This window comes from Pinus tabuliformis, chromosome 1_1, assembly GCF_031772625.1.
Source record: "Pinus tabuliformis cultivar Carrire ecotype Pingquan chromosome 1_1, CPIR1, whole genome shotgun sequence".
In the NCBI taxonomy this organism is placed as follows: Eukaryota; Viridiplantae; Streptophyta; class Pinopsida; order Pinales; family Pinaceae; genus Pinus; species Pinus tabuliformis.
This window is the reverse complement of record NC_142297.1, coordinates 676482594-676554682: the sequence shown is the minus strand read 5'-3', so window position 1 is coordinate 676554682 and position 72089 is coordinate 676482594.

Here is a 72089-nt window from a genome sequence, read left to right as displayed (position 1 = left end):
AAGTCAGATCATTTGGTCTCTGAAATCCGGATAGCTGTCAAAGCATGCATTTCAAGCCTCCACATCATCTTTTCTCTAATCTCGATGTGCACATGGCTCCATTGGAAGTATTCTTATACTTGAAAAGAATTTTGTTTTTCACGTAGGGTAGGGTAGAAAAAAAAAGAGAAAATAAGATATAAAAAAAATGAAAATAAGAGGAAAATAGAAATCTAAGGTGAAAACCTCCTCGGAGGCGCCTTAGATTGGCTCATTTATTGAAAACCTCCATGAGGCGGTCAATGGGTTGGGAAAAAAGAGAAAAGAGAATAAGATCTCTGGGTGAAAACCTCCCTTGGAGGCGCCCAGGGCAGGCAATTAGGGTGAAAACCTCCATGAGGTGCCCTAGTTGTTTTTCAAAAAAAAAGAGAAAAAGAAAAAGAAAAATAAACCTAATTTCCATTGGATAATTGCAGGTTGCAAGAAGGACATTGCAGGTCAGGAGGATCGCTCAAAACAAAGACAGAGGAAGTTCTGTGCCTTCTACAGGAAGTTCTGTGTTTTCTACAGGAAGTTCTGTGTCTTCTACAGGAAGCCTACAAACAAGCCAAAATTGATCTCTGAAGAGGACCTGAAGGCCAGGAATCTGTCCATGAGGCCTGCAAGCATCCATGTTTCCATCCCTCACCCTTCTCCATCATTTTTTCCATATCATTGTGCTTCTTTCCTCAAAATTGTGTGTTCTATAGGAAGTTCCTGTAGAAATTACAGGATTTCTATAGGAAGCTAGAAATTGATTTCAAAAAGGTGGTTTGGCGAACATGATAGCTTCCACAAGGGTTCAGAAGTCCTCCTACAATCTTAAAACTCCTCCTCCATCATCTCCATGCCTGCATCATAGCTCAAGCTCATTTTTTCTACCATGCAAAAACTTGCAGAATGCTTTGAAGAAAAAATACCTAGAACAGAGTTTGTTTTTTCCCTAGCTTGAAAACCATGCATCCATTTGCAAAACAATTTTACGGGGAGTTGTACAGGAATGATGGAAACATGCTCGAGAAGTTTCAACCAATTCTAGTGCAAGATTTCCAAGATATCCGCCTCCATCACCGTCAGCCATTTTTGCATTTTCTCCAAATCCGTGCATCCATTTCAAAATTTGTTTCATGGGGAGATGCACTTGGGTGATAGTAGCCTACCCAAGTATTTTCAACCGATTCCGATGCACGGTTTCCGAGAAATTGATCTCTGTAATCTTCAGTCATTTTCTATTTTTATCGAAATATGTGCATCCATTGATCGCAATTTTGCTATGGGAGGTGCATAATGATGATAGGAACATGCTCAACAAGTTTCAGATCGATCTGGTCTATCGCTCGGGAGCAATGGCGAAAACAAGTTTCTGTCCTCTAAAAATTCAACATCAGCAGCTTGAGGGTGCAGATCTGAACGTGAAGCCAGCTCCTGCAATGTGGATCCGGCCAGAGGATACCTGCACAAGAAAAAATAACCATGAATCAGCAGCCAAGCCATCATGCAACCACTGAAACAAATGCATGCAGTAGCAAAAAGCACCTCACAGCAACCATTCGACTTCCAGGTACGTGACTAAACTCGTTCCTCTGATTGCACAAATGTAATTTGAAAACTGCATGAGTAATGAGATGGTTGTGATTAAAAAAATCAGTGGCCAGCTAACTGGCCACCCTCATCCAGTTCTCTAGCGCTCAGGCAAAAATCACGCAGCATACGTGTATAGTCATTCACGTGAAATTTGAAAAACACAGGTAGTGGTAGACGTGTTGAACTCCAGCGCACAGGACATCAAATGATTAACAGATAGAAGAGAACATACAGTTCATAACATCACTGTAGTTCGAATAAAGACAACACACATTTTTCCACCTCATCCCCTCGCCACGAATTGCGCCGTAATTCAAAATGCTCGGCTGAAGACTCACGTTAACTGTTGTTCATTTACACTTGCAAACCTCTTCGGCCGAAGTACGCATCCTCTGCCTCTGAATTCTGTTAAACCGACGTCCTTCGCCAAGTTTTTCGGCCTGTTCAAAATTCTCCCGCATACCAAGATCGTTCAGAGGCGCAGAGACATCCTACAGAAGCCGGCCAGCGTTCTACAGGAAGTCTTCTACAGGAAACGTAGAAAACAGCTCCGCAGAAGGAAAACCCGAGATTTTTGTCAAAATTCGAGCTTGAAATGAGGTAGGCTCAGGGAAATCTATCTACATATGACTTATTTGAATGATTAAACACACAGCAGTGGATTGAAAAAAATGTGAAGTTTAAAAGTCTGCATGCATATTTTCCCTAAGTTCTACACAGTTCTCTGTTTTCTTCTCTACACTCAAAGTCTGTCTCCTTCTTTCTCAAATTCTACTGTAAAGAAAATACATGCAACCATAGAAACCAGCCTGTGTGAAAAAATAAACGAATTTGCATATCTGCCTACTCTCTGAAAAGAACCTGTGTTATTTATCCACTGTTTTGTCAAAAAAAATAAAAAATTCAAAAGCAGAGAGTCAAATTCGGGATAAAAGCAGTTTAAAGCAAAGGGAAATATTGCAATTTGATGTTGTAAGGAGAGGCACATGGGGAATTCCTTATTTGGTTTTAGAAAAAGATGAAAATTCAGCTATCCCTCTGTTTTCAGTTCTACTTGATTTCTCACCTGAGCATTTTGTTGGAAAAAAAACACTCGACACCACATGGAGGACAAGCTAAAGGAATTAAGAGGAAAGTTGGCCATGATGAGACACAGTGAAAGCATTAAAAAAAAAAAAAATCCCAGCTACAGGAGGAAAATGCACTGCTGAAAAATTAGTCACAGCAACAGGAAACTCAAGGGGCAGACATAACATAGATTTTTGAAGAGCAGCAACTACGGGAAGGTCCCCTAGTAGGTCAGGAAACAGCAGAGGAGAAATCCAAGGGTCAGGAAACCTAGGACAGACCACCCCAAAAAAGCAAGAAGAGAAACAAGAGAAAGGCCAAGCTGCTGAGCCCAAAACTGTGGGTGGAATAAAGGCACAAATGCCAAGGGAGAAATGGTTGCAAATCAAGGCAGAGAGGACTGAAAAAGTCCAAGTAGGTGAGGGCCCACCCAAGGCAACCACAGCAAAATTGAAGGAGAAGGCATCCCCAGCCAAGCAGGCCAAAACACCAAAAACCGTTTCTACAGGAAGCCCGAAAACTGTTTCTACAGGAAGACAGAAAACAGCAGCACAGGACTTTCTACAGGAAGTCTGAAGACATAGCAACAAAGGGAAAAATCGCCGGAAATTTTAACTAGGGAGGCAGCAGCTGTGCTGGCCACCCTAAGCACATCTCCCAAGCAGAAGGGGAAGCGAAAGAGGGAGCCTCCCCTGTATATTAAGGCAAGAAGGAGTGTGAGGATCAAGATTGGCAGACCCTAGCCACCATCAAAAGAACCAATCACAATTGTAGACACCCCTACCACACAAAAGGAGAGGTCCCCCTCAAAGGCATCCATCACCTATGAACGGGGAATCCCGAAGACATCCACCTGCAGAGAAAGAATGAAAATGTTGGACACAAAGGCCTCTCTACAGGATGCTGAGACAGTTCTACAGGAAGCTAAGAATTCTCTAGGAAAAGGAACACAGGCAGTGGGAAGAAGTAGGGAGAAAAGCATGGTTTCATGACCGAGAAGAGGACATCACTTCAGAAGCTTGGCATGACAGGGAGGTCACCAAGGCCATCAAAGATGAGGAGATAGATTAGTTGCTCAGAGGATGAGCAACACTTTCAGTAGGGGGGTGATGATGAGCCCAAAAAATGGATAATTATATGGGCTCATTCAACCTCCTAATTTGACTTAATCCACCATTCTCATTAGTTTATTGCATGTTTTTGATTATATTTATGCTAATAGAGTGAATTGGGTTAGTCATTATGCCAACAAGTCTAATGTGTGCTTTGTGTAGTCTTTTTAGTCAATTTTCAGACAAAATCAAAGGTTTTAATGAGCCCTTGACAACCAAATTCGTGGGAGAACAAGGGAGAGGATTTGTAGGAAGGTGTCCCCTTCATTTATGGTCCCTTACCTCGAATTCTCCACCATCAGCTCGGAGTTCAAGGGCCACCAAATCAATCATCACAAGGGCAGCCGAGCAAGTGCTAGTAAAAGTGTTGTTAACTACAAGTTTTGGCAGCCGAGTTCCTAAAGTTTAGGAGGGCTGTTGGGGTCCTCAATTTGTATAAATAAGAGGGCTTAGGGCCTCATTTCAGTTAGTCACTTTGTAGGCAGAAGTTAGCTAGTTTGTAGTTCGATTTTTAGTCATTTTTTAGGCACTAGTTTAGCTCTGCATTTCAGCACATTTGTAAGCTTTTCCCTTGTGGACAGTTTTTTATGTAACTATTATTTTTTGCTCAATAAATATGAATCCAGCTTTGCACCAGCTCTAATCTCTCTTAGGAGGTTGTAGCTCTTGGGGTTGGGCCCATCTCAAGTGCCCAGTACCTCCTTTGTTTACTTTTATGTGTTTTTGCTGCATTCTTAGAATAAAATCTGCTATTTAGATTTAAATCTTGTTTTGTTATTTAGGTTGCTTTTGATGATTAAAAAAGGATTTTCATGTTTAGATTTAGTTGATAGGTTGTTAACAGGGAAAAGCTTCCAAAAAGGGCCATCAAACACCTCTAATTTCACCTCTCCCTCAGTGGGATCATGAGCTAGGACAAAGGTGACTTTGTTGCCAACAAAAACACTTTCTTTGCTTCACCATGCAATCATTAGTGTTCGATTCTTATTTTCAAAAGCTGGTTACATGTTCAGATTCTTGATTGCTTCGTTGCATAGTTATTTCATATGGTTTCATTGCAAATAGACTTCTATTCCATTTCTTTGATGTTATCTAGGTCAGATTAGGTCAAAGTAGTTAGCTTCTTGATTTTCCAAGTCTTCGTTTGTCTAATACGAAAGATAACTTGCAGAGTGCCTGTAATACCTCTCCATCTACCATTCTCCATCAATCCCACCTGCTTCATCCTCTACTTAGAATCCTTTCCTTACGTTTTCCATTTGCTCACTTTGCCCTAACTTCCCATATTCTTGTGCATCATTGCTCCCTCCATCCTTAAACCAAATCCAATCACTCCTTAGCCTCATGCGCCAGGTCCTGGACCTCCTCACACCCTTATCTCACCTCCATACCCACTCCTTCATCTTTCTTCCTCCATCCATCCTCCAAAATCTCATTTCTGAACATCCTGTAGAAAATTACAGAACATCCTGTAGAAATTCCAGAACATCCCGTAGAACCCCTGCAGACTTTCTGTAGAAGCTCACGAACGCGGTTTCTTAATAGCCAAACTTTGTGAAACTCTCAGGAAGGGTGCTAGGGACCCCTTAGGCCCTCTTCTAACCTTCCCAACCTCCTGCAAGTATTTCCTTTCGCCAATCCACCTCTGCACAATCAAAAATAGTTAAATCACATGCATGATAATTCTGATAACTTATTCAAAAATACAAAAAGGTGTTTTTTTCAGATGTCACTGTAGAAGTAGCTTAGACACATGCATTTTACCTTCCTAGAAGTCAATGGCATCTCTTTCAGTAGCTTGCATCATCTTTCTTGCATCAGTAGGGCTAGCTAGTAAAATTAGGGTTTGCTAGGGTTTGCATTTCCTTTCAGCTTTCCAGTTTCTTTCTGCAAGTAGATTAGCCTTCTTTGAGTTAGCTTTTGTCCATCAGTTAAAAAGCTTCTTCTAAGAGCTCATAGAAGTTGGCTTAAGCTCCTAGCGGACTTGTGCCAGCCGATCAAGTGACAGCGCGGAAAGAGCTAGTACTTGTGCATACAGCACCGTCGTTTCCAAGTTTGTTACGAACTACTGGGTTCATAAAATTAAGGAAGGGAGTCTCAGGAGTTGCAGCATTATTGTTGCAATACTGGGGCTCACCAATCGCCCCACCTCACACCTGGAGGTATGGATGAATGTGATCCCTCTTTCCACTTGGTTCGAAATTTCCCCCTATTGGAGGTCTTTGCATGAGTGGATGCCTCCACTCTGTCTCCTCTCTGCTTCTCCAGTTGTGGCTGCTCCACAACCTCCTGAAGTTGCTTCACTAATTGTGGCTCCTCCACAATTGTTTGAGACTTCTTCTGGTGCTGCATGTTGAGAGGTAATGTACTCTCCCTCTCAACCACCAAGTCTCCAACAACTGCCTTCCTCCTGAAGGCCTTGCATGCATCTTGAACCTCAAGAGCATACAGGTTCTTGACTCATGAACTGATCTACTTCACTTGTCTCTTGGTGATGTGTCTAAGGAAAACCTTTCCCTTACTGAAGACAACATCATAGCCTTTGTCCTCCACCATCACGATCGATACCAAGTTTTTCTTCAGTCCAAACACATACTTCACATCTGTCAAGGTAATAAGAGCTCCATGCTCCCTCTGAAAAGAAACCATGCCCACTCCTGAAACATTGCACTTTTCATCATTTCCCATCTCTATGAGTATCTTGAGGTCTTTCTCCTCCAAGGTACTAAACAAACTCTTATCGTCGGTCATGTGGAATGAGGCTCCATTGTCAAGAAACCAACCACAACCCATCATCGATGAAACCATGCATGCGATGAGGGTAAAATCCATTTCGAACTAAGAGGCCAATGCCTTACCTTCAAATCCTTCCAAGGATCCCTTCTTGGATTTCTTCAATGGACAATTAGTTGCATAATGGCCCACCTCATGACAATTAAAGCATCTCACTTTATATTTGTTAATCTTCTTCCCTCCATGAGAAGAACTCGATTTGGGATGAGAATCCTTCTCCTTCCCTTTCCTTTCCTTACTCACTAAGGAGAAATTTTCTTCATCCTCCTTGGATGAAGAACCATCTCTGGTGCTCCTCTTGATCTCCTCCTGCATCAGATCCGACCATAGTCGTTCCCAATCTAACAGTTTCTCTCTTCCATTCACTGAGTCCTGGTAGCTATGCCAGCTCTTAGGAAGACCGAGGAGAGAAAGACTCACCATATCATCATCGGTTGTCATGATTCCTACACTTCCAAGCTCATCTCTGTAGGTGGTGAGCTTGTTCAGATATGTAGAGATCGTGTCGCCCTTTTCACACTTGATTTTCCGAAGCTTGTCCTTCAGCACCAGCTTCCTCTGGTCGTTGTTGTTTTGATATAGATCCTTCAATGTCTTCCACATTAAAAATAGAGTCTCATTCCCATGGATACTTGATATATTATGGTCTCGAACTCCCTCCTGAAGAATCCTCCTCGCTCTCGCCACACATTTCTTCCATTTCGCCAATTCTTTGGCATTAGCTGCTACTAGCTTGGGGACTTCTTGACCAATGAAGTCCTTCAAACCATTGTCCTCTAACACCGCTTCCATGCAATCCTTCCATGCTATGTAACTCGAGTTGCCATCTAGGGCATACTCGAGTCTCGAGCCATTGAACGCCATTGGTGAACTTTGAGATGTGATAAGAAATCAATTTTGTACCTACAATCAAGAACTTCAAACTTTGAACTTCGAACTTCTTTGTATATTGTTCGCCGCTTTGATCACCTTTGCTCTGATACCATGTAGAATTTCTCTATAGATCAGCTAGCTCTGATACCATGTAGAAATTCTCACTGTAGATCACCGATAATGCAAAGTAATGAAAGCAAAATACTTGATCTACTTCTACTATCAAAATTTGTGGAAGCTTAATCAATTTGAGCAAGATCAATCAGAACACATATAACAGAGAAGAAGGTTCAATCACACATGAAACACAGAAGAATACTCCGGGGAAAGCCTCAGCTAAAAACCCCGCTATCTGTATTATCATACAAGTGGAAATATCTCAGGATTACACAAAGCTTTAGCTCACAAGCTATCCAGCTCTCAGTACAATCCCTCACTGCTACTCATAGATAGAATAAACAGAACATATGCCTTCTTTCAGTCCTCCAAGCCTCCTATTTCCTTGCGCAGTTTCTCCTGGGTCCTCAAGCTGCAACATGTGTGTAATAATCCCTCACACACTGCTCTGACTTATGAAATAACTGTGCAATCCTGAAGGAGTGAATTCCTTCTGCATGGATGAGTTTCCTTTATAGGAAAATTCCTCCAACTGATAATACAATGTCCCTGTCTTTAATCTCAACTGGGTCTTTCTCTGAACTGACATGCATGAGTTATTTATGAGAGAATATTCATTTATTTGGAGAACACTAGTTGCATGCATGCATGCATTAACTGAATGAACTCACAATTATTTCCTCCAACTGTTTGGAACTAATTTAACTGGACTTAACTCAGTTAACTGAGCTAACTAATTACAACTCAAATACAACTCATCCTTATCTCCTTAATTAAGGAATAACTTCCTCAATCAAAGGGATAACTGTCGCATGTCTTCACATAAACTTCATGTTTGATTTTCTCCAACTAATTAAATCAAGATGAATTAATTAATTATTTTTCAAATGGCTGTCGAGCTCAAATTCGAATTTTAATTCTCAATTTTAATTCAGGGACTAATTAAAATTGGAATCTATCCCGAAATGCTATTTATAGCAATGCTATTTATAGCATTTCTATTTTTTGTTATTTCCAACAGAGTTGGAGTATATCCTGAAATGCTATTTATAGCAATGCTACTTTTAGCATTTCTATTTTTAGCATTTCTTGTTGCTATTTTCAACACCCATAACATGAGAATGACTGGGGGTTAAGTTGTCCAAAAGTTCAGTGGAACCCAAGGGCAAGTTTCCTGAAGTGTTGGATTGGTTCATGAGGGTCCTGAGGTTGATGTTGAATGTCTGTGTGGTGTGTTTTCATCAGTTCCACTTCCTTAACGCGACTTAGGAGGTTGAATCATATCATAGTGGCCTCTCGCCGCATGTTTACCCCAACTGGTCCATTGCTTGGGTAGATGTGGGAGGAGGGTGTTACAGATATCCACCCTATGTTACTAGTAACCCGGAACAGGCCTAGCCACCATTTGAATTCTTACATTATGGTGATTTTCTCTCCATGTCGTGCCAACAAGCTCAAGTTAGAAGAGGGGCCACTGACTATCAAGAGTGTTCCCATAAAGATAATACCTGCATGCACCATTGATTAGAAGAATTTGTCGTGCGATACCAGGAGCTCACACCAACTAATGTTCAGGATGAACTCACCCACATTGAGGGGGAAACATCTTCTCACAGGATTACCCTCTCAAAAACAAAGGTTCTGATAGAATGAGCTGATTGGATCCCAGATATAGACCACACATGGGGACGTTTCAATCAATACATAGAAACTATGGATTTTTACTAGTAGATGAAGTTTCTAATGGAATGGACTATCTTAGACCGACATGAGAATCACATGGATATCCTTCACTCTCATGAACATCGGCACAGACACCTAAGGGGTTTGGATCGGAACATGGAGAGGATTGAGCAACATCTCAGAATTCCTCTATTGGCAAGACAAAATTTAGAGCACCCAAAAGCACCTATCTAGGTTGCAATTTTGGATTCAAACCCCTCGACTTAGGTGTGAAATGTTGTTAATTATTGAGTTTTTGTTTTCAAATTATTATGTACAAGGCCATATAGGCTAGCTTCTTAGTTATATTTTGTTTAATTTTGGAGTTACTAGAACTCAGTTATCGCTCTCCTCCTTACAAAAAAAAATGTATTTTTGAATTTGACTTTGTCTCTGTAGTGAGACACTAAATTGATTGCTTATAGACCATTTAATAAATTTTAATTTCAAGAAATAACATAATTTAGTGTAAAAATAAATAAATAAATTTAATTGATAATAAATATTTATAACAATGAAAATATAATTTTTAAAGAAATATAAAATATTTTACTAATTTGATACATCATACGAAGTTAAAAAAAAATCAATTTATAGAAAATTAAAGTTTTGGATAAATAAAACTCTACGGAAACATCTTTTTCATTATAAATTAAAATAATTTTAAAAAAATTGTGAAATTTATATTATCGTTTTTTTTTCAACTAGTTAAAATTTTCTATTTTAAAGTTTCACCCTTTAGATTTCATTAAATATATTATATTTAAATAAATAAATTTTTTAATAAAAACATCATTTTAATTGTAAATCTAATTAATTATAAAAAATGTTTTATTTATATTATCAATTTTTTTTTAATAATTAATAACTTTTGTTTCAAAATTTGACTTGCTAAAAGATTCCATAGATTCAAAAGTTTTGGATGAATACAAACTTTATATAAATATCTTTTAAGTATAAATAAAATAATTTTAAAAAAAGTTATTCAATTTATTTATCATTAATAAATAAATTTTTTAGATACCATGCAAATTTTTATATCCACTGGATAGCTTTATTTTTTAAAATAATTAAGAATTTTATTTTTATTTTTATGAATATATATTATTAAAGTTATGAAAATGTTATATATCTTTTATAATATTTTGCTAAATAAATAAAACTTTAAAAATAATTGTTTTAATTATAAATTAAAATAATTAAAAATAAATTTAAATTATTAATTTATTAGACATTTTAAAATTTGGACTAAATATTTCATAAGCATAAAACTTTTGAATGAATAAAAAAATTTAGTTTTTATATCCATACACTAATATGGATAAAACCTTTGACTTTTAAAAATGGATAAGAACTTTAATTTTATATTTAGTAATTTATAATTTTCTAAAAATATAATATTTTTTCATTTATAAAATAATGAGATTATATCCCTTTATAAAATAAGATTATATTTGATATATACATTTAAAAAAGTGTATTCTGGACATGATTTACTATTAATAACAACCAACTACATAAAACTAAAAAGTTCAAAAAACATAATAAAGTATTATGCACACCCTATATGCTCAGGGAAAAGTATACAAAAGACTAGCTACAACCATGATGACTTAAAAAACACAATTCATTACATCTCAAAATATATGTATATAGGGGTCCAAAGATCCATATAAATAACATTCTTTCAACATCAATAATATATATTAGAATATTCATTAGTTTATAATATTAAAATTTGTAAATAAATAAAAATTTTATAAAATAAATTGTAATTTTAAAAAAATGTTGAATTTGTAAGGTTTTTTTAGCATAAATGTTTGAAGATAAATTTTGTTAGCAAGGCGACCTAGAATTAAATCTTATAGAAGGTGGTTGTGCTATGTGTTAGGGAAGGAGACATGCTAAAAAATCTAGTCAACTTAGACTTGTTGTGACTTAAGCTCAGTACAATCCTCAAATAATTTTAATAGATTAAATACTTTTGAATCCCACATCCTCAAATTACATATCAAACTTAAAAAATCTTAAACAGCTATATATAATCAAATATTTTTAAAAAATTTCCAAACTTTTACTGATTATATTTTTTGAAAATTTCCAAACTTTTACTTTTAAAAGATTCCATAAACGTAGGAATTTTGTATGACTTTTGTAGGAATAAAACCAATGAAATGTTCTAAACTCCAACATGCTAAAGATTACATAAGCACAAAAGTTTTCGATGAATAAGAAAATTCCTTTTTATATCGATAGAATAGGATGATAATGATAAAAGTTTTGATCCTTTAAAACGGATAAGAATTTTATTAAAAAATTTAATTTTTTTAAAATTCCATAAAGTTTTTGAATAAATAAATTTTTTTATAATTATAATTAAAATATAAGAAATCAATTTATATCTCCAAAGTGTATCTAAAAATCTTGGAACTTTGGTTTTCTACAGGATTCATAAGGCTCATAAGGCTCTTGGATGAATGAAAATTTTCTTCCTTTCTTTATTATTATTATTTTATATCTATGGGATATATGGGATAAAAGTTTAAAGTTTTGATTTTTGAATATGAATAATTTTTTTATTTTTATATAATTTTTATGAAATTAGTAATTGAATAGGTTTTAAATTTTTATGACATGGAATTGATTTTGAATATTATTATTATAATCTCTAGGTGTTTATATAAATTGCTATCATTATAATTTTAGGTGTCTACTTAAATAGCTATCATTATAACTTTTGGGTGTCTATATACATCTCGTTATCATTATAACTTTTAGGTGCCTATATAAATAGTTAACACTATAACTTTTAGGTGTCTACTTATACCGTTTTTGCAGGTAAATTGGTTGGATTTGAACCTCAAATTTCTTGGTAATTAATACTTACAATCACCATTTGAGCTACCCCATTGGTTCCTTTTTAAAAAGAGGAAATGGAGAGGGTTTTGGTCCACTTATGTGTGCAATGGCGACTGAACTATTTAATATGGTCTCTCTAATTGCAACCACATTTTCAATCACTATCTCAAGCTAAGTCGCTTGGTTCGAATTCAATGACCTTGAAATTTGAAAAAAAAATCAATAAAAAACTAGATGATAAATTCAGCAAGTTCGAATATATATATATACTTGTCCTAACGATGAACCACGCTGGTTGGTTCAAAATGCATTGACAAATGAATTTTGGTGTGATTATCACCGAAAAAATTCTCAGAAATATCAAAAGTATTTAATAGTATATATATATATATATATATATATATATATATATATATATATATAACTATTAAATACTTTTGATATTTCTGAGAATTTTTTCGGTGATAATCACACCAAAATTCATTTGTCAATGCATTTTGAACCAACCAGCGTGGTTCATCGTTAGGACAAGACAGAGAACCAAATCCTGGTATTGGGCTAAATAGAGAGATTGGATGGAGAGAGATCATTCCAATGGCTAGAATGTAACATTTACTTTTGAATAGACCAAAAATTCAGAGATACTTATTATTTTATTAAATTAATATATATATATATATATATATATATATATATATATATATATATATATATATATATATATATATATATATATTTTGGAATTATGATAAAATTTTCACCTCGTTCATAATATGAGTGTCTTGGATTCTTTTTTATGGCCAAATATAAGAGGTATTGTATTTATTAAAAAAAATTTTTTACATAAATAATGTTGATTTCAAAATATTTTTTATTTCATGTTTAATTAAATTAATAAGAATTCCTAAAATATATTATAAATTACCAAATTCAAATGGTTGAATATAAAAATACAAAAATAGAATAAATTAAATTAAATAAACTAAAAATAAAAGGGAATCAACCAAAGGGTCAAAATTAACTAACAAATAGTTAAGGGAATAAATGAGGAGGGAATTAATGATTAACCTAATGGGGTAGATCATAGGAGACCAAAAGGAGAAAATTGAAATTTAAAAATTCAGGGTTCAAGTGGATAAATAAAAATAAAAATAATAGAATAGAAATTGATACCACCAAATGAATCAAGAAATGAAATAAAAATTCTAAGAGGAAAGGGTAGGGATCCAACAACTGCTAATTTTCCAGCCATTATCCCTGTTTAGATTACTTGGCCTCCTTTCAATTTCTATGGCCTCCCTAAACTTATGGTGATGAAATTGATCAATCCTTGCAATGACCTGGGCCTCTTCAATGCATATATGATGCTTTGATTTTTCTGCATGTTCTGCCAAAGATGAAGAGCGGGTCCTCCCATGGTTGATGTTGGCTGCGTGCTCATGAATCCTCTGATTTATTGAGTGGCTAGTTTCACCAATGTAGGGGGTTTCACAAGAACATGGGATAACATAAACACCTTTCATATCCTTGGGGTCCACTGGGTCTTTTACAGATTTTAAGGAGCTTCGAATGGTGTTAAGGGTTCTAAGGTTGAGGGAACCTTATGCTTCTTCAAGATTCTCACAATTTTGTCTGGGGTCCCTTAGATGAAAGGAATATGCACCCCTGAATACGATCTTTGGGGTCTTTTCTAACCTTAAGACTTTAAGGAAATCTTTAATACATTGGTGCCTACTATATCGATTATTATTTAAAACAATAAGGAGATGGGTTTTCTCATTAGAAAGGTGGTTTTCATCAGAAATTATCAGTGCACGAGTAGCTAAAGTGTTGAGAACACCTAGCTTTTGAGCAGGGAAATGATGTGACTTTGCATGAAGATACTGCTCAGTATGAGTTTTCTTCTGAAATACCTAGTGGGAGAAAGAACCATCGTCCTTCTTCGAAATAAGGACATCAAGGAAAGGCAAGAAACCATCAACTTCATGCTCCATAGTAAAATTTATGGAGTTAGATTGATTGTTAAGATGTTGGAAAAATAGATCTAACTTTTCCCGACCGTGAGGCCAGATGACGCAAGTGTCATCCACAAATATTTTCCATAGCTTGGGCTTGAATTGAGCTGAGGACAAAGCTTTGGATTCAAAGTCTTCCATAAACATATTAGCTACAATAGGGGACATGGGGGAACCCATGGAAACACCACATGTATGTTCATAGAATTCCCCTTCAAAGAAGAAAAAAGTAGAAGTAAGACAAATCTCAACTAATTTTGTAGTATCTAGATTGGTGAGGTGATTGATGACCTCAATGACCTCATTAATAGGGTTGTTAGTGTAAAGAGAAACCACATCGAAACTAACAAGTTTGTCTCCGGGATCAAATTATGCCCTTCAACTCATTGACAAATGACTCTGTAAGGCCAACAAGTGGTTTTAGCTTTTGGGCTAAATATTAAGCTAGAATATAGGTTGGCCCTCCTATGGTGTTGACAATGGTTCTCAAGGGCCCCCCATCCTTATGGATATTTTGGAAGCCCATAGATCCTAGGAGTGATAGGGCTACTCTCAATGAGTTTGTGGCTAAAGGCGTCAACAATGCTACTAAAATTTATAGCTAGAGCAAATGTTCTGGAGATCCTCTTCAAGGGATCCTTATTATATAACTTTATGACTCTAAAGATAAAATTATATATAAATATATATATAATATATATATATATATATATATATATATATATATATATATATATATATATAGATATATAGATTTGGCTAATGAGACATGTCCGGGGGATTGAACTTTTGATCACTTGGATACATAAGGGCTTGGTAACATGCTTTTTTTCCAATTGTGCTACCACCCCTAAACATATATAATTTATATATTATTATATATAAGTTATATCAATTTAAAATATGGTTGTAAAAAAACCTTTAAATTAAGTAAATATTTTTTACATATATTTATGATTTCAACTTTAACTACACAATTTGTGCCTAGCCAAGCCCAATGGAATAAATACCAAATTTAATAAAATATTTTCAGGATGGTGTTTGTATTCATCTTAAATTTTAACATTATGTGTGGAGAGTTTAAACAAATAATTTTTTATTTTATTCTAGATTTGGAAAATTTGGAACTTCAAGCTTGAAATTTGTTAGATCTCATGATTTAGATCTCAATTTCCCCATGGCTCTAGGTTTAGTCCTCATGACAATTAAATCTTTCCCGGTGGTTAAAAAACTTGACTTTTCACCATTAAATTCAAACCTTTTAGAAAAAAATATTTTTATATTTATGAATTTATATTAATAAAAATTTCGAATGAATAAAAACTTAAGATAATAATAATAGTAATAAATTAAAATAATTTTAGAAAAAGTTGTTTAGTATATCAACACATTTTTAATGGAAATTTTGAAATTTTGACTCTCTAAAGATTCCATAAACATAAGATTTTTGGATGAACATATATTTTTTGTGTGAATCTAGGAGCTTTCATTATATCAAACGATTACATCAGTTTTTACATTTCCTAAGATCTTGTCGTCCTCACTCTTACCAGATTTTTTGGCCAACATATAATTTCTAAAATAGATAGCTAGTTTAAATAAAAAAATTGGTAATCAAAACTGGAAGGGTGAATGGAACCAAAATACCATCAAAATCAAAACTCAACAAGTTATCATTACAGGTTGGAGGAAATGACCAGAGCTAAATGCTCCGGTCCAAAGCCTAGAGAAGGTGAAGGCCTAAAGTCGTAGTGTACATGCTTCTCCATATGGGCCAATCTCATTTCTAATCAATCCATTTTCTCTTGTAAACACCATTGTCTCCTCTACAAGCTAGCGAAATGATCCATCATATGCCACTAGTTGTGCTGAAAATCATTCATGAAACAAATAATTGTGTTCCTATCTTCATGCCTATATTTGCTAAGCTCCTCCACTAGCCTGATGATGTTAAAGAGGGAGTCCATACAGGCTGATAGAATTTTTTTTATTTTGAGGAAAACCTGTGAACAGATTTGAAACCAACGTTTCGGACTAGCTTAGTGAGTCATCATCAGGGCAATGAGATTTGTTTTTTGAGAAGAGAGAGCGTGAAAATTACAGAGCTTATTAATAGTTATTTGAAAAATATTGTTGTTGTCTTCATTAGTAGTCGGCTTATGAATGGTATTTTCATTAATACTTATTTACTAAATATATATCTATATATATATATTATTTATTATTTAAATTTCAAATAAAATAACTCTATTATCTATTTATTATTATTGTTATCATTATTATTTATTGATTTATTTTTATTTATTTATTACAAATAAAAAATAATTTAATAAATACCTATTTATTTAGATAGGTATTTATTTTATTTATTATATATTATTATTGTTAATTTACTTGGTTATAATTTTATTATATTATTGTATATATATATATATATATATATATATATATATATATATATATTTATTATTTATTTTTTTAATAAAATAAATCTATTACTTGTATATTATTATTTTTAATAAGTACATATTTATTTAGATAGATATTTATTATATATTATTATTATTAGTATATTTAGTTATAATTTTATTATATTATTGTTTATTTATATATAGTTTATTTAAATTACAAATAAAATAAATCTATTATTTATTTATTATTATTATCATTGTTATTATTTATTAATTATATATGAATAAAAATAAATTAATAAATACCTATTTATTTAGATAAGTATTTATTATATTTATCATATATTATTATTGTTTATTTGTTTGGTTATAATTTTATTATATTATTGTTTATTTATTTTTTATTTATTATAAATAAATATAATAAATAAATACTTATTAATTTAGATAGGTATTTATTATTATTATTGCTTATTTATTTGGTTATAATTTTATTATATAATTGTTTATTTATATATATAATTTATTATTTATATTTTTAATAAAATAAATCTATTATTTATATATTATTATTTATAATGAATACCTATTTGTTTAGATAGGTATTTATTCTATTTATTATATATTATTATTATTTATATATTTGGTTATAATTTTATTATGTTATTGTTTATATATATATATATATATATATATATATATATATATATATATAGTTTGTTATTTAAATTACAAATATTATTATTATTATTGTTATTATTTATTAATTTATTAATTATTTTTATTTATTTATTATAGGTGAATAAAAATAAATTAATAAATACCTATTTATTCAGATAGGTTTTAATTATATTTATTATATGTTATTATTGTTTGTTTATTTGGTTAAAATTTTATTATATTATTGTTTATTTATATATATATATAATTTGTTATTTAAATTTCAAATAAATAAATCTATTATTTATTTATTAATATTATTATTGCTATTATTATTATTATTAATTAATTATTATTATTAATTAATTAATTAATTAATTTATTATAATTATTATTTATTTTATATTTATTATTATTTCTATTATTATTGTTATTGTTATTATTATTATGTTATATATTTATTAATTATTATGATTGGTTGTCTTCACACCCCATAACACCATCAAAAACATGCTAGATTTTGCCGAGGACCTTATTGACCCAAAAAATCACAAAGGGGTATACTCAATTCCTTGCTCTTGTGGCAAAGTATATATAGGTGAAACAAGGAGATCCTTTGGCATTAGGCTAAAAGAGCATATTAATGACATCTCAAGAAATAGATCAGAAAAATCTGGGCTAGCTGAGCATGCTTGTTCCTCCTCACATTATATTTGCATGGAACAAGCAAAATTAATTCATAAAGAAGACCATTATTTAAAAAGAAGAGTAAAAGAAGCAATTGAAATTGGAAAATCCTCCAATAATATGAATAAAGATGACGGTCTAAAGTTAAGTGATACCTGGAAACCCCTATTAAATAAAATAAAAAAGCAATAATCATAATAATTAATAAATATATAATCATAATAATAATAATAACAATAATAATAATAATAATAGAAATAATAATAAATAATAATTATAATAATAATAATAATAATAATTAATAAATAAATAAATAATAATTTATTTATTTGAAATAAATAACAAATTATATATATATATATATTTATATTATATATATTTAATATATATATATATATATATATATATATATATAATATATAAATATATATAATAAAATTTTAACCAAATAAACAAACAATAATAACATATAATAAATATAAGTTTTAATAAATAAGTATTTATTAATTTATTTTTATTCACTTATAATAAATAAATAAAAATAATAATAAATAATAATAATAATAATAATAATAATAATAATAATAATAATAATAATAACAAACAAATAATAGATTTATTTTATTTGTAATTTAAATAACAAACTATATATATATATATATATATAACATAATAAAATTATAACCAAATATATAAATAATAATAATATATAATAAATAGAATAAATAGCTATGTAAACAAATAAGTACTTATTATAAATAATAATATATAAATAATAGATTTATTTTATTTGTAATTTAAATAAACTATATATATAAATAAACAATAATATAATAAAATTATAACTAAATATACAAATAATAATAATATATAATATATAATAAATATCTATCTAAATAAATATGTACTTATTAAAAATAATAATATACAAGTAATAGATTTATTTTATTAAAAAAATAAATAATAAAATTATATATATATATATAAATAAACAATAATATAATAAAATTATAACCAAGTAAATTAACAATAATAATATATAATAAATAAAATAAATACTTATCTAAATAAATAGGTATTTATTAAATTATTTTTTATTTGTAATAAATAAATAAATATAAATCAATAAATAAATAATGATAACAATAATAATAAAAATAATAATAAATAGATAATAGAGTTATTTTATTTGAAATTTAAATAATAAATTATATATATATATATATATATATATATATATGAAAGAATAATATAATAAAATTATAACTAAATAAATAAATAAATATTAATATATATAATAAATAGCTATCTAATTAAATAAAATAAATAAGTATTAATGAAAATACCATTCATAAGCCGACTACTAATGAAGACAACATCAATATTTTTCAAATAACTATTAATAAGCTCTGTAATTTTCACGCTCTCTCTTCTCAAAAAAAAAAACTCATTGCCCTGATGATGGACTCACTAAACCAGTCCGAAACGTTGGTTTCAAATCTGTTCACAGGTTTTCCTCAAAATAAAAAAAATAACCTGATGATGTTTGTCAACTAACTGGTAGAATTATCCTATGAGGGAATTGGCTCTCCCAAGCTAGATGTGTGGGATGGGTTGGGGTTCACAACCTTATCAAGTCCTAAATCTCCCATCGAATGCATGTCTTGTTAACCCCTTTCTCCTATTCCTCTCCTAGTTCTACCCTGTTGGCAAAGAATTTTTCTTCGAGAAACACAACCAACCACCTTACAAAATAAATAGCTACTTCCATAGAAATATGTTCCAATGCATCCAAATAAACTTCCAGTAGGATCCAACCTAGTGCCTCTAGACCATGATAAAGGTTTGAATGTTATTTCCAATAGGTTGGGAGGTGGCACTTTCCCATACTAATGTTTGTGACCTATACATCCCTCAGTCAAACCTCCAGACTTGCAAGGAACAATCAGGACAAAAATCGTTTGACAAACCCAGGATTGCCTGAGTAAACCAATCCACACCTTCACTAATTCGACCCCTGCACTAGAGAGTAAAACTAGAATTAAAACAGTTAGCCATGACCTACCAGAATTCCCAACTACAAATGGAAAGGGCCGCCAATTGAACACAACTGAACACATAAATAGGATTGAGATGTTGAGGACATACTCAAACCCCATAGGGACTATGATAAAATCCACCTCAATCGCTTCTATGCTAAGAGTTTGGCCTGGTGGGGTAAGGAGTTTCCTCCCACCCCTCTAGTTGAACCCCTTAAAACATAAAAAATATTCCCAACCTCCAGTATGCCACGCCAAACTCAAAAATAAAAAACCATTTTAAACTACGTCAAGAGCCACAAGCACATAGGTGCACAAGTCAAGGCTATAAACACCAATCTCACAGAAGTACCAAGTAGAGAAACCTAATGTACATACTTTACTCCCGATGAGAAGTTCTAGTAATGTCATCATTCATCTCTCCAACATACAACAAGCCAATAGGAGTACTAAGCTCTTCACCGCCCAACAAAATAAAACCACAATGCACTATTGTAAACTATGGTCCCAAATTCTCCTTGTGCCTGTGCGAAAAAACCACCATGAAAACCCCTTCAAGTTGTAACTATGGGAAATTTTCCTCAGAATAGTGCCTTGCCAAACCAGAGCATGACAAAATTTCCTAGTATCTCGATAGTTTCCAACTCCTAGACTGTAAAGACAATACCACTGGAACCATAACCAATTCAACATCCCAATCATCACTACCATCATCCCACAAGGATAATAAAAACACCCAACTCTCTTAATGAAGTCTCCCATGTTATTGCATGGTTGGAGGGTTCCACGCCAACCATCCTTATATGCCATTGAGATATGTTTAGGTATTTGATGTATAAGAGGGAGCTTTAATTGCTTCTAATTCTAGCTAAAACATCCACCTTCAACTCAAGCGGGGATGGCACAAGGATCCTTAGCCTTGGCTCGACTATTGGGGGATAAAACATGAGATCACGTTGGAGAAGAAGGATAATATTACAATTACTACTACTTCCAAATTTAAAGATAAGTTTTGGGATGATAAGGAGATAGAGGGGAAAAGGAAGATAAAGTATTATAAGGAGGTGATTAACCCACTCTTGCTAACTAGAATGATCTTTCTGTCTTGACCAATGCTAAGAATAAAATGAACATTGCGAAGATAAGAACTAATTCTCATGACCTTCGAAGTGAAACTAGGCACTGGTCTATTCCCAAAACACCTTGGGATGAAAGCATCTGTCACCTTTGTGATACTAAGAGGGTTGAAGATGAAAAGCACTTTCTCTTGGATTTCCCATATCTTACTCACATCCACTCTCATTTCCAAAACATTTGCCACAATACCAACCTTCTTGACTTGTTAAGTCATAATAACTATAGTCATCTAGGAATCCTTATTTCCCTTATTTTTTTTCATAGAATTAAAATACTAAAGAGTCTCAATTAATCTCTTATCTTAAAGTCTGATAGACCACATTGGTCTTAGTGGACGTTAATCATCATCATTATCATATTTTTTTCGTTTTATGAATATTTAAAAAAATGATTTAATCCTTATTTGATTGGAGTAGATAGACATATGTCATGCCTCGATCTTTGTGCCATATATAGGGCAACGAGATGATGATAATAGCTAGGAGATATTATTTCCATTGTCAGTGCCATGTGGAATGCTTGTCCTTTTGAAATAATTATGATATTATATCGTAATAATATTGATTTAAGACAATGATGTTGTGAAATTGATGTAGTTGCTACAAAATACATCTAAGAGATATGATAATGTATAGCTAGGAGATATGATTTTCGTTGTCAATTCCATGTCGAATGCTTGTCCTTTTGTAATAACCATGATATTATATCATAATATATTGAATTAAGAAAATGATGTTGTAAAAATGACACAGTTGCTAGAAAATCCATCTCCTGTGAGCTCAAGCTTGCAACTCCATCATTTTCCATTTTCAGTTGTTTCTTTCTTTTATTTGGTTGAGTTTCATACTCATTCCAAAAATGGAAGAAGAAGCACCAAATTTGATTGAAGATGGTGAAGGTTGTAGAATTTTTTTATAGTTGTGATTGGTGCGACAACCAACATGCCAACTCTTGTCATGGGATGTGGTAGCCATCATTGTCCTCCTGGTAGAATAACTTCTAGCATCCAAGGTGGTGGAAGTAGCATTGCAAGTGGAGGATCATGTGGAGGAAGCTCATGATGTCCTTTGGATGCACTGAAACTAGGAGCATGCGTCGATTTGTTGGGGGCTTTTGGTGCACATATGAATTGGAGACCCAGTTGTGAACTAGTGCTGGCTAGTGTTGGCATGTTTCTTGGTGTTGGAAGCAACACTTTTCTTATGTACCAAACTGCTCAATGTCAATATCATCCTAATACTAGCTCTGGAACTTTTTGTTCAATGTGGCCTTACTCCTCCTTCGGGGTTCAAATGCCCACCTCTCAATTAGGAAATAAATGGCATGCCATGTCATTACTCACTCTAACATTTCATTGGTTTAAAACATATCCATTTCCTCTGTTTTAGTTTAAAAGGTGTGAATACAGTATATTCTACATTGACTCGCATATGAATTCTGCAGGTTGATTTGTTGAGTTTTTACTACATAATATTGTGCACTTCGGTCCTAAAATTTTGTTATTATCATTTTTTTAATAATAAAGAGGATCAAATATTCACTTGGTTACATGTGGTGAGAAGGGCATTGTATAAGTGTGTCAAATGATAAACATGTTTTTGCTTGGTAGTTGTTGGGTAGTTAGATTATAATATCTTTATGAATTATTTTATCTAATTTTTTTGCTTTGATATAATTGAGCTAAGAAGCTCATTCTACAACCCAGTATGAGAGGATGTGTAAGTTTGTCCGTCCATCCGTTCCCCTTTAAAATAAAAATAAAAGTTAAAAATTATGTTCTAAATAGAAAAATAATGTTGGTTATAATAAAAAATAAATAAATATGTTGTAAAGTAATTAAAAGTAAAAAAAATGTGTGAGTAAGATGTTTAAATCTTATAATTTGGTTATTGATAAAATATTTTAAGACAAATTAATATTGACATATACTTAAAAATATGTTAATAATAAAAAACCATTTTAATTTGTGTACATGTTATGTAAAATATTTTAATGTAAATTGCTTATATATTTATATTATTTAAAAAAAATTATGTATATATCATGAAAAAATTAAGTTTGTATGGTTAACACATTTATTTGTCCTATAGATATTCTATTTAGCATTAAAAAATACAATTTAAACAATGAAAAATAACACATTGTATTTTACACTCTAAAAAAGTTTGCACGTGAAGAAATTTGATCCCTCTAGGCTCATGTTAAATCCGTACTTAAAATAAATCTATGTTGATATATTTGACAATCATATTAGATATACACACATTATTATGATATACACCTTGTTTTTGTATTTGTAGGTGATGATCAACCACAATTTCAAACTAAAATATATGATTAACATAACCATATTCCTTGCAATTTCCATCATTCGTACAGAGGGGATCCATGTATTTAGGTCATTTAAAATTTAAGAGTCTAGTATTTCAGGAAACTCCATGGCATCCTCTAAAAGATAAAGCAATTTAATAAAAATGAACTTTCAATAATTTAAAACAATTCCAATAGAGATAACCGTAAAATGAACTTTCAATATTTTAAAACCATTCTAATAAAGATGAACGATATTTTAAAATGATATCGTATTTTTAAATAATGAAATAAAGTATGTACCTTGTAATATTTATGAATATAAAAATTAGGAGAATATAGAATTAACATAGTAATAAATTTATTATACAAATTATGTGTATTATCCATTAAAATAATAAATATAAAATATAACTGAAATTGTATCAAATGTTGTAAAGGAAATGTCGTAAGGAAATAGTGTAAGGAAAAGTAGCACTGGCAGTGAAAGTGTTACCTACAACATTTGGAGCAAAAATCAAGGATACACTTAATACAGAAAACCAATTCAACAATTTGAAACATTATGAAAGCATACAAAAGATTAAGAACTATGTTTCTCTACTGTATAAGTCAAATACAAAAAAAGGTAAAATACAATAAATCAGTAAATTGAAATTAGAATGCATATGGGCCAATAGTATTGCAGTTTGTACAATGTCATCCTACAGTTGGAATCTAAGTGTTTTGCATTGCTTTGTCTCAATGTGGGCATCTTATCTCTTCTCTTGTCAAGATATAAGTCATCCAAAAACAATCCCAACAAACAAACCACAATCCAGATTCCTCATATGGATTAAGTTCTCATTCTTGGGTTTGATAATCATTTCAAAGCGCCAATCATACATAAAATCAATTAAAGATTTCCTACATGAAGCATAATATTTGAAGGTTATCCAGAAGCAATCCCAACAAACAAACCAGAATCTAAATTCCTCATCTAGATCAAATTCTCATCCTTGGGTTTGGTAATGATAAAAAGATGAGATATTTGGATAATGTATAATTAGATCAGAAAAATTATTCAAACATTTTGCACACATTTTCCACTATGGCTACATTCAAAAATATAAGTTTACTCTTGAAATTGAAAAGAAGATGAGATATTGATAATCAATTCTAATCAATAACAATATCCTTAACTGACATTGTACCTTAGTCAACAGTATACTAAAGGGGCATAAGAATGACATGAAGTGGAGCAATGAAAGAATCAAATATTTTGTAACTGAACAATTTCATAAATGTCACATAGTGTAATTAGCCTCACAAAGAAGTATATTATACCTAAGTATGTCATATATAAATGTTCCAAACATCATCCGAACTACAAAGGACATGCCATTCTTTCATTTTCATTTTGGAGACTGGAATGTAGCTTTTGTGGTGCCTGTGATATATTATTGATGCAACTAGGCCAAAAGGATATCGTAAACTAAAGGGGCCTACAACTTGTGGAAATTTATAAATAATGTAACAAATAATAACCGACCTAAAAAAAAAAATATGTCCCTTAAAATATGAACATAAACGATTATAACTACAATTATGAAGGTTTACTCTAAGAAATGACTACAATTAGTTCATTAGGAAATGTGTTATAATGAAAAGGTAAAGTGTTTGAAAATGAACTTTATTTGGTCATGGCAGTTTCAATAATTTTAGTCATAAATGCAAGGGGGACTTTGATTTTGAAATTGACAAAGAGATGCCTTTATCTGGGAAAATTTTAAGAATGAAATTTTCTCTTAAAGTTTAGAAACCTTGGTGAATATTACTAGTCCCCAAATTGAAAATTATAAAATGTTTGTTGATATCTTTGCAAAAACATTCAAATTTCTAGTAGTTTTATATATATTCTTTATAGAATTTTGGCTATTTTTAAGGTAACATAATTTTATACTATAAAATTTGGGGGAATCATTTTTAGAAAAAAATGGAAATTGGCTAATATTTTTTTTGGAAAAACCATGGAAAATTAGCCCACTTGCAAATATTAGCCCCTAAAATTTTCCATGGTCTTTATTTGGGCACAACCTTTTATCAACCACTTTGAATGTTAAGGGTTTAGTGCTTTGATGGGAATATGGAGTGGAGTGATCGATGGGGTTGGAATAGAAGGAAGGGGGAAGTTCCTTTTTGATGAAGGATCTTTGTTTGATGAGGAGGGATTGTCTTCTTGATAACAAATTGGGATTGTTAAATTTGTTGGATTTCCAATTAAAGATGAAAATGTAGCAATAATATCAAATTCCAACAACGTTATAGACCTACATGGTAAATGGCAGTCATAGGAGAAATTTTTAGAATGGAAAGTGGTTTTAGGAAACACATGTAAAGTTCAAATTAAAAGCATGTAACGAACTTACATTGATGCACCAATAGGTGTAGTCGACCAACTTTTAACATGTATAATAGAAACATTTTGAAGCAAGCTCGTTGCAATGAAGCCATTGAAATCTGTTAGAAGCATAATGCATTTCATACGTGTGTAACCATAGATGGTGGTGCGATAATGTAGAGTTGAACTTTGCATCGAACGAATATGGTTGAGTTCAAAAATTTGTAGCAATGGTTGAATATCAGTCGACATAAAGAGCATTGAGAAAATAACATTCTCAGAAAGTTGTGTTGTCATTTTCTGAAAGTGGAGATGATAGAATAAGTAGTATAGATTGCCTAATTCATCGTATAATAAAATTCAATTTCTACTTTAGTATTGTTTTTATGTGGTTTTTTTGGTGTTAGATGTTTTGCATTAATAGGATTCCTATAATACTACATGAAAACTTGCCAACAATCTAATAAACTATGGGGAAGAAAGCAAGTGAATATTCATTCTAATTCAATTCTTATCTAGACTTCTAAACAACAAAATGGTTTTCCTATGCTAGTATGAAAATATTGAGCTAGCATTCACAACTCTATATTGGCACTTGGTCAAGTTTTGGTTGAATAGATCATCATTCAATCTTCCTATAGAAAATGTCCCATGGCTATCTAAATTTCTTGCGTTGATTTAAAAGTTTTCATTCTTGTTAATCACACAAGATTTGACTGTAATCTTAATGTGGTAATCCCATGAGATTTCTATTTATTCTTAAACAAGACCTATAGTAATATTGTCAATGAAAGACAAAAATATTATTAATGTTGCATGAATAACCAACCTAAGGAGATGTGTACAGTAACAGGTGAGGATATTCCTATTTGATATTTTCTTCCTCACTGGAATTTTGGAAAGGAAAGAAGAGGTTAATGAAGCATTGGCTCTGAAAGAGGAATACCTTTAGCAAGGCTGGAACACGAAAGAAAAAACGAAGTTCTTCCTTCAAAACTTCTGAAGGAGAAGAATATTTCCGTGAAAGCGAACCCTGTAAATTATGACTACAGATTAGATTTAATGATTAGTAATGTACTTGATTATTGTCCATTGTCATCTAATTGATTCCTGTGTACTCTGATCTATCTAAGACCTTATATTATTCATATGACATGGTAATAATAAGAGGATATATCTGTACACTGTGAGGTTTCCTTATTATTTTCCAAGATCTAATTTATAAACCTATACTGGATGACACCTAAGTGACCCCTTGATTCAAAGAGTACCTCACTTCTATTTTTCTAATGTATCAATTTGTGTTCAAGGATGGGGCAGTAAATCTCAAAAGAGGTGGTAGGCCGAGAAAAAGGAAATTGAAGGTAGAACATAATTTCCACTCTATAAGATCATGCTATTCATGTTATTTCCACTCTATAGGACAATGCTATTCACTTTTTATTAAGATTTAGAGTCCTTAAATATGTTTTTTTCTTCATGTCAATATTTATTCTGTCCACTCAAAACTGGCAAGTACTTTTGTTTTGTAGTTCCATGTGGAGTTTGTAGTTGAATCCAAGGTTGGACACTTGACCTTATGGATAACTTGAAATAAGCACAAAGTGGAATCACTTTTACAAAATTGATTTTTCAAGGCACATTAGTAGGTGCCCTCTGCAGTGCACTCAATAAGCTACAATCAAGTAAACTTTTGCATGAAGTAAGAGAGGTTTCCAAGGTAAATCACAAGCTCAATAATGTTGTTCTGATATGTTCATGCAAATAAAGAAATGGAAATGGATAATGAAACATTTTTTTGTATTCATGGTCCTCTTTGAAAACTATTGTTTTTGTAGACACGTGATGGTCAATGTGTTGGTTGTAGGAAGTATGCATGTTACTTGGAAAAAATACATAGCCCTGAGCCATCGAAACCTAAAGGCATGGGAATATATATCTATTTTTTCGTACAAAAGCATTGCAATGAAGAGTGCCTATCCACATTTGACATATGGGGTCAAAGTGTCAACCTGATGGAACTCTTTTCTATTAATTGTATATTTGTTCATTTGTCGATCAAGTGGATAAAACTCTGAGACTTAATGTACAAAACTAAATTATCCATCTATTTCCTGGCATATGAGATGTTATATATCATATAAGTCTCCAAAGAAGTGAGTCTGAATGCATCTTAGACGCTCCTTACTTGAAACTCTAGTCTCTGTTGGCTCAATGATCATCTGCGTTGCAACTTTGTCTGTGCATTAGCAATTGTAATAGTTGTTCTTTAGCAAAGCACATAACAGGTTCCACAACATTTAGCAATGTACAAAAAATTGAATAAGTAGATAATCATATTAAATGCACACTGAAAAGAAAAATATAGCATTCAATGTGAAAAGACAAGAAGTATAAAATGATACTTCAATTGTTACAAAATTTTTTGTATTCAAGAATAATAGTGACAATGTAGTTGTGTGGATAGTGTACATATTTTTTATTTTGATAGGTAAGTGAGAATGTGCATCTTAAAAGAAATTGGCACTTACAAAAGTGAAATTAATAAGCTCTGGAAAAACTGAGGCTCAAATAGGTAGTTAAGAATAGAGGATTTCAATACAAAGGAATGTGAACTGTCACGAGGGTGTAAGAAACCTTCGAAGTTGAATCCAATGGTTCCAAAAAATGTGACCTAGGATCTATCATTTCCTATTCTATGACTAATTTTGTTTTCTTTTCTCTATAAGCTTTCTGAGGAATAATCTAATTGCAAGATGGCAATTAATACACCCATCGCTCTGCAAGGTCATTTAGCATGCATAGAAACAACAAGAATCTCTATCACCTAAGATTTTTTTTTCTCTAGCTTCTATTTTTTTCCTATGAAGTAACAACAACAATCTCTATCATCTAAGAATTTTTTTGTCTCTCAGATTTTGACATATTTTAAATGATGCATAAAATGACCTTATAAATTGCTTCTTGTGACAATTTTGTTTATATGGCCCTCATAAATTTCTTTAAGAAACAATTCCATCTATAATCCACATGATTAAAACTAATATAGGTTGGTTTCGTCAACTAAAATATAGAAGGAGGAAGACTTCTTAAAATCAATTCAACATAATTTCTATTAGGAATGCATAGAGTAGAAGACATAAAATGTAATATTAAATGTCGAGAACAACAAACTCCTCTATCATTAGAGTTGTCATTAATTGCATGGTGCTATCTATTTTCTCTGTGGTAGCATCCTATAGTCGTGGACTATAGGGTTTTGGTAGGGAAGTGAGAATGTGCATCTTAAAATAAATTGTCACTTACAAAAGTGAAATTAATAAGCTCTAGAAAAGTTGAGGCTCAAATAGATAGTTAAGAGAAGAGGAGTTCAATACAGAGCAAATGTAGATTTTTTCATTTGTCGATCAAGTGAATTAGTGCAAGTTTGTGGATACCATTTCAAACATTTTTTTGTCAATGATGGTGTGAAAGTTTGTGAGTACCGTTTCAAATAGTCTTCATCAACAATTCACAAATGAAAAAAAGAGTTTTTCCCATACGTTTGCTTGGATTTCTTGCACCCATATGAAATACTAGCTTTGTTCCAAAACTCTCACCCCTATCCATGCTCATTTCTTTGTCAATGTCTCAGGCCTTGCATTGGTCACATCGAGAACTTGTGTTTTGTACAGTGCTAACATAACATTTCCCTACATTCTTTGAGCACTTCAAATTATTTCCTATGCACTATAACACTATGATCTCAAGTTGTTTCCTAGAATATATGCTTCTTCATCCTGTTGAGATCACCATAGTTCTTCACTTTGCATTGTGCATTGGTCTACATGCATCTCTACACCTATATTTTCTTGACCTAAGATCTATCATTTCGTATTCTTTCTGAGCAACAATGTAATTGCAAGATGGAAATTCTTCATAATTTTAGGTTTGAGGGATATAGGGGCCAATGACGAAGAAAAATAAATAGAGACAAAGTAATTGTTACAATTATGATTTAAAGAGTTCCAGTTCTACCTTGGTGATTTGTGGAATTCGAAAAGAAACTCTACAAGAATTCATTCATCTGATTAGAGAAACACTATGAAATACATTAAAACTGTGAAATATGGGCAATCATAGACGTTTCTTTCTCAAAATGATAGGGAAAGAAGAGCCATTAACAATACAGTGAATGGTTGTACCTTGAAAGAGGAGAATGAAGTTTCTTGCTGTGAATCACCACAAAACAGAGCAACAATGTTGTTGGAAGAAGCACCAAACACAGGAAACTATGAAGTGCCTTACTGTGAATCACCACAGAATAGAGCAAGAAATTCGCTAGAAGAAGAAATTTGCTTGGCTCACTCATAGGTTATTAGGAGTATGATTTTTCAGGATTTCGGTTGTACCCATATCTAGTTCCATCTCTGGTATTTTGAACATGTTTAGGAAATATTTCCCCTAAGAGTGGGTAGGCTCACTCAGATGGGCATATGCTTTCGCAAAGTGGTCAATTGCTGCCACTTGATTCACATAATTTCCCAGAGACTTATCCCTCATTACATGCCCTAACGATCAGTTTTTTTCTTAATTATTAACTATTAATTCGATGACGTGATAGTCTTTCTAGAAAATGGTTAGACCACATACGCCATCTGAAGAAGATATTTGAGCGATGCCGAAAATACGTGATATCCTTGAATCCCAAGAAGAGCATATTTTCAGTGTCTGAGGGAACCTCCTCGGGAACATCATCACCAAGAGTGGGATCAAGGTTGATCTGGACCGAGTTCAAACGATCACACAGATTCCTCACCCAGCCAATAATAAATCCATGCAGTCCTTCTTGGGGAAGATCAACTTCCTCCAGAAGTTCATCTCGGATTATGTGCAGAAGGCGAAGCCAATGGAAGACATGATCAAGAAGGATGTTGTCTACAGGCGGGGTAAGAAGGAAGAGGATGCATTAACCCATATCAAGTAGGCTATAGCAGATTCACCTGCACTTTACAGCCCAGACTTTAGCAAGGATTTCTTGTGATACATCTTCGCCTCTAACACTTCACTTGTTGCAGTACTCCCTCAGAAGGATGAGCTGAAAAATGAACGTCCCATATCCTTCATGAGAGCAAACATGCGGGGACCCGAACTAAACTACGCCGCCATCGATAAAAAAGCATACGCAGTATACAAAGTGGTGAAACACTTCAGACCCTACCTACTGAAGAACCATTGCATAGTCTTCGTGTGACACCCAGTAGTCATATCAATGCTTGTTCAGCAAGAGCTGGGTGAAAGACATGCGAACTATATGACATGCTTGCAAGAGTATGATCTTGACATCAAGCCAGTTCACACTGTCAAGGGTCATCGTCTCTGTAGACTTGCAGCCGAAGCAGTCCATGCATGGGAGGAAGAAGAGGATCTCGTTGGTTGGGAGCAGGAAATCGATATGTACGATGTAGATCGAGCACCACCCACTTCATAGGGAGACTCTTGGTACGAATATGAGCGCCAGTACCTTGAGCATGGCACTGTTCCCCCTCACTTCTCAATGCGATAGAAGAGGCCAATCCGCATCAAAGAATTACCTTATCAGTTGGTTCACAGAGTGCTTTACAGAAAGCACAACAACAAAATTTTGCTCAGGTGCCTGGAGGCACATGATTTAGAGAAGGTCTTGCATGATCTGCATGACAGACCAGCCAGGGGTTTCTTTGCAGGAAACACCACTACGCACAAAGTCATGCGAGTCAGTTTCTATAGGCCCACGTTATTCAAGGATGCACATTCTTATGCCTGCAAGTGCCTGGTCTGTCAACAACGCACCGACAGAATATGAAGGTCAACAGTCCCGCTGCACCCTGTTGCAGTGAGTGAACCATTTTAACAGTGGGGCTAAGACATCATTGGGGAAATCTTCCCGCACTCATCAAAGCAGCACCACTACATCTTGAAAGCTATAGATTAATTCACACGGTGGACAGAACTAGTTCCCCTTAAGCAAGTGAACGACAAGGAAGTCATCATCTTCCTTCAATAGAACATCATCTCACGATTTGGCATTCCGGTATCACTTGTTTTTTACAATGCAACTTACTTTTCGTGTTTAAAGATTTATGATTTTTCATTGCAATATGGTGTCCTGCTTAAACACTTAGCTAACTACTACCCGCAGGGAAATGACCTTGCTGAATCCACAAATAAAAACCTTATCTGCATTATCAAGAAGAAAATTTACTCTAAACAGCGAAAATGGCACTCTGTTTTGACGAATGCCTTATGGGTTGATCGTGTAACACCCAAACCCTCTCTGAACACTTCGTTGTACTTCCTGGTTTATGGGAAAGAATCCATCCTCTCGCCAGACATTTACTTGCCTACTCTCCAATTGTCGCAATAATCTCAAGGCAAGCCATGTCTGTTAATTCAGCGTAGGATGGATACACTTAACAAGCTGCAGGAAGAACGGATACACTTCACAAGTTGCAAGGAATAACAAATGAAAGAAATAGAAAAATTCACACTCCACCAGAACCATATCAAGAGATGGTTTGACAAGAGGTCTGCAGGGAACACTAACTTCGATGTGGGTGACTTAGTCTTCAAATGGGACAAACCCCATGAAGACGAAGGAAAACATACGAATTTCCAGTCCCTGTGGATTGGTCCATACACTATTTTGGAAAATATTGGCCCACACACATATCGTCTGCAAGCACTTTACGGGAGGATTGACAACCTTCCTGTCAACGACCAAGACTTAAAGCACCATTTTCAGTAACCCGGGTTTGTGCCCCGCGCTATGTACATAGTCTTTTTACTGCTTTTCTTTTCGCTTCGCTTTGCATTTTTTGCTTCGCTTTGTTTTGTTTTGTTAATATCATGCTATATTTTGTTTTGCTAATATGTGTTTCCTTCTATTGAGTTCTGGCTCTTGAATGAGTATGTGGCGGAGATCCAAAGATTCTTGTGACACTGCAGCACTTGGCCAGTCCTGTGTTCGTCTTTTCTGTGCTCGGTTATAACCTTTGTTCGATAAAATCTTGACAGAAAATACAAGTCCTCTATAAGGGAAGCTCTGGTCCAACCATGAACCTATGTCCACACTATGCCTGTACTCAGTCTTCTTCTCTGTGTGTTCAATCTCATCCAACTAGTAGAAATGGAGAAGGGGAAACTCTAAACGAGCAAATATAAATCATAGGTCTTACATGATTCTCTGAAGGAACAACCTCTTCTTCTCTCAATAAGTTAGGATCCCTCTTTTGCCCCAAAAATAAATAAGTGTCTATGCACAGTTCTCTTTCAAAAAAATATAAAAGGCAAAATAAGAGAAAGGCTTCCTGTGTAGAGAGGTGAAGCATGCAACTCTACCCAGGTACTAACCAGGCTCACTGACAGTGGAGAAATGTGTGTGTTCCTACATGACTCCATCGGGGTACTGTCTAGGCCTGCTGGTATTAGAGCAACTCCAGAGATGAAAACTTATACTTTGAAAATTTTATACTCACGAGCTAAACTACCCTTCCTGATTTTGAAAAACTGTGATCAAGCTGAAACTTGATGTTGTGTTTGACTGAGTTGGGAAAAGGTGAGCCATGTCTATCCATGGGGTAAGCAGGGAAACCAAGGTAACTCGCACAACAATTCAATACTCCCTGATAGAGCAAGACCCTGTGCTCTCAATGAACTGAAATAGAGAAGTTGGTATTCAAGCAATGTGTCACCAAGTGTTGTAGCGGCTACAACACCCTCCAAAATTTTGGCTTGTATCCAATTTCAGAGCCTTCCTTAGTTTGTACTTGATGATTGCAAACAATCGGACTCATCCCATGAGATCTTGTCAAGTCTTTACACCCTCTTTTCTTGACCGATCATCGATCATATTTTAGCATGTCGGTTGTAGTGTCATGCTTGCGGTCTTGTTCTGGCTATGTTGAAGGTATTTATTTGTCCATACAAATTTTGTTCTCTATGTAGACATCTATCGTACTCACACACGAAGTTGTAAACAATGTCCCGCAAGTGTCGTCACGGTCGTTCATTGATTTATCTCAAGTGTCACACTTGTCTCTCTCACCCTTTAGTCAGTCATACTAAGCATATGTTGTCTTGTGGTTTGAGGTGTCTTGTCTTTAAGTCATGTTGAGTGTATGTTTGCAAGGTCATGTATACACGAGTTCACTTGCTCACACACTTAACCATTTTTCTGAAGATCTATCGACTGGACCACCCTCCATCAGTAGGAAATCCACTAAGCTGCACTGTGCAGTCTCAACCCTCAATGACCAAGCACTATTGCTTAGAACTGCGCAGAGTTTGAGGTTGTCCTCCAGGTAGTCTGCATTGTGCAATTATGGAATAAACCTAGTTTACTGTCACCTAGAACAGTGCAAAAGTTTCCTAATAAGCCATCTCAGTCTATGTTCCCCACAAGCCTATCCATCAAGCCTCACGCTGGTCAACTGGAGAATTTGACTTAAGCAGTGACCCAGGGTTGCACTAATTTCCAAAACTACACAACATTTGTCCAAATTTACTGCCTGCACAGCCTAAAGAAATTGCATAGACATGAGGGACACGCACCCACTGCCTATCACTACACTCTCTCTGGAAATTACGTTGTTTTTCCAAGCAGTCCCACGCTGGCCTGCTCTCCACTCCTCCTGAAAACTACGCAATTTTCATTGAAATAACACCTACTTCCAGACACCCCACTCTGATCGGAAACTATGCAGTCATGTCCTGCTTGACTACCTCCCAGAGCTGCGTAATTCTAACTAGAAGGCTCTTGCATCCCGATCCTGACCTCCTCTCAAAAACTACACAGTTTTCACTGCTAGTGCCTCCTGCTGCCTGCACTGCCTTCCCTGAAAAAACTGCACATTCTGCCTCTCAGCTAAGCTATATCCCACAGTTGTCACTATTGTCCCAAACTTCTCAACCTAGCCTGTCAATGACCTCTGCACAATTTTTCCCAAGAATGCTCCAGAGCCTCGCATCCCGACCTGAAATGTGCTTTGTGCAATTTCAGAGCCTTGTCCTCTATCCTGGTCACCTGCACCTGGAAATGAAAGATGATGCATCATGGTAGACTAGGGGATTTCTGGATTTGATGTTGTCTCATCATGAGTGATTGCAGAAACAGGTACTGTTGTAGTGGCTACAACCACCCTCCAAAATTTTGCCTCAGCTTCGTTTTGGAGCCTCCCTACCAACCTTTCATAGCAGCATGCCTTGCTTCGTCAAGTACACAAGCTTCAGTGGTTTTCTTGTAGAAAGATAGTATGTCCATCAAATCTTGTTGCATTACCCTCACAGGTTGTTTATCCGGACTTTGTACAGTTGCAGGCTAAGCAGCGCCCTCAAGAAATTGTGCAATTCTGGAGGGAAACCAGCCTTCCCTCCAGAAATTATGCAATTTTGTTTGGTAGCCTACTCAACTCCAGAATTGTGTAATTCTTCCAGTCAAGCTTCATCCATAAAATTACACAATTTCTCCCAGCATGGTTGTTTAGCCCAGGAATTGCGCAATCCTGGGCAGAAGTCAGCTACTCTGCCTAGAAATTATGCAAATCTCCTAGTTAGCCAACCCAGCTCCCTTCCAGAAATGTGCATTTCTTCCCAACAATTGAGCAGCCTCTTGCATGTGTAGTTGGGTTGACCAGTTCCACCTGGGACCAAAGAAACTTGACTTGCGTGCATAGATTGGTTTTCCTGGAATAGAAAAAGGCAACATGCAAAAAGCATCCCTTGATTCAGGGAGCTATTTTTAGCAGTTGGAGGTTACATGCAAATATCGTTTTAGAATCTTTCCTCCAAGTGTCGCTTTTTCCTAGATTTGTGGCATGCGTGTCATGAGCTTCAAACTTATTTATTCGATGCTTCAGAGCTCATTTATTCACATCGATCTTAGAGCTCTAACATCCCACAACACATCCAGGACTCTTCGACACATCCAGCTCAGCTATTCACGGGTAAGTGATCTCAACGTGTCTTTTGCAACATTTTTGTCGCTTTTTGTGTTTTCGCTTATGTGAGTGTTGTTTTCTTGATTTCTTTGAATGCTTTTTTTCATTTACATGCATACTATCTTGTACTAGCACCATTTCAGTTTTCGTTAACATCTTATTGTTGTCGCATGCATGAAACTCATTTGCACGAACAATCGTCGATTCGGTGACTCACTTCACCCTGTAGAAATTTTGAATAATTTAACACATATTCAATGGAGATTATCCTGATCATGTACTATTGCGGAATACATACACAATACATAAGCTCCTCTATGTTGATCATCAATATAGCAGCATCAATAACAATAAAACATCAAGAGCATTCACACATTAACACAGTATGTAACCCGGGGAAAGCATCTCGCTAAAAACCCCAACTATCTGTATATAACTATTGAGACCATGTAACATTACAAAGTACAATGCTTATCACAAGCAATCCAGTACCAGCTCCACCTGTTACACACAATACAGCTAAGATCTGATCTCCAAATCTATTCCACTGCTTGCCTGCCTCCACTGCTCAATACCTGCTCAAGAATGAATGAGAATGCTTTACCAAACTCGTATTTCACCTCTAAAGAATCACTCACACTGTGTAAGATGTTAGGAGAGGCTATAATACTGGGAAAATACATGAGCAAACTCATTTGCATACTCAATCCCTTGATTGTGCAAATCCTCATGCACAACTATAGTCACAACTGATAGCAATCTGATCCTCTAACACCTGTCCCTGTTGAACTGAACATGCACTGACATGCAACTGAGTTAACTGATGTATTCTATAGTTGCATTATGAGTTAATAATTAGTTTAACAACTCATCATTAGTCTATTTGCAGTTAGACTAATTACAACTAGTTTAACCAAGTCAAACTGAACAAAACTCCATCAACTCTACAATCAACTCCACCAAACTCAACTGATTGAGTTCTAACTGAAATCATGCATGCAACAACTCAACCGACTCATAAGAAAAGCGTACTTCCTTCTGAAAGTTGCATGGGCCACATCTGTAGCTCAAACTGAAGTGCTCCAAGAGAATAAGATCAAGTTTATAGTCCAAATATTATTATGAGACAATAATATTTGACTTTTCTATTTTGGACAGCCAGTCTAAAAATAGACTTTGATCACTCCTACTGTGATCACTCCTGCTGTGGTCACTCCTACTATGATCACTCCTGTTGTGGTCACTCCTGATGTGATCATCCCTGCTGTGGTCACTCCTGCTGTGATCATCCCTGCTGGGATCCAAAAATAGAACTTGTGCCATAATTTTCCTGTGGGCCCACTTAGTGAAGGCGACTCTTTTCACTAAGCTCCATCATCTTGTTGCAATCTCAACACTCCCTCTCGAAAAGATATGGATTATCAGCAACCCCTATCCTGCCTCGGTGGTATTCGAATTTTCTCCTGGTGAGAGCCTTCGTCAGAATATCAGCATCCTGATCCTTAGTTGGAATGTATGAAAGCAACATGATCCTCCGCTGCACACAATCTTTGATATGATGGTACCTGATGTCAATATGCTTAGATCTATCATGAAATACAGGATTAGCCGAGAGTTTAATGCAACTCTGGTTATCACAGTAGGATCCAAATGAGAACCGAACAAACCAACCAGGATCTTCCTCATCCATATAGCCTCGCATGCAGCCAAACTTGCTGCCATATACTCGGCCTCCGTTGAACTGAGTGCCACGGATCTCTGCTTCCTGCTGTACCAAGAAATTGTTGTCGATCCAATACTGAAGACCCCTCCTGATGTGCTCTTTTTGTCCGTTGGGCTCCCTACCCAATCGGCATCCGTGAAGCCACATAGCTTCACCTCATCCTCCTGTCTGTACCACAAACCATATTCCGATGTGCCTCTCAAATAACGCAATACATGCTTGCCTACCTTCCAGAAGAGCTTGGTAGGCTTAACCATAGCTTGTTAAATCTGGTTAACTGCATAACATATATCGGGTCATGTATTGACCAAATACATCAGCGACCCCACCAACTGTCGATAAACAGTGGCATCCACTTCTTCTCCTGAAGTGGCATCCTCCTTCCTCCAACCTCCAGGAAGAGGAGTATCAACAGGCTTGCAGCCATGCATGTTGAACTTCTCCAGTATCTCCCGAGCATACTTGCCCTCAGAAACAAACAGTCCACCACTGCGCTGCCATATTTCCAATCCTAGGAAATAGTGAAGGAGGCCCAAGTCCTTCATCTCAAACTCTGTAGCAAGATCCTTCTTGCATGACAGTATCAATAGCTCATCACCCGTTAGAATCAAATCATCAACATACAGTACAATGATAAGCAACTTACCCTCCACCACAATCTGGTATAGGTTAGGATCCGCCTCGCTCTTGGAGAATCCAAGTCTTGTGAAATAGCTGTCTATCCATGTGTACCAAGCACGTGGTGCTTGCTTCAACCCATACAACGCTCTCTTGAGCCTGCACACATGCAACTCGCTGCTGAAGACCTCAAAGCCTTCGGGCTGCTCAATGTACACCTCCTCCTCAATGACTCCATTGAGGAACGCAGTCTTCACATCCATTTGATGAATGTGCCATCCCATCTATGCTGAGAGAGCAAGAATCGTCCGTATGGAAGAATACCTTGCGGCAGGTGCAAAGGTCTCCTCATAATCGATCCCCTCTATCTGTGAAAAGCCTCGGGCAACAAATCTTGCCTTGTACTTCTCCACACTCCCGTTAGCTGCCTACTTAACTTTGTAGATCCATCTCGAACCCACCACTGATTTCCATTTCGGTCTAGGAACAATCTCCCATGCACTGTTTCTGACAATAGAATCATACTCTTCCACCATGGCGTCTACCCGTGCGAGATCCTCCACAGCTTCCTCGAAAGAGGGTGGCTCAGTCACAACACACTTGCTCATAAGAGCCATGTATCCAGTGTACCGATCAGGTGACTGTCTCTGCCTGCGTTGGGATGTAGGTGGTCCTACAACTTTCTCTGCATCTTGAGCTAGTCGCTCAGCTTCTGTCAAGCGCTTTCACCCTCTGATGGTTGGCGTTGCATGAGTGGTCTTTTCCACTCCATGAACCTCGTCCTGTGGCTGATCCACGTCCTGAAGCTCATCCTTAGGAACTAATAGCTCCTCATCTGCATGCAAGTGTAGCTCCCTCTCAAGCGAACACTTCATGGCTTTCTCCTCCTGAAATTTTATATCCCGTCGCACAATAGTTTTACCACTGTCTGGTAAATACACATGATAGTTGTGGGGCGTATCAGTGTACCCCACAAATATCCCAACCTCTGCGGTCAGCTCCAACTTCTTCCTGGCATCCTTCGTCACATGCATGTAAACGTTAGCACCAAAAATCCTCAAATGAGAAAGATCAGGCTTCTTACCAGAATAAGCCTCCTCGGGTGTACTCATGCCAAGTATCCTACGAGGACAACGGTTCTGCACATAAACTGTTGTATTGCATGCTTCCGCCCACAAGTGAAGGGGTAGGCCCTGATCATGCAACATTGCCCATGCAACACCCACAATCGTTCTGTTCTTCCGCTCAGCTACCCCGTTCTGCTGTGGGTTATGGGGAGCTATGAGCTCTCTTCGAATCCCTTCTGCCTTGCAGAAATCTTTGAACTCGTCCGAGATGTATTCACCACCATTATCACTCCTAAGAGCCTTCACCTTCTTCCCCGACTCCTTCTCGACTAGTGCTTTGAATTCACAGAACTTTGAATATGTCTCGCTCTTCTTCTGCATGAAGAAGATCCAACACTTACGAGATAAATCATCAACAAAAATCACATAATACATGTGTTTTGTTGTCGAAGCAACTGAGAAAGGTCCACACACGTCTGTGTGAATTCTCTCAAGGATCGTCGTGGCGCGACTATCCTTCTCGTGAAAGGTGCTTTTCACAAACTTCCCCAAAGTACACCCCTTGCACTGATCTGATTGCGCAAGAGTGCCTTTAGGAAGCCCTGTAGTGATCTGTTGCAGTATCTTCAAGGCTCCATGGTGAAGGTGACCCAATCTCCTGTGCCACAACTCGCCATCATCCCGGCTCGCCAATCCTTTTGCCTTGCCTGCCATTGTTGCGCATCCATCTACATGCAACTGATAAAGGTTCCTCACTCGAACCCCTATCTTCCGGGTCTCACCAGTTGTCTTGCTGCGCAGGAAAGCCTTTCCCTCATTGAAAACAACATCATACCCCTTGTCTTCTAACATCGCCACTGAGATAAGATTCTTCTTCAATCCTGGAACATGCATGACTTCCTTCAATACGAAGGGTTTACCAGACTCCCTCTCAAAGGAAATGGTACCAATACCGGTCGCACTGTATCTACCATCATCGCCCATCTCGATGTGCACTCCAAGATCTTTTTCCTCCAAATCAGAGAACAAATCTCTATCTCCCATCATGTGAAAATACGCACCACTGTCCAAGAACCACACCGATCCCATCACACTTGAAACCAAGAATGTGATCAACGAAAAGTCAAGCTCAAACTGCGAGGCTAGAGCCTCTCCTGCTGCCGATCCAGCAGCCTACTTGTTCTTCTTCTTCTGCAGACAATTAGTGGCATAGTGTACGTGCTGGTGACAGTGAAAACACTTCACCTTGGACATATCCTGCTTCTTGCCTTTCGCACCAGACTGAGAAGCTTTCTTGCTCTTCCCTTTCTTTGCTTTGGTTGCCAAAGCGCAATTCTCTTCATCAACTCCCTTTGACGAAGATCCGTCCCTGGTACTCCGCCTGATCTCCTCCTGCACAAGATCTGACCATAGTCTTTCCCATCCTGGAAATTTCTCCCGACCATTGACAGAGTCCTGATAGGAATTCCAACTCTTTAGAAGACCAAGGAGAGCCAAGCTCACCAAGTCCTCATCATCGAAAGTAACCCCCACACTTCCCAGCTCATCTCGACACTGAGTGAACTTCGTGAGATACTTGGGCATACTGTCACCCTTCTCGCATTTGATGTTTCTGAGTTTATCTTTGAGCGCCAACTTCCTCTGATCGCTCTTGCTTTGGAATAGATCTGTTAAAGCCTTCCACATCAGATATGGAGAAGTCTTTCCATGTAGGCTGGACACAATGTGATCCTTCACGCCCTTTAACAGAATCCTTCGACATTTTGCAGTCTTATTTTGCCAAACTTCCGCTTCAGCAGCATCAGTGGGCTTTGGAACATCCGTCTCTATGAACTCCTTCAGCCCGTTATCATCCAATACTGCCTCCATCCTGTCCTTCCATGCAATGTAGTTTGAGCTGCCCTCAAGAGCATACTCCAATCGCAATCTGTTGAAAGACATTGCTGCGTTGCCACCAAGAAAACACTGCTGCAAATTCGAATCTCCACCGGCTCCAACTCAACCGCCTCGGATCTAAGATTCGTGAGAACACAATATTTGTCATACAGAGATTGACTGTATGGGCATTCACCGGATATCTCACCTTCCAAAGGAAGGATGAATCCAGAGGCTACCTGGCCCGATTACAGACTCTGCCTGAAGAAATAGAATGTAAACACTTCCTGAATAGTAGATCTGATGATCAACAGCTCTGATACCATGTAGAAATTTTGGATAATTTAACACATATTCAATGGAGATTATCCTGATCATGTACTATTGCAGAATACATACACAATACATAAGCTCCTCTATGTTGATCATCAATATAGCAGCATCAATAACAATAAAACATCAAGAGCATTCACACATTAACACAGTATGTAACTCGGGGAAAGCATCTCGCTAAAAACCCCAACTATCTGTATATTAATGATTGAGACCATGTAACATTACAAAGTACAATGCTTATCACAAGCAATCCAGTACCAACTCCACCTGTTACACACAATACAGCTAAGATCTGATCTCCAAATCTATTCCACTGCTTGCATGCCTCCACTGCTCAATACCTGCTCAAGAATGAATGAGAATGGTTTACCAAACTCGTATTTCACCTCCAAAGAATCACTCACACTGTGTAAGACGTGATCAAAGGCTATAATACTGGGCAAATACATGAGCAAACTCATTGGCATACTCAATCCCTTGATTGTGCAAATCCTCATGCACAACTATAGTCACAACTGATAGCAATCTGATCCTCTAACACCTGTCCCTGTTGAACTGAACATGCACTGACATGCAACTGAGTTAACTGATGTATTCTATAGTTGCATTATGAGTTAATAATTAGTTTAACAACTCATCATTAGTCTATTTGCAATTAGACTAATTACAACTAGTTTAACCAAGTCAAACTGAACACAGCTCCATCAACTCTACTATCAACTCCACCAAACTCAACTGATTGAGTTCTAACTGAAGTCATACATGCAACAACTCAACTGACTCATAAGAAAAGCGTACTTCCTTCTGACAGCTGCATGGGCCACATCTGTAGCTCAAACTGAAGTGCTCCAAGAGAATAAGATCAAGTTTATAGTCCAAATATTATTATGAGACAATAATATTTGACTTTTCTATTTTGGACAGCCAGTCTAAAAATAGACTTTGATCACTCCTGCTGTGATCACTCCTACTGTGATCACTCCTACTGTGGTCACTCCTGCTATGATCACTCCTACTGTGATCACTCCTGCTGTGGTCACTCCTGCTGTGATCATCCCTGCTGTGGTCACTCCTGCTGTGATCATCCCTGCTGGGATCCAAAAATAGAACTTGCGCCATAATTTTCCTACGGGCCCACTTAGTGAATGCGACTCTTTTCACTAAGCTCCATCATCTTGTTGCAATCTCAACACACCCACATGCATGTTTTTCCATTTTCTGAATCTTTCATTCACTGTTTGCATGCATGATCATTTGCTTCTGCTTACACTCAGTTTCTCCATGCATTCACTTTCACATTTTCTTTCATTTTCCCGTTTGTGGGTCTGGGCAGCCTTGGCCACGACTTTGCCTCACTAAGACAACATTGCGCAATCCTAAGAGGGAACGCTTTGTCTTCCCCTCAGGAAATGCACATTTTTTCCCAGTAACTGTCCCCCAGGCCTGCTTTGCACAATTCTGAGGGAAAGTGACTGTTGACCCAGAAAATTGTGCAATGCAGTCACTGAGCCTGCAGTCATTGCTAGCTGCAATTGTGCATTGTGCAATTCCAGCAGTCAGCAGTAAGCTTGGATTGCGCATTATGCAATTCCAGTAACTAGTCATGCCTCCCAGACAACTCATATTGCTTTTGCACAAGTCTAGAAACCAGTCTCCCAACCTCCCAAAATAAATTGTGCAATCCTTGCTAGTCAATCCCCAGGTATGTGTTTTGTTGTTCCTAAATTTTCTTTGGTTTTCGCTGGCATATTTCTTGCCATGCATGTCGCTTTGTCTCCGGGTCTAGCGGGTGTTCGTCCACCTCTTAATAGTTCAGGATCAATGGCATCTGAGAGACCGGGATCAAAGGACACTAATGGAAGTGCAACTTGAACAACGATTGAGCGAGTGTTCGCAAGTCTACCCATCTATGAAGATACCAAGCTGATTCTAGACAAGGACATGAAGCTGAAATGGCAAGAGGTCATTGATGCATTTGTAGTCACATTTGGGGAAGACCTTAAATACCACCAAGTATACGTGAACATACACAAGTCTAGCTTGTACCGGATTTCATACAGATACCCCATGTTCCCATGCGCAGACATGATACACTGGATCGTCTCACACACTGATCCTGAGACGATGACCTTGAGCAGTGTTAGAGGGATGAAGATTGCAACCTTCAGGGCACAAGATTATGATGAGTTGTATCATATGTTGGATCTCGTGATTATCATGGAGTCTCCCTTCAGTTCACCCAGCAGTAATGCCAACTCCAAAGACATTCTTAAGAACTGGGTAAAGGAGTTGGCTAGATTTAGGATGACACCCAACCAGATCTACAAGACGAAGATACTGCAGAAGGTGTATTAATACTTGGGTCATTTTTTCATGTCGACTGTATGGCCAAGAAAGCATGAATACCTTCCCACAGAGTTGGGTGATCACGTTGGACCAACTAGTCAGAGAGGTAAAACCATGCAACTGGTCCGCCATGTTGCCTAATCGGCTAAAGGAATAGGTAACGAGGGCTCGATAACTTCCCAAAGGTATGTAAGCAGAAATCTAGATGTCCGCCTACATCCTGGATGCAGTCTGTGCTTGACAGGAGTTTCTGGGCTTGAAGTGGGCATGGTCACCGGTGGAGACTATTGTGAACACTTATTGTAAGATTTCGTCCGAATGCAGATTCAGAGGAGTTATCACACTGCTGTCTGATCATTTTTTCACCCCGGTTTACGAGATGATATTCGAACAGGATCCACCCTGCATGTCGATGGTAGCAATGGAGGCACTGATAAACATAGATGATTGGTATGCCTCACCGTTTGGCACCTTCATATGGATGTACAGTGTTGAGAAGCCTCCGCATGTGCTACCGAAGTTTGCCTTGGACATACTCGTCATGCACGAAGTATTATATCACATCTCGGCAAGATTAACAACTAGGTTGCACCGGAATAAGAAGGCATCTTGGCCCGCTCTTTTGTTGCGCATTGGGTTATACGAGATTCGGGGTTTCAAGCATGCGGATGTCGAAGGACAGTAGATGAAGAAGTATCCATTCGACCTTTGAAGTTACAATCCGTATCTCGCATTGTCTTGTGAAAGATCACTGCATGAGAGTACAGTTCAACTGGTTCCACGGGGCATTTCATTGGGTGAAGGAGGACCCATGGAGATATTGTTACGACTCCTCTAGACTCAATGAACCGGTCAGATTTGTTGTGGAATGGTTAGTGAAGTAACATGAAGCAACATCTCAGAGAGCACCAGAAGCAGCAACAACAGTAGAGGTGAACATACCAGTGCGCAACAAGGGAAAGAGGAAGATTTTCGATCACATGGAGGAAGAGCATAGCTACAAGTACCGAGTAGATCCACTTGTGGAGAAAGCAGTTATGGCCATAGAGGAAAATAGGTAACAGTGCGACAACTGAAACGCGCAAAGGCAGAGAGAGAAACGAAGAATGGAGGAAACAAAGAAGAAGTTGAATGAGTTGAAGGAGGAACTCTGAAAGGAATAGGATCTATGCAAACAAGAGAGGGAATCGCAGCAGCAACAGGTATAGCAAGGGGTGCAACATGTGCATATGGATGAAACATCACCCGTACAGGTATTGGAATCATCAGAATAGCTCGCATCATGCAAACAGGGTGAACCATCGCAGGAGCATGACTTTTATTAGGAAATAGAGTGAGTGATTGAACAGATGGATACAGACATGGAGCCGTAGGAGTTAGAGCAAGACATTGACCTCATGCCTAACCACCAAGAGGTCAACCCACTAGCTTCACCGCATCTAGAAGATGATAAAGTCCCAAGTGACCAAGGAGACACTGAGATCCTTGGAGATCATATCGGAGGGAGAGATTCACAACATCTCATTCGACAAGTCTCAACATAGAGTTGTGCAATCCTGTAGAGTTTCAACTCTATAAGATCATACATCTCCTGCGTAGTATGAGGAACAAGTGATCGTGTCTGACGTGCGCAAACATCTAGCAGCCTTGGCCGATGCCACTAAAGCATATGTTGAAGCCACTAGCTCAAGTGTTCACTTTCTGATAGCTAAGAATGATCAAATGGATAAGGAGCTACAGATGACCAAGCAAGGAGGAGAGTTGGTGATAGTGTCTGCCTGAGCAGAACTGAAGAAGGCAATACTAGATGAAGTATTGTCCCTTGACACAGTTATGCGGGTGTTGTATTCCAAGTTTGGTATCGTGCATAAGGTAGTTGTCCATCTCAATTGATGGTAGAAGCGATGTGCTAGAAGATCATGTATCTTGTCGAAAGTGCATGCTACTATTGATTACATGCAAACGTAGACGATGAGATACAAGGGATCCCCGCTTCACTCGCCTATGATGATGAAGCCCAGAGAGGTCAAGCTAAAGGCATGCATCTAGAGTCAGATCCGGAACTATGAAGATCTCTCGTAGCTCATCATTAGTTTGTAGGCTTCCCATGCACATGTATTCAATGGTATGGATGTTGTGGTGTGCACACATGCGATCCCATCTATTGGGACTCTCACCCAGGCAAAGATAAAGGCACAGGTCTGGCTAGAGCTTGACTCATCCTTTGACGAGTTGATTTGCATAACCACCAGCCCATGCTTGTCGATCAATGCAGACACCATGCACAAGTATGTTGATGGTTCAGCTGCGTTGAATACAATCATGCGCATGCTTTCAGAAGAATTGGATAGAGGAGCCCGAGAAGTGTACTCGGATGCAATGGAGGCAAGAGTCAGGTTCCAGAAAGATGTCACATTAGAGTACACAGACACCATCGCGGACTATCGATCTTGGCACCAATACACTACTATTGATCATACCAAGGATGTTGAAGAGTTGGACTTCCCATAGTTGTCCGAGTCATAGTGATGCCTTGGATGTCTTGCTCATTCCATATTGTCTCACATGGGTACATGTGCATTGTAATGTAACATCTTGTCAAGTGTAAGTTCAAGTGTCAATAGTTGGATGTAACAGTCATATAATAGATGAAGAGTCATGAGGGTAGATGAACTGTCATAAAGGGGAATATCAAGGGTCACGACACCCTTTGCTATAAATAGTCCCTCATAACTCATTGTAAATGCTTTTAGTTAGCCAAGCTTCTGATAGGACTATCTGAGAGAGAGATTGGAAAATTTGTAATGAGCCTTGGCTTCTCCACTGCACAGAGCTAGTACATCTCTTTAGAGGAGCAGGTGGTTGTGGCTATAACGTTCCGCTGTCGAAACTAGTGGTTGGACATGGATGTATTGTATTACTGGAACTTACACTTCTTAATATAACAAGAGCCAACACATTTCATGCATATGTTGTACTGTACTTCAGCTATCTGTTTGCTCTAAATGATATATGTATTCGTTTGCTTGCGCATGCATGTATAGCTATTTCTGTGTATGTATGTATGAATCTTTCTGAAATGTGTTGTTGGTTTAACCATCACTTTGGATGGCTAGTTAACTTGCCTCCCATGTTGTGATGCATCTTTTCTCATGTGTTCCCTTCGTAACTCCGTGCTATCACAGGTTTCCAATGGGCGCACTCATCTCAACCCCTGTGTGTTAGAACCTCTCATGCACCTTCATTTGCTCACTGCACATGTCACACCATTGCTACCAACATAGTTATCTTACTCTCCTCTATCCAAAATCACAGTCGAGGCATTACCATACAAACCACTACTGGGACTCCTACACCAAACAGTTTAAGGTCTAATTGGGACTTCTTACCGGGGAGATCCCCTTGACATGTTGGAGGGTACAACACTGTCAATAGGTAATAAATGAGACATGGTGTGACGATGAATGAGATGAACAAGGAGCGCATGCTAGGAAACTTGTTGGTGGACGAATGAACGCATGCTAGGAAACTTGTTGGTGGACAAATGAACACATGAAGCATGCCAAGTACCAGTGAAGGGGACACATGCACATGCAACATCAAGTGAACACCAAGACCATCGAAGACTTCACACACCTTGTCATGTAGAGGTGAAGCTATGATACACCAAGAGCACACTCATTACTCAGCAGCACAACAGCTTGACATGGACACCACCATCAACATGAACATACTAGTACTGTCATGTCGAGACATGTCATGAGTCATCTCGGCCACATCACTACTATGGGCCATACGTGTTGTATTCAATGTAATGTAACATGGAAATCCAAGAGTCCCGAATATGAAGTTGAAGAGTCATGTCAGTTGAAGATTCATGTAAGTCAAACAGTCATGAGGGAAGTTGAAGAGTCACAAGGGTCAAGTTCACCCTTGACTATATATATCCCTCAATTGTGCATAAAAAATTAATTTTCATGTTGGCTCCTCCCACATAGCCTTGAGAGTCTGTAGTCTTTTCTTTGAGGAGGGAGAAATGGCTCTAATGCCCCACTACTATGGTTAGTGATGTATGGTGTACGGATGTTTCTTGGAACTTTTGCTTAATTTAGAAGCCTGTTAACAAGCCAACACATTTTCACGCATGTATTGAATTCGTTTGTAAGTTTGGACGCTTGTAATGCATGTTGATTTAACTTGTACGAAGATAGTTGAACTATTTCGGTTGTTTTAGTGCATACAGTGTTTGAAATGTGTTTTATTAGTTGTTATCGTTGTCTTGCCCATGTGGACTACTCCATGGGACACTTGGCAAACTCATTCTTGTAAACTTGTTATAACGTTCGTCACACTCATGTGGACTACTTCGCTAGGTGTTGTACATGCTATATGTTCACTTTGTATTTGTGACTATTGCATCCATGTGGACTACTCCATGGGAAGCTACGCATATCCTATTGTGTTGTGTGCCTCTACCTGAGTTGGGACTATTCCCTCTCGACTTAAGACTCACTCTCACCCTCTCCCTCTGCAATGAAAGAACTTAGACACAAGCTACACTAAGAACTCACCAGGCACACGAACCTTGCTTTTTGAAGACTAAGTGAACCACTCTCATGTGCTGAGAAGCAAGAGCTAAGGAATATCTTTAAGATAAAACCTTGCAGTGGACATATTTTCAGACCCTAATTTCTCTACCTGGTAGAATCGTCGTACCGGTGTTGAAGAAATTTCAAAGAGACTAGTCTATTTTTTGGTACATGAAAACTTAGTGGAACATCTTGGCATGGAGTGATCATGGGTTTACCCTTCATTTCTATTAGATCATGATCCAATATTCCTCCATTGGCGTAGGATTGCGACAAGATTGGATTTCCTTTTAAATTTAATCACTATTAACTCAAGAATATGGAATTTGGAAAGATGGTCTATGATACTTCGTCTATGAATGTAAATACTTCGGGGTCCTCTGTGATGGAACAGATTAGTCATAAAATCTTCAAATTGAAAAATATGATGAGAACTTGGAATTGTGAAAAAAATAAAAACAACATCAATGAGTTAATTTTCATCGATAAAATTCGCAAGGAGTTATCAGATCCTTCTAGACCAGAATACTTCTCAAATGCATAGAAACAAACGACACTAGCTCATGAAGGGAACAAGCGAAAGATCCTAAGCCTACAGGAGGAGGAACGTTGGCTTAAAATTTATGTGATATGGGCAACAGGTGGTGACAAAAATATAAAATTTTAGCATAATTTTTCCACCAAAAGGAGAAGAGAGAAATCTATTTGGGAATTGAAGGATGGCAAGGGTAGATATATAACAACACAAAATGATCTTCAATAGGAAGTGGTATGATTCTTTGGTAATCAATATCATGTTAGGGAAGTGGTGGTGATCCAAGTGGATATTTGTGGCCACCCGCCTATTCCACTTGAACCCCCACTGTTGGCTTGTAGGGGCCTGACCCAGGTTCAAAAGTGATTTAGCCAAACAAATCCTGGTACTACTAGCCCTTTCGGCAACAGTCCGTGGAGTGCTGACTGAGGTCTCACCCGAAGTGGTATGGGAGGGTCTTAGAACCAGGTTTCCACACCATGGGGATGTCTGATGAGCTCCGGTGGTCCGCGATTTGACCCTACGTGCACGTCGCTACGCGCATCTATTAGTCCCTCACAACCACTGATGTTGCCTTCGTGCAGCCCTACTCGGGGCACAATCCATATTATTATCCACGTTTCTTACTATTAACCTATTGTTCTCTAATTACTTAACTTATCTGTGGAAGTCTAGTGATATTTAACAGTATATTCGGCATTCATATAAGTGCGCTTGATAAGCAAAACAATATAAATGCATAGACGTAATACGAAATAAGATACATAGAAATTGGAATCAACATCTCTTTATTATTCTTTGTTCAAGGTTACAGACCCGAAACCGCCCTGTGCACTCAGCGATAGGGGTCTGCACACTCAGTTGCGGACTCTACTAGGCCTCTGTGCACTAAGTTGCAGAGCCTCTTCCTACTACTACAACCCAAAGCACTTAGACTCTTACTCTATGCTCGAACCATTCGTATTCATTCCTTGTTTATCTAATTAGCTATCCTTACAACTTAGAGCCTCGCTCTATTTATACAATCCCATGGTCCGTGTGTTGGGTCTTGAAAATGTCATTCATTTCCATTACACTTTCACTATTATGTCCATTATATCACCTCCATTTCACTACTATGTCACTACATTCATCCCACTTTCATTATCATTGGGCCACATTTATGTTTTTCCAAACTTTATTAATTCTTAGCCTTTTTAAGTGAATTTGAGGTTAAAGATTAGAAAATAATGTGCATATGCTTATACCTAACAAGTGGGTTGAGATTGTTGACATGTGTAGGTCAAAAGGAGGCTTCTAGAAGACCCTTATGTGGCACTCTATGGCCAAATTCGAATTTGAGTGGAAAGAATCATGAGATCATGAGGATATGTGTCACATCTCCTAATTGTATTGAAACTCTAAGAAGACATGTGTCTTATCAGTTCCTATTTTGATTAGGACTCTAGAGGTGGAGGGAGAGATTCATGGATTCTCATTAATGAGATGGCTTCTCATCTTTTTGTATAAATAGGAGATCTCTCTCCTTCATTTGTTAGCTTGCGAGTTCTTGGTTTTAGCTTGTTAGTCTTAGCTTAGCTTGGTTTGTAGTTCTTCCTTGATGGCTTTTGAAAGCTTTGGAGAGCTTTGTTGTACTTTGTAATTTTGAATAATTTGAATAAAGCTTTGATGTTCTCAACATGGAAGGAGATGTGAAGTAGATGTCATGGAGCACATTAGAATGTAAGGTAGAGTAGATTTTATTTTGTAATTTTGCTTTGATTTCATTTATGTATGTCATTTGATTGCTTTCAAGTTTGATAGATTAGATTTTCCATTCATGCAATTTTAATTCATGCAAGTGTGTTCAAACGGTTGATTGTAGATTAGTTTTTCTTTACATGTTTTTGCATCAAATAGTGACATGAGATTTGCCTCTCTGCTGACTTTGTTTTTTAGCTTTTCAATTTTAGTTATGCTTTGATTTTAGTCTTATTCATTTGCTTTGTTAGTTAGTTTAGAGATCAAATTCCTCATATCATTGACGTTATCTCCTAAAGCCATAGCTTAGACTACTTGGCAAGATATCGGACTATGAATGATGTGATTTTATTTTAGTTTTACTTTTCTGCAATTAGATATCAAACTGCTCATATCATTGACGTTATCTCCTAAAGCCATAGCTTAGAATACTTGGCGAGCTATCGGACTATGAATGATGTGATTTGATTTTAGCTTTATTTTTTCTGCAATTAGATATCAAATTCCTCATATCACTGACGTTATCTCCTAAAGCCATAGCTTAGATTACTTGGCGAGCTATCGGATTATGAATGATGTGATTTGATTTTAGCTTTATTTTTCTGCAATTAGATATCAAATTCTTCATATCATTGATGTTATCTCCTAAAGCCATATCTTAGACTACTTGGAGAGCTATCGGTCTATGAATGAAGTAAATTGATTTTACTTTTATTAGTTTGCAGTCTTTGATTTGTTTGAGTGCAATAACTTAACTTTTATTTATGTATTTAGATAAACAGTAGAGACAGTGATTTCATGATCAGTATTTCATCTTTTGTTTGATTTAAGTAGCTGCATATTTACACTTTTGATCAAGTACTGATTTGATCAATAACACATTTTGAGATCTTTTGAAGTGCTAAGTTTTGGAAGTTACCGTAAGGGACATAAACCTTGTCTTGAAATCTCTATCCATACTTGACCTTTAAAAGTATTCTTAAGACCTTAGAATAGGATTTCCATTTGCATTAGAAACTTTAGGAGATCAACAAGAACAAAACCCCAAAACAAAATAAAAACTATAAAACAACGAAGTAAGAAAAAAGGTTAACTAAGCACATATGGTGCACCACACTTCATCAGTTTACGATACCCGGATTGATAATTTATGTAGAGCAATTTAAGACGTTAAATTGACTAGACACCATGGACAATGGGTAGGCCGACATGACATTACATTACATTACAATACTTAGGGTGGACAATCCTATGACTCAATATACATTTCGCGCTCCGCGCCCTCAATTCGTGGAATCTTACAACATATTTGACCAAAAATTGGGCTTTGAGCCCCAAAAAATGTTGTGGGGGGATTCCGTGCCCAATAGGCCCCTAACACAAACATCATCACTCTCCCTCGAGTCACTCAGTTGGCACGGAGTCCCTCCAACTAGTCCCGAACAGCTTGAATGTCGGCAGCGCCCTGGGCTACTGCTTGCTTATTTTTTTTCGGTCTCAGCGTCCGAGGTGATTTCAGGATTTCCGGCGCAACCCCAATACGTTCGGGAACATCATGTACTGTGGGGTTCTGCACGACCTCATCGACAGTTCCTTCTGCTAAGCCCAAACCTCTCCTAGTAGCCACCATCTTGTTTGAACTGTATGTGGTCTTTCGCGAACCTAGGGCTCGAATATCGCTCGGCGCTCAACACTCTGTGCTCTATTCAACCGCTCAAGTCTCAAGTGAATAAGTGTTGTCTCGTGGCTAACCCCTGGAGTTTTATAGCGCCTTTTGAATTCAAATTCGACCGTTCCCCCCAATTCTGGGCCATTAATGCTTTCTTGGCAGCAGATTTTCCAAAATCTTGCCCATAACTGATGTCTTAAATGTCCGTTGTCCACTCCATTTCGTCTCAAACCAAAAATCTTGTCATGAACAATGACACCAACGGTCACTTCCCAGCCTACTCGCGCGGCAGTACAACCCCTCGTGCGTTGGCGCAAACCTTATGACACGCTGATTCCGCGTGCACCTCCCTTATCGCGCACCTCCCAAATAGACTCTTTTATACTCCCGCGCTCTCTTTCAACTACCTGGAGCACTGAGACTGTGCTTCCTATGACTAGTCAGGTGGTCGCACCACCTATGTGGGGCTTCAACTTGCCTTCCAGTATAGTCCGCGGAAAATCCTCAATTTCCCTCACGACAACCAGCGCCACACGTTCTATCATATGTAGTTCGCTCCCCCGGTTACTTCGTTTGGTGAGCTGTGGTCGTAGCAATGGCAGCATAGTCATAAATTCTTAGCGATAGTCTTCTAATTCAGTGGTTTGATCATCCGGACATTGCCTTGGCACCCTTGGTTTATCGACGAGACATGCTTGCTTGATCTCGTTTTCCAGCCTCTTGACCTCTGCGTCCATCAAAATTATTTTCTTCCTCAGTCGTACCCGGTCTTTTTCGAGTTTGCGAAGTCTAAGGTTCCCTCGCCGAATGGCTTCCTAAAGCCTTATGTGTTCGACCTCGCATAGCTGTGCGATTTCTTCGTCCTGGGCTTCACACATTGTCACATCTGCGACCACAATTACGTGTGGATTCCCCTTTGCATTCTCTTCAGAAATTATGGTCCCTACTCTGTTTCGCATTTTTGGAATCGTTTCCGCGGTCAGGGTTTTGCATATGGTCCTATAGGCCCATAAAATCGTTGGTACGGGTAGGTCCCAGTCAGTGTGTCTCGCCTGGTGAACCCTGTTCAGTACTTCGCACACCCTATTGATTGCTTCTCTGTGGATAATTGGTAGTGCGCATCGCCTTTCCTGCTGTTGCGTTTTGTTCTGATTCTCTATTCTGGGAGTGGTGTGCGCTTGTGCGGGCTGTACAGCATATGTCCGTACCCATTGAGAAAGGTGGGCGCACAAGTTGTTCTGCCCCTGGTGACTGGCTCTCATCCTGAGCTGGGGTTTTCCAAATCGTAGGCGCATCATCCTTCTACATCCGTACCAGTCCTCAAAACTTCCTTGATGCGTACCACACCATGGTGCAGGCGTTGCGCACAGTGCCCACTTTAGAGTATCGAACCGCTACTATTCTGGTACTGTGCTTTCAAATTTGTTCAGGAATTCATCCACCGCTGTCAACCCATCATATGTAGACAGATCCCTTGCCTCTATTGTCACGCAGCGCAGTGATCTAACCATCATGTTGCAATTAAACGTTGTTACTTCATGTAGCTAATTCTGCATCACTCTATCTCTTCGTCTGAATCCGAAGTGCAGGAGCTTTCACGCTCCCACAAAATCCTTCCATCTACGGTCAGATTCACCCAATCCTTTTCTCGCACAGTTATCTTGTAAACACAATCAAGATCGTCATCACTATCATCATCACGCACCGGTTCAGTGTATCGCACTCCTTCGGCTGGATCTAACGGTACTACTATGAGTAGTGGCTTTTTTTCAAAGATCATTTTTCGCTTCTTCAAATTGATGACTCCGTTCATATCGGTGGCCTAGTTTATTCCTAGTAGCGCGGGATAGGAATTACTTTCATCGACAATCTCTATCACTTCAAAATCCGCCTGCGCGCTTGCACCTTCAATATCTACTGCTACCCCTTGCAATCTTCCCATGGGAAAGATCTTCTGTTGGTTTGTCATTCGTAACTAAATAGGATACCAATGTAGAGCGGGTTTGCCCATGCGTTCCCATGTTTGTTTTGGCAGTACATTCGTGTCCAATCCGAGATCCAGGATTACCTAACCCATTTCATACTCGCCAATTTGCGTAGTCAACCTCATTTCCCTTCTTGTACGAATGCATGCTTTCCAAGTTTCTGGACCACGTGCGGTTCTCCTGACCCCGCGCACCTAGTGATAAGTTCCTGTAGTCCTTTTACTGTCTTTCTATCGCGTGGAAATTTCATGCATGTCTCCAGAAAGGTAGTGAGCATTGAAGGATCCACCCCTAGTTCTAGTTGATCCTTACTACCTGAACTGGAGGTCTCCGTGAAGCTCTTCTTAACTTCCATGAATGTCTCCTTCACACGTTCTAAATCAAATTTGGGTTCCTTTGTAGGATCCTTGCGAACCCACGCACTTTCTTCTGATTTCTTACCTTTATCATCGTTAGTGGTTATACCGCTCCTGAGCATCATGTTTACATTCAGGTCTTCTTCGTGTGGCTCAGACCTCATCATTTGCAAATTTTGAGTCAGAGGGGGCTGAAGTACCCCTTTTTCACGCAGTCTCGTTATCATTGTAGGGCAGTATTTTACCTCATGATCAAACTGAGTACAGTACAAACATGATGTACTTGTCGAGTTTGTACAATTGCAGTCATAGTGCCTTAGCCCTCCGCAGTTGTAACAAATTAGCTGTCTGTGACCCCTTCTTGGTCCCATTCCACCTCGACCTCAACCGTGCCCCTGAAATCCAATGCGCACCATTCCTGCATTTGGGTCGAGGGCTCATGTTTCGGTCTACACCTTGTAGGCAGGAGTTCGATCCATCATAAGTTCGTAGCTTCTGCAAGTGCGTTCATCATGGCCTACCGACCTGCAGAAATTACAAAATAATTGTTGGGTTGTCTGTGTATACTTTTGCAATAGATGACAATTATCCGTAGTGTGTTTTCCTCCTATCTGACAAATCATGCACCATAATGCAGGCACTGCGCTTGGTCCTGCCTGTGCCTTAGGTCTTAACGGCATCGGCCCTCCTCCTTCCAAATAATTCGCGAACACTAGACAGTTGTCCTTTTCATGCCCCTGGTCTTTTCATTTTATGCACCATACCTCCTCACGCACCTCTGGCTGAGGTGTCATGTCCTGTTTCAAACTCTGCATCTCTAGACAGATTTTGTAGTTGCGCGTGGATTTGTTGGATTTCCAAACCAGGGTCTTGCATAGAGGTCTCATGCAATCTCATTGCCATCTCCAAAGCTTCGACCTGGGTGGAAAGTTTTTGTTGTGACAACGTTGTCCTTAAGTGCGGTGTTAGTGACGCTACAAACCATGCATGGTGTTGTCTATCCGTCAACATCATGTTGACTTCGCAAATCATACCCTTCAGTCTTTGGTCCAAATCCTAGGGGGTCTCGCTTGGGAGCATCACGATCTCCTTAAACCCGATGATTGATTGTGTTTCTGACTTTGGCCTGCTAAATTCCCTGTTCAACGGGGTCTGGATTTCTACGATTCCTGTGTTTGGATGGTCAGTAGAATGGTGTACCATGTTAATGCGCGGTCCTGCAACACGCTCACCATCATAGCCTTCTTGATATTGTCATCCACAATGCCTTGTGCTTCCCATACCGCCCTTACCATGAACCAGAATTGGTCCGGATCTTCATTCCCTACTTCTCTGAATACCGGTAGTTTGATCGCACTCGCCATATTGAATTTTGGTGGTGGCGGAGGTGGGGTGGGTGGAGATGGAGGTGAGGAGGGTGAGACGGGTGGCGGTGTAGGTGGAGGTGGTAAGCGCGGAATTCACTGCCTTATCAGACTGACTGCGCTTCTTGGATAAACTTTCGCGATCTCTTCCTCGCTTTCCCGTGAGGAGGAAATTAAGGAACTGGTTTCTAATTCTTCACTACTTTCGCTTCTGGAGATCTTCCCACTTCATGTAGTCCCAAACGTTAATTTATTCTCATAACCTGCTTTTCACACAATAGCATCTTAATCCAAGTGTTCAAAGATTTAATATACTTACCTCGCGGTCCCTTGAGGAAACGTCACTCCGCCTCACTGTAGCTGACGGTCCTATCTACCGCGAACTCTGTGATAAATCCTACAATAATTTGGTCAAGCCAATGGTCCACAGCTCGCGCAATCTTATCTCCTGACGCTTCTAGTATGCGCACTAATTCCAAAGTCCACACGATTGGTTTGTCGAGCTACACCTTCCTTGACTGTCTGCTAGCTTCGCGATCCACTCATACAGCTCAGAACGAAAGCATGAAAAGAAACTTTCGTGGATTTCCATATACAAGTAGCGCCCCAACCACTGTTCCTTAGATACTCGTGAATTTTTGTTTTCCTGTGCCGCGAACTCGTGAATCTTCTTGTCTAACCACCCTTCAATTTCTTTCTTTGTTGGATTCTAGTGGCACGACATCAAACATCCCTTATGTAGATCTCAGTCCTGGCAATGGAACCATTTATTGGCTTGTAGGGGCCTGACCCAGGTTCAAAGGTGATTTAGCCAAACAAATCCCGATACTATTGGCCCTTTCGACAACAGTCTGTGGAACTTGAATTGAGGTCTCACCCGAAGTAGTATGGGAGGGTACTAGAACCAGGTTTCCACACCCTGGGGATGCCTGATGAGCTCCGGTGGTTTGTATTTTGACCTTGTGCGCACGTTGCTACATGCATCTATTAGTCCCTCGTAACCTTTGATGTTGCCTTCACACAGCTCTACTCGGGGTGTGATCCATACTATCATCCACGTTTCTTACTATTAACCTGTTGTTCTCTGATTACTTAACTTATCTGTGTAAGTCTAGTGATATTTAACAGTATGTTTGACATTCATATAAGTGTGTGCGATAAGCAAAACAGTATAAATGAATAGAACGTAATACAAAAGTAGATACACAGAATTGGAATCAACTTCTCTTTATTATTCTTCGTTCAAGGGCAGAGACCCGACACCACCCTACGCACTCAGCTGCGGACTCTACTAGGCCTTTGCGCACTCAGCTGTAGAGCCTCTTCCTACTACTACAACCCAAAGCACTTAGACTCTTACTCTATGCTTGAACCATTCATATTCATCTCTTGTTATCTCTAATTAGCTATCCTTACAACTTAGAGCCTCACTCTATTTATACAATCCCATGGTCCGCGGACCATGGGTAGGCCGACATGACATTACAATACTTAGGGCAGACAACCCTATGACTCAATATACATTTCACGCTCCGCGCTTGCAATTCCTGGAGTCTTACCACATATTTGACCAAAAATTGGGCTTTGAGCCCCAAAACATGCTGTGGGGGGATTCCATGCCCAACACCCACCATTGTTTATTTCAGTTTTCCAAATTCCTTATTTGTAGCACAATTTACTATTTTTGGCAGTTTTTCAGGTCCTGAACTTCTGGAGCCATTTTGAGGCCCTAAACGACGTTTTTTTGGGAAAATCACAACCAACTTCAATTTTTAATTGATGTTGGTCATTCAAAAGTTGTAGTCCTCGGATATATATTTCTAACTAGGTATTGTGCGCATCAAACGGAGATTGTATGCCAAAGTTACGACCCTGAGAACTTGATGTACAAATTTACCCAAACGAGGTCCATATTTTGGCGCTTCATCTCCTAGGGTTAGGTTTTTGGATGTTTAGGGTTTTCCATTCTTTCTCAATAAATAGGCCTTTGAGCCTCATTGTAACACAATTCATACGCATGTAGCCGCCACATCTCTTCTCAGAGATAAGCTACCATCACACAAGCTAGTCTTATTTCCATTATGTTGTAAGCATATTTCAGTATTTGATATTAATGAAATGAAGTGTTATTTCTACTGCATCTTTGTATTTATGGTTATATATGTAATTTGTTATGTTCATGTTTAAATCCAGATTAGTGGTATTAGAGTGGTCTACTATTTTTCTGTTTTTCTCTGCATGTCCCCAACAAGGTCGAGATATAAAGAGTTAGGGCTCGATATGGTTGAACCTTTGCAAGATCAGCCTCGCAAACCCCAACGGTCGCCAATGGGGGAATAAAAGAAAGATGAGGGGGCAGGAGATCATATCAAAATATTGCTTGATGAGGCCCTCGAAAAATAAAGGAACACGATCATGGATAACTTTGCCCAGATCCTTCAACGATTGCCCATCGATGGCGCATCCATATCCAGAAGCCACTCTAGAGGCTCCACTCCTTTTAAGGTACAAGTAAACTTTGACATTCCCATATTTGAGGGCCAAATAGATGCATATGTCGTAGATAAATGGTTAAATCTGCTAGAAGGATATTTTGTTGTGCATGATTTTTCCAACAGAGAAAATATTACTTTTTCTCTTCTCAAAGTTGTCCCCCACGTCAAGGACTGGTGATAAACCTATTGTGAGTATAAGGATGAAAGTACGACCTCACTCTTTTCAGCAACACCCACTTGGAATTCATTCCAGGATGCCATCAAGGAGCAATACTACCTTATTGGGAGATATGAGGATAAATACATAAAGTGGACAACATTGCGGCAGGAAAGGGACCAAGATGTGCTGGAACTTACCAATGTTTTTCATACCCATCGGACGAAGTTGGGTATCAAGGATTCTGAGAAATATTTGGTACTCAAGTACAGTGGCTTCCTACACAGGTACATCCAGGATGAGATGGAGTTCATGGACATCTCCTCACTCAGCATGGCGTACCGATACACCGTCAAGATCGAGCAGAAGTTCAAACAGGAGAAGCGAGACTTTGGCTCTGCAAATTTGAATTAAGGGAAAGGTGCCCCTAGACAGCAGAACAAAGGACAAAGCCAAGGCGGGGTGGCCCAGGACAACCCGCCAAAGCTAAAAGCAAATAATAACACCATGAAGCCAAAGAAGAACATGAGAAAGTGGTGTGAGTTCCATAACAGCTCCACTCACAATACAAGTGAGTGTCGGGCCAAGCAATCACTGGTCACCGAACCGAAGGCTTCAGAACCAGATGCATGTTCTAACTCTGAGTCAGAACCCGACAAGGGCAATGACAAAGGGAAGTAGATTATCGATGTGGAGCCCAATGCCACTGTTGCCACCACGAAGATCCAGAAGGAGGAACTCGAAGATCCAAAGGAGGAGGAGCACCTCTTCCACTCCTAGATGTGGGTAAAGGGTTCCTCGCTACAGTTCATTTTCGACAATGGGAGCCAAAAGAAGATCATTTCAGTAGAGGTCATGAAGCGGCTAGGCTTACCAACGAAAACACACCCACAACCGTACACCATTGGGTGGCTTCACCAAGGACGAGATCTTTACGTGAGCCAGCAGTGTCGCCTTCCATACAGCATCAAGCCCTTCACGGATGAGGTATTATGTTTCGTCGCTCCCCTTGATGTTTGTGATGTATTATTAGGTCAAGCATACTTGTGCAAGCGACATGTTGTGTATGAGTCAAGGCCTCATTCTATTATTGTTACTTTTGGAAATAAGTTGTATAGGATACCGAAGGTAGCACCACCTATCGCCATCTATTTGGTTACTGCAAAACAATGCAGTAAGCTCATCAAGGGAGGAGCGAAAGCCAAATTATTTTGGTCTGAATCTCAACATAAGGCATTCATAAAGTTGAAACATCGCCTCTGCTTTGCACCAATGCTCACATTACCAGACTTGCAACAACCATTTGAGATCGATACAGATGCCTTTGACTATGTTATTGGGGCAGTCCTTACTCAATAGGGGCATCCAATGGCATATCACAGTGAGACACTTTCAGACGCAGTCCGGAAGCATCCAACTTATGACAAAGAGATTTATTCCATTATGCGGGCTTGTCGAAAATGGAAGCATTACATTTTGGGGAAGGAAACGATCATCCACACAGACCACCGACCTCTGCAGTTCATAAAGATGCAAGGGAAGTTGCAGAATGATTTCCATCAGAAGTGCTCCACATACTTGCAACAGTTCCATTTCAATATCAAGTATAAGAAGGGAAGCACCAATAATGTTGTAGACTACCTCATCCAACCATCGATCATGGAATTAACCACCATGCTCAACTCTTGTGGGCATGAGACTTCTAATTGGCCACTTCTCTACAAAAGCGAACTAGAATTCAGCCACACATACCAGATGCTCTTGGAGGGTCAGCAAGTTACATATTTTCACCTCCAAGATGACCTATTATGCCACCTGGGATACCTTTGTGTTCCTTCAAGAGAGCGTGCCAAGATGATTTCAGAAACACATTATAGTCGGGCCACTGGGCATTTTGGAGTCGAGAAAATCGTGGCAATACTACAGAAGTATTTCTATTGGAAGAATCTTTGACATGATGTCAGGAAGTACATCAGATCCTGCACTGCCTGCGCCATTGCCAAACTGACCATCAAAAAGAAAGGCCTCTATACTCCACTGCCTACCCCTAGTCAACCTTGGGAATCCATCTTCATGGATTACATGTCGGGCCTTCCTTCTACTAAGCATGGCAATGACTGTGTTTTTGTGGTTGTCGACAGATTCTCGAAGATGGCCATTATGGTGGCCTACAAGAAGAATATCACAGTAGAAGCCACTGCTAAACTCTTCTTTTAACGAGTGTGGGTACACTTTCGGATCCCACAGTCTATCATCTCAAATCGGGACAGTAGGTTCCTCAATACATTTTGGTCCAGTCTCTGGTTGATGTTGGACACTAAGCTCACTAAGTCCACAACTTTCCATTCCCAAACTGATGGTCATATAGAGGTCATCAACAGGATGATCATACACATTCTGCACATGCACAACTCAAAGCATCCACGCACATGGGATGAGAGCCTCCCCTATGTCCAACACAACGATAACCAGGCTCTCCACAACTCGACTAGCCACAACCCTTTTAAGGTGGGCTTGGGATTTCATCCACTATGTCCATTGATGTGGCCATACCATGTGTAGCTACTCAAGTAGATTCAGCTCATCTCCAGTCCGAAGCCGATAAGGAAAACAACTTCATTGAGCACATCCAACATATTTGCCAGCAGGTCCACAACATTCTGGAGAAATCAAATGCCAAGTACAAGCAACGACATGATCAACATCGGATGCCACACAATTTTCAGGTGGCTGTTGAAATATGGCAACAAGAATATTCCAATTTAATTTGTCCTTGAATTAAATTGTGAATTAAAATCGAATTTAGCCTTAACAGCTACTTGGAAATAATTAATTAATTTATTTTAAATTAATTAGTTGGAGAAATTAAAGTTAGATGTCTTTCTGAAGTCATGCAATAGTTATCCCTTAAATTAAGGAGATAAGATTGAGTTATATTTGACTTGTAATTAGTTAACTCAGTTTACTGAGTTAAGTCCAGTTAAATTAGTTCCAAACTGTTTGAGGAACTAATAGTGAGTTAACATTCAGTTGATGCATTAATGCACTGAACTAGTGCTACTCCAGTTAACTGAAGATTCCCTCATTAAAAACTCATGCATGTCTATTCTGAGAAAGACCCAGTTGAGATTAATGTTCAAGGATAGTGTACTATCAGTTGCATGTGTTTTCTCATGGAGAAAACTCATGCATGCAGTCAAGGATCCATCCTTGAGGATTGCGTTGTTTTGAAGATTGGTTTTCCACTTGGTAATAGGAAAAATCATCCACAAGTAATAGCGCAAGGAAATAGGAGCTTGGAGGGTAGAGAGGAAGGTTGGAGAGAAGACAAGATTGCCTGTGAGAATCTATGAGGATTGTACTTAGAGTTGGCTAGCTATGAAAGCTAAGGCTTTGTATAATTCCTATGTACTTCCACCATGTATGATAATACAATAGAGTGGGGTTTTTAGCTGAGGCTTTCCCCAAAGTATTTTTATGTGTATTGTGCCACTGATTCTTCTTCTTCTGGTTATATTGTTAGCTCGATCTTTAAGCTTCCGTAAATTGATAGCAGAAGTAGGTTATAGTATTCTGCTTTGATTTATATTACATTATCGGGTTAACTTATAACAGATTTTCTACATGGTATCAAAGTTGTGAACAATATACTGAGATGAGAATTCGAAGTTTGAAGTTCGGGGTTGCTGGTGCAAATCGAATTCATATCATACTTCAAGGTTGGCCAATGGCATTCTATGGATTGAGACTCGAGTATGCCTTGGAATGTAGCTCGAATTACATAGCATGAAAAGATAGAATGGAGGTTGTATTAGAAGACAATGGCTTGAAGGAATTCATTGATCAAGAAATCCCAAAGCTAGCTTCAACTAATGCACAAGAGTTTGCTGAGTGGAAGAAGTATGTGGCGAAGGCGAGACAAATCATCCTTGAGGGAGTTCGAGACCATATTGTCTCGAGTCTCCATGGGAAAGATACTCCATTTTCAAGTTGGAATACATTGAAGGACCTCTACCAGAATAGTAGCGACCAGAGGAAATTGACGCTCAAGGATAAGCTTCGAAGAATCAAGATGGAGAAGGGCGATACTATTGCCACATATCTGAACAAGCTCACCACCTACAGAGATGAGCTTGGCAGTGTGGGAATAACTACTGTTGATGATGATATGGTGAGCCTCGCTCTCCTTGGCCTTCAAAAGAGTTGGAATAACTACCATGACTCTGTGAATGGAAGGGAGAAACTGTCGAATTGGGAACGACTGTGGTCGGATATTATGTGGGAGGAGATCAAGAGGAGCACACAAGATGGTTCTTCATCCAAGAATGATGGTGAAGAAAATATGGCCTTACTAAGTAAGGCAAGGAAAGGGAAGGAGAAGGCTTCCCATTTCAAATCAAATTCTTCTCATGGAGGGAAGAAGGGTGACATGCCCAAAGTAAGATTCTTTAATTGTCAGAAGATGGGACATTATGTGACTAATTGCCCATCGAAGAAGTCCAAGAAGGGATCCTCGGAAGGATCGGAAGGTGAGGAATTAGCCTCTCAGTTTGAAATGGACTTTACCTTCATCGCATGCATGGTGTCATCGATGATGGGTTGTGTCTGGTATCTTGACAGTGGAGCCTCATTCCACATGATCGATGATAAAAATTTATTCAGTGCCTTGGAGGAGAAAGACCACAAGATGCACATAGAGATGAGTGATGACAGAAGGTATAGTGTTTTAAGAGTGGACACGGTTGCTTTTCAGAGGGAGCATGGAGCTCCTCTCACCTTGACAGATGCGATGTATGTGCCTGGATTGAAAAATAAATTGGTATCGGTCACGATGTTGGAGGACAAAGGCTACGATGTTGTCTTTAGTAAAGGAAAGGCCTTCCTAATACATGGGTTAGACCAAGAGGATAGGGATTTGGGTGAAGAATCTCTATAAACTAGAGGTAGATGATTGAGCAGCATTGAGTACGAAAGCAGAATTGGTGCAAAGCCAAGGCATTGGTGAGTTTTGGCACAGGCGGTTGGGCCATTTGCATCATAGGGCTTTGAAGATAATGTAGCAAATATCTACAGGAATTCCCAAAGGTAAATGAGCAAGTTGACACATGCAAAGGTTATACCTTGGGAAAGTACAATAAGTCTTCCTTTCATGATCGAGATAGTGGAGCAGAGGCTATCTTAGAGCGATTTCATACTAATTTGTGTGGACCATTCTCGACGGCATCCACAATGAAGCAAAGTTATTAATTGATTTTCATTGATGACTATTCTCGTAAATGCTGGATTTATTTCATGCAAAAGAAGGAGCAAACTTTCACAAAGTTTTGTGAGTTCAAAGCTTTGGTCGAGAAAGAGTTAGGGAACAAGATCAAGGCCTTGAGAAGTGACAACGATGGAGAATATGTATCTCAAGAGTTTAAGGACTTATGTGCAGTGGAAGGAATTAAATGAGAGTTGACAGCACCTCATAACCCACGGCCGAATGGGGTGGCCAAGAGGAAGAACAAAACTATTGTAGGGGAAGCACAGGAAATGTTGCATGACCAAGGCCTACCACTTCACTCATGGGCTGAGGCATGCAACACAATGGTATATTTGCAGAATAGAAGCCCGCATTGGATACTTGGGATGAAGACACCAGAGGAAGCTTTCTTCGGTAAGAGACCAGATGTGGGTCACTTCAGGATTTTTGGCTCATCGGTATATTTCCATGTGACAAAGGATGAACAGAAGAAGCTTGAGCTGACAACAGAGTTGGGGATATTTGTGGGGTACACTGATACACCTCACAACTATCAAGTGTACTTGCCTACCATTCGGAGGACAGTGGTTCACAGAGATCTCAAATGTGAGTTTCCCTTGAGAGGGAGCTCCAACTACAGGCTGTGGAGGAACTGTTGGTTCCTAAGGAGGAGGATCCTCAGACTGATGTGGAGAAGCTGACAAATTGTTGGAGGATGTGAGAGAGAATGTGGGAGCACCATCTTCTCAGCACAGACAGAGGAGGTCACCTGAGAGGTACACTGGATACATGGCCCTTGTTTGGGAATGTGTTGAGACCGAGCCATCTTCCTTTGAGGAAGCAATGCAACAACTGATTTGGGTTAATGCTATGGTGGAGGAGTATGACTCCATAGTTTGTAACAATGTTTGGGACGTGGTTCCGAGACCGGAGAACAAGTCAGTTGTGAGTTCCCGTTGTATTTACAAGGTAAAGCAAGTTGTTGATGGTAGTGTGGAGAAGCATAAGGAAATATTTGTTGCCCGTGGCTTTTCCGCTGCTTCTGTCCAGTGAAAAGGCTAATTTGCCTTCTTGATTGTATCCAGCATGGGTGCGCAGATTTCACTGAAATTCCTGATGAATTTCCTATAAAAACTTGCTAGTACGTGAAAACTTCGGACTTCAAATAAACTCTTTGGAGAAGGCCAGCTAACTATAGCTGCCACTTTTTCTGGGTCCATCTTCAGTTCATTCTCTGCAATTACAAAACCCAGGTACACTAACTCCCGCTGAAAAAAGGTACACTTTTTCAGATTTATCAGCAACTTATTTTGTTGCGGCTTCCTCAACACACTTCGAACATGGCTGAAATGTTCTTCCTTGGTTTTACTAAAAATCAGTATGTCATTCAAGTAAACAATTACTAACTTCCCAATGAATTCTTTTAGTACTTCATTCATCAAGTGCATGAAAGTACTGGGAGCATTACTCAGCCCAAATGGCATCACCAGCCACTCATACAGCCCTTCATTTGTCTTGAAAGCTATCTTCCACTCATCTCCTTCCCGAATTCGGATCTGGTGATATCCACTCTTCAAATCAATCTTCGAAAAATAAACCGCCCCACTCAAACAGTCCATCATATCATCCATTCTCGGCAATGGAAATCTGTACCTGATAGTAATTTTATTAATGGCTCTGGAATCCGTGCACATTCGCCACTCTCCTCCTTTCTTTGGAGCAAAAACTGTCGAAACTGCACAAGGGCTCATGCTCTCTCTAATCAACCCCTTATCCAACAACTCCTGAACTTGCTTCCTAATTTCTTCATGGTCCTTAGGACTCATGCGATAAGCTGCTTTATTTGGCAGACTAGCCCTTGGTATAAAGTCAATACAGTGACTGATACCTCTCCTGGGGGGTAGTTCATCCGGAAGATCATCCAGCACGATATCTCCAAATTCCTGCAACATATTTTGGATTTCCTCGGGTAAGTCTGAAGTCTGTGTGTGCAGTTTCACTGTCTTTGGTCTTCTTACGGCAACAAAATTTACATCATTGTCTTCAATTTGTTTTAGAAATTATTTTCCGCCCATCAGTAGCGCTTTTACTCCACTGATCTCTGCTGCACTTTCCTCTTTAATGGGTACAAGCATGTGCTTGATCCCATCTTTGACAAAATTATAACAGTTTGTTTTCTCGTCATGAACTGCACTTCTGTCAAACTGCCAGGGTCGTCCTAGCAGTATATGACAGACATCCATTGGCATAACATCGCAGATAATTTTATCCTTATACCTGCCTATCTGGAACTCCACCTCACACTGTTCATCAACTAACAGTTGATGTCCTTTCTGCAGCCATGACACTTTGTAGGGAGTGGGATGCTTCAGCTTTTTCAATCCCAATTTCTCCACCATCTCCATAGCCACCAAATTGTCAGTACTTCCGCTGTCAATGATCAGCTTGCAACACTTACCCTGTGACTTGCAAACTATTCGGAACAAAGCCTTCCACTGGTTAGGTTCTGTAATTTCTTTTGCTGGTTTCAACAACACCTTATTCAACACCAAAGCTTCACCTGTCTCTGGTGCATTCTCCACTTCCTGAGGAAATGCCTCAGCTTCCTCTGACTAGGCAACATAAGCTCCTCTCCCACCTGTTGGTTCACCTTCAGGACAGTCATACGACTTGTGCCCCCACTTGTGGCACCGATAGCACTGGACAGATCCTCTACCCCGACCATTTCCTCTCCCTCGCTAGGCTGGTCGTCCTCCTCTAGTGCTATTGTCCTTCTCTGTTGTTCCTGCAGATTTGGAACTGCTGCCTTCTTCACTTGAACCTCTACCTCTGCCTCTGCCAAAGGCCTTTCCCTTTCCTCTACCAGTTCCACCTCCTCTCCTGGCATTCTATTTCCTGTTGATTTTCTCCTCCGCCTTTAGAGCAAACTGGAATGCTTCATCTAAAGTTCTGGGTGAGAGGATACCGATTTCATCCAGTATTTCCCCTCTCAACCCATTCACGAATCTGGCTGTCTTTTCTAGGGTATCTTCCATATACCTTGCCCACATATTCAGCTTATAAAAATCTTCTGTATATTCTTTAACAGTCATTCCTCTTTACTTCAAGTTCTGTACCTGTCTATACAACATGATCTGATAGTCTTTCGGCAGAAACTTCTCCTTCAGTTTTGCTTCCATCCTGGTCCACTTCTTTATAGGTTGTTTGTGTAGCCTTTTCCTTTCCGCCTGAACGTTGTCCCACCACAAGGACGCATGTCCTTTCAACTTTGTGGTAGCGAACTTCACCTGCTTGTCCTCACTGGTTTCCTCAAACTCAAAATACTTGTTTACTTCACTCAACCAGTCTAGTAATACATCTGCAAACAAACTTCCATCATAAGTGGAAAGCTCATGCTTTGGCTTATGACTAGATAGAAAAACTGATTTTAATAACCTGAGTTCAGGTGTCACCCCTTCAAACTCGTCTTCTAATTCTGCCACATCTTCATCACTATCATCTGCTGGGTCTCTCCTTCCCCCAGCTTCTACTGCTGTCAATCTTTCACGCAAAACTCGAATCTCCTCACGCAGTCCCTCTTCTGCTATCCTTCGGACTACTCTTCCTCTTCCTCTTCCTCTTCTGCCAACCTCCACTTTTTTTCTATTCAGCAAACCCGCTCTGATACCACTTTTGATAGCCCAGCCCTCCAACTGTGCGTAATATTAATTCAACGCTTGTTGGTAACCGTGATAGTTTACAGGTCCCACTTATCTTTTTCCACTATGGTTTAATACACATGTTAATGGATTCATGAATGTTACGGTTGTTGTGTTGTTATATTAAATATGTTTCAAAGGTCTGTGGATTGGATCCACTTTGCAATCTCTATGCAATTAATACCGTCCTTTTCGCCGGTCATTGAGTGCCATCTGTCGATCTCCTCGATCCGGTCACTCCCGCCTTTCGACAAACCCTACCCTCGTTCTACTGTCATTTTCATTTGTTCACTTGTGCTGCGGGCTCTCCGTTCTGCTCTGCCGAGGTTATGTTGATGCCTTCCGGTTTTTCCTGTTCTGTGCGATGAGATTTTCACTGAGAACGACAACCCTGTCGATTTCCTGTTCTGTGCTTATGGTATGACTGTTTCTGTAGTCGAACTAAGTCGAACCTGTTGCTCTGGACTGTAATGGGCTTATAGGTTCGTTTACTCTGGTTTTGTAACTGTTCTTTTCGTTGTGACAGGAAGGTCCTTCGGCTCCACGCTCATGGCTCGGTTCATTCGACCTTTTTCATATCCGAGGTAAATTAATGTTCCATGCTATAACTTGCTCTGCACTTTTCTCAGGCTCTTATGTACCCGCTCCTTGTTATTAGGTTCTGGCTGTCAGTTTTCGGCCTTCTCTCGCAACGCCGCCTCTTCAATCACATGTAAACGTTAATATGTTTGTGATTTCGTTTCTATTTCAGTGTTTCCTTGTCTTCTCCTTCCTGTTTCCGCACTTCCAACTTCTAACCCGCTTTCTCCTCTGTTTGTGCAGGTTACCCAAGGTTGCTGGTCGCCAAGGGTTTGCTCTCTGCAATTTTCAGGAAGCAAAAAAAAACTGGCCTGATTCAAACAACCGGGTAGGGTCGTTCCGACCACGAATCTGTCATTAGCTTCGTAATAGGGTTTTGTTGTTCCTGGTTCCCGCTCTTTTTTTGGTTACAGTCTCATGGGTCGTTGTTTGGCCCAAACTTTGCTCTGTCACTCCATCGCATGAATATTCCTTTGTATGTTCTATTTTAGTTAGAAAGGGTTTAACAGTTAGCCATTATATGAGCACTGTCTGCTCGGCTCAGAAACCCTTTTGTGCACTCTTTGTTTGTAATGGACAGTGGATTTACAGTTTAATTGAATAAAATGTTTCTTGTTTGCTTTTAAGAAACTCGTATTCTTTTCAAATGAGTCTATGGAATTGTATGCTTTACGTGGAAATTCGTTGGTGACTGTTTATAATGATGACTGGATGTCCTTTACTCTTTCACTGGAAGTTTGTTCCTTGTGTGCTGTGTCCTTCGCTTTCGGCTTGCACAAACTCTGTCTTCGTCCTAAACAGCTGTGGCTTCTCCTTAAACTGACAAATGCTTTCTAACTGCGAGGGCTTCAACCTCTGGTTTTGAGTTTACAATACATAATTGTCTAGAATGAATTCAGTTCGCTATTCTATCGATTACAAATGCATTTCTACTTGTAATGGTTTCAACTCTTAGCTATTTCTGATTACAATGTACATCAGTAAATAATTATGAAACGAACACAGGAATTCAATGTATAAAATAGTTTGCTGTGGATTTAAGTTGGCAAATAATCTTTTTTTCATTACAGAAAATTGTCATTCTATTTGTCTTCTCTCGTTGGAGATTCGAACCCTACAACTTATTTTCTCTCTGTTTAAATGCTTGCAAGGTTTAACAGTTTCTTGCTTTCAGTTGAACTGTTCAACCAGAATCTGTCTAACTGTTTAGCCAGTTCTTTTAAAAGGAGAATAACCAACTGCTAATTAATTACTAAACTAAAACAGTTCATAACCTTAATCCTACTGTCTTTAACTGATTTCTGGAAAATGAAGAAAATAACAATAAAAATAACAAGTTTAATAACCTGTCCAATAATACGTGAAATTTTTGGTTTTCTTCGAGACAGTCAACCACCTTCTGTCTCCTCAGAGCTGGATGCTCCTGCATCAGGCTTCCGGGGTGGCAAAAATTCATGGCTCCGTTCCATGAGGTCATCGACAAAATAACCTGTTTTCTGTATCTGTGTTGCGTCGAGCCACGAACTGTCCTCAATCGGACGGTTCTTCCACTTGACCAAGTACCGCAGATATTCCTTCCTGCGTGTGCGCCTGGCTACCTGTGTGTCGAGGATCCTCTCGATCTCAAGGGGCTGTGCCATTGGCATCTGTCTCATCCACGAACTTTCCTCACAACTGGTGTCCCGCGGTGGCTTCTCTGTTGCGCTGTCTTCTGGATCAGCGACATAAGGGAACAAATCTGCCACGTTAAAGATGGGAGAAATACCTATCCCTGGTGGCAACTGTAGCTCATAGGCATTTGCAGAAAACTTGTGAATGATTTTGCAGGGACCGATCTTTTTATACTTCAGCTTGTTGTATTCCCGTTTTGGAAACCGTTCCTTGCGTAAATGTGCAAGGACTTCATCTCCAACGTTAAACTGAACTTCCCGTCGCTTTGAATCAGCTCGCTGCTTATACTTTTGACTGTTGTCCTGCAACTTCAGCTTTACCTGCTCATGTAAGTCGCTCATTGCTTGGGCGAAATCTTCCCCATCAGCACTTCGTTTTTCGAGTTTTCCCAAATCTCGCAATTCATGCACTCCGCGTGGATGCATGCCGTATAAGATCTGGAAGGGACTATAACCGGTGCTGCGATTAGGTGAATCGTTATATGCGAATTCCGCCTGAGCAAGTACGCGGTCCCACATCCGTGAATTTTCGCCTATTAAGCTCCGTAGCAGATTTCCCAGACTCCTGTTCACCACTTCAGTTTTCCCATCGGTCTGCGGGTGGTAAGCGGAGCTGAACTGTAACTGAGTGTCCAACTTCTTCCACAGGGTTCGCCAAAAATGTCCGGTGAACTTCACGTCCCTGTCGGAGATGATGGACCTTGGTAGACCATGCAGTCTGACGATCTCGATAAAAAACAAATGTGCTACATGAGTAGCATCACTGGTTTTCTTGCAAGGTATAAAGTGTGCCATCTTTGAAAACCGATCTACCACTACCATTACTGAATTGAAACTCGTTGTGTCTTAGGCAAACCCAAAACAAAATCCAAGCTGACGGAGTCCCACAGTCTGCTCGGAATGGATAATGGCAAATAGAGACCTGTATTTTGACTGTGACCCTTTGCCAGTTGACATATCTTGCACCTGCTTATGTACCTTTGTACGTCCCGTCGCAACTTTGGCCAAAAATAAAAATGATCAACCTATGAAAATGTCTTGTCTATACCGAAATGTATGACTAGACCCCCACTGTGCTTTTCCCGAATAATGTTCTCTCTCATAGAACAGTCGGGAATACATAACTGTCCTCCCTTAAATAGTAACCCTTCCTGTAAATTGTAGTCCAACCATGGACTATTATTTCTCAACAGAGGGTTTTGGCAGGCCTCATAGGCCTCCTTAAAATCTGCATCTGTTTGATACAGTTCCCTCAGGTGCTCAAAGCCTAAAACTTGCATTGTACTTTCCTGTAAGAGTAGGGTCCTCCTACTCAGCGCATCTGCCACCTTGTTCGCCTGCCCACTAATATGTTTCAACACAAACGTGAAACTCTGAAGATACTCAACCCATTCTGCATGCTTATGGTTCAATTTATGTTGCTGCATGATGTACTGTAATGCAGAATTATCTGAAAATAAAACAAACTCATTACCTAACAGGTAATGTCTCCAATGCTTTAACGCTTGTATAATTGCGTAGAACTCCTTGTCATAAGTTGAGTACTTCTATCTACTCTCGTTCAGCGTTTCATTGAAATACGCGACTGGTCTATCCTCCTGACTAAGCACCACCCCAATGGTTGTACCACTGGCATCACAACGAACTTGAAAAAGTTTGTTGAAGTCAGGCAGCCTCAATATCGGCCTTTCAGTGATCTTCCTTTTCAAAGTCTGAAAACTATTTTCCGCTGGTTCGGTCCAGTGAAAAGGCTGATTTGCCTTCTTGATTGTATCCAGCATGGGTGCACAGATTTCACTGAAATTCCTGATGAATTTCCTGTAAAAACTTGCTAGTCCATGAAAACTTTGGACTTCAAATAAATTCTTTGGAGAAGGCCAGCTAACTATAGCTGCCACTTTTTCTGGGTCCATCTTCAGTTCATTCTCTGCAATTACAAAACCCAGGTACACTAACTCCCGCTGAAAAAAGGTACACTTTTTCATATTTATCAGCAACTTATTTTGCTGCAGCTTCCTCAACACACTTCGAACATGCTTGAAATGTTCTTCCTTGGTTTTACTGAAAATCAGTATGTCATCCAAGTAAACAATTACAAACTTCCCAATGAATTCTTTTAGTACTTCATTCATCAAGCGCATGAAAGTACTGGGAGCATTACTCAGCCCAAATGCATCACCAGCCACTCATACAGCCCTTCATTTGTCTTGAAAGCTGTCTTCCACTCATCTCCTTCCCGAATTCGGATCTGGTGATATCCACTCTTCAAATCAATCTTCGAAAAGTAAACCGCCCCACTCAAAC